The sequence below is a fragment of the Thalassophryne amazonica genome, chromosome 20 (genome assembly GCF_902500255.1).
Source record: "Thalassophryne amazonica chromosome 20, fThaAma1.1, whole genome shotgun sequence".
NCBI lineage: Eukaryota > Metazoa > Chordata > Actinopteri > Batrachoidiformes > Batrachoididae > Thalassophryne > Thalassophryne amazonica.
The window spans coordinates 28,464,943-28,528,294 of record NC_047122.1 but is presented as its reverse complement, the minus strand read 5'-3'; the positions used below and the strand labels follow the sequence as shown (position 1 = coordinate 28,528,294).

General features: G+C 43.5%; 5 protein-coding genes across 12 annotated transcripts; 3 read left to right on the top strand and 2 right to left on the bottom strand.

Moving 5' to 3' along the window:
• Nucleotides 1-2,744: 2,744 nt before the first annotated feature.
• naxe (NAD(P)HX epimerase) lies at nucleotides 2,745-7,646 on the top strand. Its single transcript, XM_034160498.1, has 7 exons — nucleotides 2,745-2,834; nucleotides 3,467-3,657; nucleotides 3,723-3,831; nucleotides 4,718-4,828; nucleotides 5,952-6,062; nucleotides 6,300-6,447; nucleotides 6,525-7,646. Exons 2-7 carry the CDS (start codon nucleotides 3,485-3,487, stop codon nucleotides 6,722-6,724), a joined length of 852 nt encoding a protein of 283 aa, XP_034016389.1. The 5' UTR covers nucleotides 2,745-2,834; nucleotides 3,467-3,484; the 3' UTR covers nucleotides 6,725-7,646.
• A 1,653-nt stretch (nucleotides 7,647-9,299) lies between these two features.
• Nucleotides 9,300-19,420, bottom strand: LOC117501586 (sodium channel subunit beta-1-like). Its single transcript, XM_034160499.1, has 6 exons — nucleotides 18,418-19,420; nucleotides 18,164-18,330; nucleotides 11,063-11,303; nucleotides 10,813-10,954; nucleotides 9,640-9,714; nucleotides 9,300-9,511 (listed from the first exon to the last, which is right to left on the bottom strand). Exons 1-5 carry the CDS (start codon nucleotides 18,464-18,466, stop codon nucleotides 9,645-9,647), a joined length of 669 nt encoding a protein of 222 aa, XP_034016390.1. The 5' UTR covers nucleotides 18,467-19,420; the 3' UTR covers nucleotides 9,300-9,511; nucleotides 9,640-9,644.
• On the top strand, nucleotides 11,783-21,559 carry LOC117501587. Of its 2 annotated transcripts, none has more exons than XR_004558045.1 (3): nucleotides 11,783-11,856; nucleotides 20,557-20,876; nucleotides 20,953-21,559. XR_004558045.1 is itself a non-coding variant. In XM_034160500.1 (3 exons), the coding sequence occupies exons 1-3, from the start codon at nucleotides 11,872-11,874 to the stop codon at nucleotides 21,203-21,205; spliced, it is 609 nt and encodes a 202-aa protein (XP_034016391.1). In that variant the 5' UTR covers nucleotides 11,816-11,871; the 3' UTR covers nucleotides 21,206-21,559. The 2 variants fall into 2 exon arrangements, 1 of the variants encoding a protein (XP_034016391.1); XM_034160500.1 differs by having other exon boundaries at nucleotides 11,816-11,907.
• Nucleotides 21,560-34,833: 13,274 nt separating this feature from the next.
• Nucleotides 34,834-50,817, top strand: zbtb22a (zinc finger and BTB domain containing 22a). Of its 2 annotated transcripts, none has more exons than XM_034161012.1 (4): nucleotides 34,834-35,111; nucleotides 45,960-46,173; nucleotides 46,265-47,033; nucleotides 48,900-50,817. In XM_034161012.1, exons 2-4 carry the CDS (start codon nucleotides 45,967-45,969, stop codon nucleotides 49,940-49,942), a joined length of 2,019 nt encoding a protein of 672 aa, XP_034016903.1. In that variant the 5' UTR covers nucleotides 34,834-35,111; nucleotides 45,960-45,966; the 3' UTR covers nucleotides 49,943-50,817. The 2 variants fall into 2 exon arrangements, with proteins under 2 accessions (XP_034016903.1, XP_034016902.1); XM_034161011.1 differs by having other exon boundaries at nucleotides 34,835-35,131.
• A 3,323-nt stretch (nucleotides 50,818-54,140) lies between these two features.
• mbpa (myelin basic protein a) lies at nucleotides 54,141-62,783 on the bottom strand. 6 transcript variants are annotated; one of them, XM_034160333.1, is made up of 7 exons: nucleotides 62,520-62,783; nucleotides 61,101-61,196; nucleotides 60,831-60,857; nucleotides 60,595-60,615; nucleotides 57,488-57,604; nucleotides 57,395-57,441; nucleotides 54,141-55,054 (listed from the first exon to the last, which is right to left on the bottom strand). In XM_034160333.1, the coding sequence occupies exons 1-7, from the start codon at nucleotides 62,637-62,639 to the stop codon at nucleotides 54,904-54,906; spliced, it is 579 nt and encodes a 192-aa protein (XP_034016224.1). In that variant the 5' UTR covers nucleotides 62,640-62,783; the 3' UTR covers nucleotides 54,141-54,903. The 6 variants fall into 6 exon arrangements, with proteins under 6 accessions (XP_034016224.1, XP_034016225.1, XP_034016226.1 ...); XM_034160337.1 differs by having other exon boundaries at nucleotides 54,942-55,054; nucleotides 57,395-57,415; nucleotides 57,521-57,604; nucleotides 62,520-62,782; XM_034160334.1 differs by lacking the exon at nucleotides 60,595-60,615 and having other exon boundaries at nucleotides 62,520-62,782.
• Nucleotides 62,784-63,352: the final 569 nt, after the last annotated feature.

Genomic DNA, 63,352 nt, shown 5'->3' with positions numbered 1-63,352 from the left:
ATACCTTTGAAGAAGGACGAAGGTCCGGGGGCTTCATTTACAAAGACTTGCGTGGATTTCCTACTGAAACATGGTGTACGCCAAAACCCAGAAACTGGCATAAGCACAAAAATATTCTGATGTATCAAAGTGTGCGTACGCATGGATCCAAGCATGTTATGTTTGTACATCCCAATCAACGTGGAATTGAGCGCACAAGCAGACGGACCAACCCCATCCCTTTCCGTGCCCCTTTTTAAATATGCAGATCCATCTAAAAGGCCCTGGGAGCCTGGGATTTCCCACACGGTCACATCATACAACATGAGCAGAGGCAAGAAATGGAATTTTACAGAGACCGAGTCTGAGCAGGAGACACTGCTAAATGAAGTTGAGACATATCTATATTTAGTACCCTGTCAATGGGAGTAATCATGAAACGGAAGCCATAAATGCTGTGGGCTCAGAGCAGCGCACACACACGCAGAAATCAAGACGAAATAGTCAGACATGAAGGTAGATGTTAAACGGAAGATTGCTGCCCACCGCTGAAGCGTGACCACAACAGGCGGTGGGACAGGTGACAAGGACAGGGGACAGGGTACAGACCCCTACACCGACATCACCGGCTCCATTGGCCCCCGTGTCTCCATGTCAGCTGTTGACCTCTGGCCAGCTGGGCGTGTCCACGCCTGCGCTGTGCTGGAATCACAGGAAGACACTGTCAGAGCAATCTGTGGCATCAATGAGCATCTGGATCAAATGATCCACATCCTCAGTGATATTTGTACAGCAACAAAAGCACATAATAACTGATTCCTGTCCTTGCCTCTTCACATGGTTGACATCACATGCTCCCGGGCCCGTATGGCTTCCAGGGTGGGATATAGTAGACGGGTCCAGCATCCAGTTCCTATGGTGGGAGGTTGTACTGTTCTGGCCGCGATCTGCTGTGGCATTATGCAACATTATGGAGGAAGCCACAGGCCAGCACAATATGGCACACCTTCTTAGGTCAGTACAGCACCCCCCCCCCCACCCCAGTGGGACAGTCGGATGATTTTGTTCCGCACAGCTGGCATGGCTTGGTTCAAGGTTGACTGGCACACTCCTGACTGATTGCCCAGCTCCTGATGGAATGCCCCTGTTGCCAGGAAACACAGCGTGGTCAGCACCTGTGTGGGCACAGACAACCCCTGTCTCATCGCGGTATTGCACTGTCAGGCCGGCCAGAGTTCTGAGCGTAACTCCAGTAACACTGGCCTTGGTAATCAGAATCGGTTTATGGGCCAGTTGTTGTCATTTGCAAGTAAATCCTCGCGTTCCCTGAACACACGCTCACGTCGGACTGCACCATTTGCAAGGTCTTCTAACAACGCAGCCATTCTTAATGCTATTTTACGCATTACTTTGCACATGCTTTTATATCTAGCCAGATAATTGCAAATATGTGGGAGCATTAACTTTTTGTTTTTGTTTTCACAATATTAACAGTGTCCCAGCACCACCTGTACGTGTGGCCAGTGGACCAATATCTGTGGATACATGCGTATGCACACCAGGATTTTTGCGTGGTACATCTGAACATTTGCATGGGGACGGCATATGCCACCTTTTTGTACATATGCATGCAGGCTTTGTACATGACGCCCCAGGCCTTTAGGGTCTACGTGCTTCCTGCTTTACTGTGTGGTTATGAGACTGTACGCTAACCAGGTCTGTAATATGTGACTGGGATTTTTCATACTCGGAAGATAGACTGCTAGATAGGATTAATAAATGGAATAGTTTTGACTGTGTTGCGTGCTTGGTTTGCAAAGTAAAGGTTAAACAATATCAGCATCCATTGGATTCTGTGACATGTGACATATGCTACCCTGTAACATGATAACTAAGCATGATACATGATGCAAACTATTCCTTTTTAAAACCGTCATTCACCCAACTAATAATTTGCATCACTTTTTACCAAAATTGGAGCAACTTTAACTTTTGACCCTTGTACAAATTGAAATGGACCTTTTTCACTGTTCTTGCTGTTTTTACCCCATAACTCCTGAACAGTCATTCACAGATAGTCCAAACTATACCTTTTTGGAATCTTTATGATCAGACAAATAATATGGAATACCTTTCAATATGATTGGAGCATTTTTAAATTTTGACCCCTGTGTAATACTTCAACTGACCCCTTCTTGGCCGCCTATTGAAAGTTCACGTTGGTACCCGGCATTTTTAAAAGAGTAATGTCTAAGGAGTATGTGTGCCAAATTTTGTGCTTGCATCACCATTTGAAGGATCCCTCAGTAAATATTCACTTATCTGCTGCACTATATTGGCAAAAATAGTGAAAACTGCCTTGATCCACCATGAATCTAGTTCCACCTCAAAATCTACTGGGGTTTCCTCTTGGTCCCATCCCAATGCTCCAACGTTTCATGAAAATTTAGTTTGGTGTTAATGTTACTCAAACACAGATGAAATCGAAACAGTCAGTCTGAGACCATGAACACATTCTACTGTGGCTTCAAGTCCAACACTCCCCGTTTTTATTTATATTATAGTCTGACATTTTTTTCAAAACTTCACCTGTTTTAAATATTGACATCCTGTTTCATAATAATGGCATATCTATAAAACAGAACATTTTGGTCCATTTATGACACTTCAGAGGACACAACACGGTGTTTTAAAAATATTTACTTTCATTTAATCAGTCTACGGATGCCCATCTTATCTATAGGAAATAGACTTTTATTTTGAAGTTCTGACACCTTTTCAAACAGGAAGTAGATGACAGGGTTCATGGTGCTTTAATAACGTTTCTGTTTCTGCAAAGTTTAGTATATTAGAGCGTAAGTATGGTTGTTGCATGTTTTTATAAGGGAAATGTGCATGTTACGCTGTTTTAAAGGCACGCTTGTTAACATTGGTGGTTTTAATGTTTTCTCAGGAACTCTACCAGTGATTAGCATTAGCTAATGGCTAACTCCGCAACCAAAGTTAAATTAATTTTGTTGTTCATGCGTTAATATATCATGACGGGTTCAGAAAATATTCAGAAAACTCTTATCCATAAAACAGAATTAGCGAAGATGGAAATGTGGGTTGAGTGTTATTAGAAATTACTGAAATAATTGATTCATAAATATTTTGATAACTGAATAATTTTAAGTCATTTAGAAAGAAAATAAAAAGAAATTAGCTGTTCGAATTTTCTGCTTTTCAAGTTTGCTATAAACAGGTTTAAACTTGTTCTACACACAGAAGGACAAACTGATTTAAAGTGTTTTAAATGTCTACTAATCAGGTTTATGTTTTTTTTTTTACAGCTGAGACAACATATAATGTCATAAACTATCTTTAATGTATAGACAGAATTATTTTTAGGTGTTTTCATCAGTGATTAAAATGATGTAAAGAGTTTTAAACCACATCAAGACTTCTTTCAGGTTCAGGCGGGTCACTGGGATTTCTTCTATTCCAGGAATTTGGATCGATCTGGATGTTGAGTGTGCGGGCTCTGTTTGGGATCGGGTTTCTGGTGACCTCACGTGCCATACCAGTTTTTTCTCAGACAGGGACCTGTTCAGGGTCCTCTGCAGTCAGGAACCACAGGAAGGAGTGTTTCAGTAGCAGAGCAGCGTCCACCATGGCTCAGACCATCAGATATCTTGGGTAAAGTTTCCACAGCATGAAGTGTGTACGCCTGGAGGACAAACTGACCTGTAAATACTCCACAGGCAGGAGGAGGCCCAGCACATAGACGAGGAGCTCTTCAGTGAGTACGGCTTCAGTGTGGACCAGCTGATGGAGCTGGCTGGGCTCAGCTGTGCCACAGCCGTCTCCAGGGTGAGCTCTTATTTTGAAATGAAACCATGCATAAAATCCAAAAACCAGAGAGTCACTTATAATTGGGCAGCGCAGTTTCGTTTGAGGGTGAGCGCTAAAGGGTTAAAAAATGAAACATATGACGCAATAATGTATGTTCCCATCAGAAACATGGCACTTTCTCTGAGGTATGGGCAAATTACATAGCAAAGACAGTGAAACTACAAAGAAAAAGTGATGATGCGGTGGAAAGCGGACATGTGTTGCAGTTTGTTTATGACCTGGAGCTCAAACATGTCGAGGCGGTTGTGCAGGCAAGAGAACACAGCTACTCTTGCTAGGTGTGTAGGCTAAAATGTACTGACACAACCTCTCCCATTTGGTATCTTCCCTTCTCTACTGGGAACAGAAAAAAAAATGCACTTTTCCCAACTGCTTTGGTGATTACAGCTGAAAACAAAACAGTGCACCATTTTTCAGTGTGAAGTGATGCTACGTTTGTGTTGCACAATGGCAGGCTGCCCCTGGAAGTGGTCAAATCCCACGACGGGGTTCAAATGACATTGTGCTGCCCTATTTTGCCAACTGCCAGTGTCCCAAATGCTACACTAGGTGACTTCTACCAGGTTAGAAATATATGAGTTTGCTCATAAGTGTTTCTTTCAATTTAGCGCTGATTCCAAAATAAACCTTTCAAGATTTGTGAAAATTGATTCCTTTATAGACTTTTCTTACACTTAAAATGATGGGAGTTTTGATCTTATCCAAATTGAATCGTTCCAGGTTTTGTGTAAATCAATTCAATTTGGCATTGCATCACTCATAATGAAACGATGCATTTCGTTTTTGCACACAAAAGTATTGTTGATGTTGGATGCCCATCTGTTGTTCTACTCTCCGTTTGCAGGCATATCCCATCAGTTCCCTGGTCAAAGACAGACCAACACTGCTGGTGATTTGTGGACCAGGAAACAACGGTGGTGATGGTCTCGTCTGTGCAAGACATCTGAAACTCTTTGTGAGTGTTTTACCACGTGCATTAATGTGACAAACTTACAGCATGCTTTGCAAATGATTTTCATAGAGTAAAACATCTTTAACAGAAAATCATGCAAGTTCAGTCTTCACTACATGACACTGTAGTGAATTTTATTTTTTAAAATTACTGACAGCAAGTAATTTTTCATTGCACATTAGCAATAAGAGTGTCACAGTGAAGCAGTTGTGTGCACTTTCCCCTCACATCAAAGCTGTTATTTCAAATGCAGCCTTCTGAGTGTAGTTTGCATGTTCCAACCGGCTCTGCAGGTTTTGTCAGTGCCTGTAAATGGTTGAGAAGTGTGAATTTGATTGGTTGTCTGGAATAGATTGATTGGTGTCCATTTCAGTCTGCACATTGGCTCTGGTACTTGACAGGATATATGGGTGTGGATATACAGCAGAGTACAGGGTGCCATAGTCTGAAATCAACAGATATTGTCAAATACAGTTTGAAACCACAGACATTCTGTGGTCTGGAGCTAGAAATCAATTTTTCATCATTGATTAAACTTCAGAAGCAGTTAAAGTGTCAAAAACAACAATAAATGCCAATCACCAGCAATGTAATTAATAATGACATTTAAAACACACACCAACTTGGTGTTTTTAAAGCTATAACCTGCAAAATTTTGGTATTTTAGTATATACATGCAAAAGTTATTTTATCAAGCACCATCACTAGACTTAATATACTAATATTTTGATTTGTTGGCACACTTGGTTAGGCTGCGTGTTATAATTCTTTTGATCCAAACCTGTGACCCCCTACTGTACCTTCCTGACAAACTAACATGCATCTTCTCAGAAAGGGCAAAGTTGTATTTCTGCTTTAAAATGGGAATTTTATTTTTTTAAATGTTATTATGTTGATATTAATTGCAGGCACATATTGACTTACTATCTCAGGAAGAACATAGTGGTTACTGGAATATTAGGTTTTTGTTATTTTCCTACTGTTGCTCTTAGAATTGAATCCCTAAAAGAAAATTTTTCATGCCGTCATCAGTTATTTTGCACATTATGTGTTCTAAAGGAGTCTGACTGAAATGAGTGAATAACTGTTTGTGTGTGTGTGTGTGTGTGTGTATGTGTTCTTGCAGGGTTATGAGCCCACCATCCTGTATCCAAAGCGGCCAAACAAACTGCTGTTTCAGGGTCTGACCACACAGTGCCAGAAAATGGAAATCCCTTTTCTGACTGAGATGCCTGAGGTTTGTTTGCTGTTCATCATTTATGCAGCAGTTTTATCCACAGCTGTGAAAAACCTCTTGCATGGTGTTTTTTTTTTTTTTTTTTTTTTTCTTTGTGGTTAAACAGCTGATCAGTTGTTGCTAAATCATTGAACTTTTCACTGTGGATTCCTGTAAGCAAACTGATTTCTGTACCTGAGACTAAACCAGATGCTTGTTGGTGTTTGGAGCCACAGATGTTTGAAAATGTTTTTCCAGGCAGATGTGATTGATGAAGCCTATAACCTGGTGATAGACGCCATCTTTGGCTTCAGCTTCAAGGGTGCGGTGCGAGAGCCTTTTGGCGCCATCCTGAACGTGCTTAAGAAGACCACAGTCCCCATCGCCAGTATCGACATCCCCTCAGGTGACACCTCATGACTTACTGGCCGTGTTTCTTTTAGGAATCCTGGGCTGGACTCTGAGCTCCTGTTTGATTTCCAGGTTGGGATGTGGAGCACGGCAGCGCAGACGGACTCCAGCCCGACATGCTCATTTCTCTGACTGCACCCAAGAAGTCGGCGTCTTTGTTCCAAGGACGCTTCCACTTCCTGGGAGGTCGCTTTGTGCCACCTGGTCTGCAAAAAAAGTACCAACTTAACCTGCCTCAGTACCCAGGAACAGATTGTGTGTTACAGCTGTAGGTTTGTGTTCAAAGAGGGTTTTTGGTAATTAGCAGAAAGCCCTGAAGTGTGATTGGTTTGGTTTTGTTTGACTGCTTGGCGGCGGTATAGATCTCAAAGATGGGATGTGAACCATGTAGGTAGGGTTTTATAATGGAGCCTTTTTAGCTCTCTAGAAATGTTTGTGAAAATGTCCAACAATAAGCTTCACCTGTAGGTTTCTCAACTGCCAGAAAATTTGAAAACACATGAATTGGTAGTGTTCTGTTTTTATGTATGCTGAGTGGGTTCCAGTTCAGCCTTTGTGCTCATTTGTTGTTGGCAGGCAGGACAACTCAGATTTAACTATTGACTTTAAGGAAAATTGGGGAAATATTCTCTTGTTTTAATTACCAAAGAATTTTGAAAGGGGACAGTGTAGTGTTTGGGACTTTGACCTCACACACACCAGCTCTGTCAGTGCCCATATCATCGTTTCCATTTTGAATGCTCTCCCCATGTCTCCATGCACTTTCCCTGGGTACACCCCATCATTAGCAACATGCACACTAGCAGGCATGTATATAATTATTGCTCATGGTGCTCACGCATGCTCAGAAATGATGCATGACAGAAAACATGGAGGGAATGCGTTCATACAGTCTGTTTTCATTGCTTTCCTCATAAAAAGTGCTTCTCTGTTTTTTGCTGTGCGCACCATGAGCACCAGTTATGTGCACACCTGCACATGAACAGGAGCAGCTAAAGGGAGAAAATAAATCATTCAAAACAATTTAGTGTACTCTGAGAGGTAACTGAATGATGTTACTGGTGTACTCCGGAAAATAGTCATCACTGAGTTAAAAAAAAAAAAAATCTGACTAAACTGTAATGTGTCCTCAGATGTTTTTGGTGACCTCTTTTTCAGGTTGCAGCCCACAGTTTGAACCACTTAAAAAAAAAAATAATAATAATCTTATTTTCTGATCTTGGAAGGCTGGTTGTACAAAATCTGAACTCATGATGATATGTACTTTCCTCCTTCAGACGTGGTCATGGTGTTGCTGCGTTAAAGTCCAAACAGCAAATCAAACCGACAATAGTAATGTACCTGTTCACAAATGAAATACAAATTGAAACAACAATCCTTTCTCCTTTAACTGATTATACAGAGAGATAAATAAAAGTATAACATGCCACTCTCCACCTATTTGCTGAAAACAGTTCACAGGGAGTGACGTTTAGTTCTGATTTTCTTTGCATCTGGGAACTGACTTCAATGCCGCTCAACAACTAGCAGCAGGTATTGGCGCTGCTGGTCATCCTTGGTTAGGATTGTAATCCTGGATACGTGCAACTCCTCGCTCAGCAGTGATGTTATCCAGGATCTGCTGTGACGACTGGAATTATGGGTTATCCTCCCACTCTGAGGGGTCCTTGATGAGGACGTCCATGTGGAAGTTGAATGCAACCTGAGATGTAACAAAATCTGCCGCTAATGAACTAATATATCCAGTCCATAACTCAAAATGTCAACTCGCACGCCACAAAAAACGGGCCGGGCGGCACTGGATAATATTTTTCATGTCTCATGAAATTTCACCCAATTTATTTTTACCCCTAAAGGAACCAAAAAAGGAAGAAGCACCTTGAAAAAGTTTGTTTGTTTTTCGGCACCACCCTTCAACTGTAACATCCGTCCCAAAGTAACTGGCAGCATGAGTTTTACACTTTGATCATCTGGCTGTAGTGGGATTTGTGTGATCAGTGTTGTAACTTGTGCATGCAAGTTGATTATTTTCTTTTTTAAGATATTTTTCGCACAAATGAATGTCAAGAAATGCAATCAAATTTTGAGTTTTTTGACGTGTCCAGATGTATGAGCCTAAATAAATGCTTAAATTGTTCTGTAAAAGGAACACTACTCAAATGCATATTTTGTAATTGCCAGCTGTTTTTTTTTTTTTTATAATTAAAATTTCAAAGAAAAATGCTGACCTTTATTGGATACAGTTTAAACAATTAGAACTAGCTTCTCTGTTTAAAAAAAAAAAAAGTAAACTTGAACAGTTTGACAGAGAATACCAGAAATTTCTAGTGTTTTTGGGTACCCCCCCCCCCCCCAAAAGATAATTGCACTTGAAAGCAGAAACAGTGTCAGCATCGATCAGTGTATCATAAAATCTGACTTTCGTTCCTCTGCAGTTTATAATTTCCACTAAAAAAGACTGGAGTTCTACTGCCAACAGTATTAGCACAATAAGGACGAAATTTCAAAAAGAATTGCTAAAATGATTAATAATCCATTTAATCAATTCACAGCTTTCAGATTGATGCAGCTCATGTTCTGATACATCTTTTTAACCACCTCCTTTAAGTACAATATTTCTTCCACTCTGTGTATTTATTATTCTTAACTTTACTGACCAGACTAATTAAACTGGGAACACAGTCTATTGTAGTCTATCACATTCAAGTGTATCAATATCCGTACAATACATATGTATCTAATAAATACTTCAGGTGGTTATGATTCAATAAAACTCTTTTACAGTCAAAATATATAACCACATACATTTAAGAAATACTCTGTGGACAGTTATCCTCTTTAGCATATGTGGCTCATTAATGCATAATGGTATCTAATACAAGTGCATAACATGCTTTAGCGTACAGTATTACTATATACAGTCCGGTACCATGCTCACTTTGTACGCTGTATCCGTTTGGGATCATTTGACAAGGGAAAAAAAATCCCTCAAGTAGAGCTGAGGTTGTCTTCATGCATTTCAGATGTTGGATGGATGAGGTTCAGTCGATGGATGGAGCCTATAAAATAAGAGAATATTTTCCGCATTTGCATTTTTGCAGAGAAATTCCATCAAGAATTGCAGATAACTCAGAAGTCATTTAAAGTGTTATTTCTGTTGCAGTTCTGACAGATGATCACCACCTACCTGTGCTATTCTCCAACCTGCACTCCTGCACAGTTATCTTTGCTTTCTGATGCTATTGCTAAATATTCAGCATTTCTGCAAGGAAGAAGGGGGAAAAAGCTTCAGTGTGAAACTTTCTAGCACAACTTTATGCATAAAATTGTGCCAAAATGGGGGTGGGGGGGTAGTAGGTATGATTAAAAGATAATGACACTGTTCTGTCTCAGGAGGATGAAATGTTTCAATGAACAACAAAAAAAAAACTACATCACAGAGCAATACTAAATCTTTCTATAACTAGAGCACCACACTCAGAGCGCAAACCTCTGCCAACACCAGTTTCCAGTTCCACAAACTTACACCTTTAAAAAATATTTCAAGATCAAAGTTCTGTTTTGAAGTGGATTTTTATAAACTAAAATATAACAAAACAGATCAACAGGGCTTTTCAATGTTAAAATCAAATATCCACTAAATCCACAATACGGATCAGATGCGGGTCAGTCTATTAATGGAGAGTGAGAGCCAATGAGAGTGATTCAGGCACCTTTGATTGACATATAATGCAAAATGTACACCAGATGTGCTTTTCAATATTAAATTCAAATGTCCACAAAAGCCACAATCCAGATCAGATCCATATCAATCTTTATCAGGAGATAGTGAGTGCCAGTCTGCAACCCACTTTCAAACATGAAAGTGATTGGGGCACATTTGATTAAGATGTAAAATATACATTAAATGAGGTTTTCAATGTTAAATTTAAATTGCCACCAAATCTGTAATCTGGATCAGATCTGGATCAAACCTTGTCACTTAGTAAAGAATACCATCCTACATAACACTGTCAAATCTGGAAAAAAAAATCTGATCTTTTTTGACAGTTACAATTTTTTTTTTTTAATTTGTTCAATGTTAAACGATAGGGATTTTTCCACTTTTTCTGACATTTTTTCCTGACTTTGACCTTGAAAATTGAATCAGTTCTTGCCTATCAGGATATGAACCTTCAGTAAAAATTTCATAAGGATATATGAAAAAATTGTGGGCTCCAGGGTGTTCACAAATAGACAAGCATCTGCCATCATTGAGGTGTCGTATTATACAAGCTTCAGTGAGAAAACTAAACCAGTGGCGTTAAAGATGTAAACCTGGCGTGGGGCTGTGGGCGTGCACGTCATGAAAGACACTTACGCAGCTTCTCGTAGCGCTTCTTCTCCGGCCGCAGCTATTTTCCTGTAGCAGTATATCATCTCTATGAGGAGCCAGACCTGAAGACCAATGATGGACACGTACATCATGACCTCGGACACGATGGAAGCCGTACCTCTGGTGGCTGCACACAGGGAGGTGGGGCATCACGTGATCAGACCGACCACTCAAAACACAACCATCCCTCATACAGACAACTGGATCACAACCAGGTCAGGAGACATGTTTGTACCTTTAGCCACCACGGTCAGGTGGACCACCTTGCTGACGATGGTGGTGTGCTCGTGGTTTTCGTAGATGAGGATGCGGTTGAAGAAGCAGCGATAGGTGCCTGAATCGTTGAAGGTGACGTTGAATAAATATATTGAAGCATCTTGGATGTCACTGCCCCTCTTTGTGCCGTTCCAGTCGACACGGTCCTCAAAGCGGATGTCTTGAATAGTGGGACCCTCATCGCTGCTGTAGGTGTAGATCTAAAGAAATGATGAAAACAGGGTTGATTTGCCATGAAGGGCTAAGACGGTGTAGAAGGTTATCTTTGCAGCTAATCACCTCAGCGGGTCATTTTACTGACAAGCTCCTCACTTCAACTCAGAGTCCTGACCACCTGCTCCAGTGATCCACACCAAATGAAAACCTGCACTGTGTTGGATCTTCATCCATACCCCAGGATTAGGAAGATGTCAAACCAGAAGAAAATCTGTTTTTGCAAGACGCGGCGACAACAGCTACTGTTCTTGGTCTCAACTCTGTCTCGCCTCATCCAAATTCTCTGTCTTTACTTGGTGTCGACTAGAGCATGCTCCCTGAGAGGCTCTACAGCAGGAGTCACAACCCTGTACCCCAACATCTACTGTAGAGTCACAGGGAGACTCAGATGAAGAGTATCACTTATATATATACTTATATATACTGATATTTTGCCCCATGTGATGTGCTTCTCGACAGGGTGCCTGAGTGCTGAGGACTCCAGTGGCTGCAGAAGGTCGAGGGGACACCCACGTGCCACCTGGCTACAGCAGACGGGTAGTTATTTTACATATGTGGGGATGGACCGTTTGCCATCCAGGAAACAAGGTGATTCTGGGGTGTCCTCGATGCTCCCAGACTTGATTTGAACCTATTTAGGGTCACAAAAAGTTTAAGGCCAAGGTCACTGGAAGCTTTTATTATTTCGTCCTCTAAAGGTTCTAATGCCGCGTACACACCGGGCACAACGCGAGCGACAGCAGCGAAAGGTTGCCATGTAATCCCTATGGAAGGACGCGTTGTGGCGCCAAGCCACGCAGCACGACGCGATGGACGCAAATGAAACGACGCGAGTGAAGCGATTTTGAGTGATTGCCGCGTTTGTGGCGCGATATTGCGTCGTGTCACATCGCCCTCCTCCCCAAGTTGAAAAATCTGAATTTTTTCGTCTTGTCGCGCCGCGATGACCAGTCAGGGACTGAATATGTAGTGACGTGGAGATGTCTGGAGTTTGACTGAGTTGGATGTGAACATGTCCTGTCTCTGGTAGCCAGCCTGTGAGCAGGACTTTTGTCCCTTTTGTCCTTCATTTCACAGTTATGACAGAGTTTGGGGGAAGAGCGAGGAGCAGCCCCACAGCAGGGGCCGCAGAATTTTTTTTTTTTTCACCTGCGCACGCGAGCGAATTGTCCGAAGATTATTTTATTTATTAACTACACAGATGTATAATAAAACAAATGGTGACTGGTTTCTAAACACAATTATGACAGAGTTTTTTTGGGGAAGCACAAGGAGCAGCCCCGCAGCAAGCAGCGGAGTTTTTTTTTTTTTTTTTTAATTGTTTACATATGCGCGCGTGAACGGGACTGGAGGTCCTCAAACTGGGTCCTGCAGAGGCGGAAGGATCGCTGAAAGTGGCCGTCATCCAGACGCAGCTCCTGCAGCAAATAATGATACTCCCCGAATTGGGAACGTCTCATGACGTTTGTCAGCTTTCCACAACAACTTGCTCCGTGTGATCAAGGCCCGTCATGTTAACTTGACTGACAACCGGAACCGGCGAGCGGAATGGAAGCTCCTCCTATTTGATGATGCACTGGGGCGAATTTTCACAACGAAAGCAGAGCGACATCCCAGGCAATGGTGGTGCATCCGTCGCGTGAATTTCTGGTGTCTGGTCGTGCCTGGAGTGAACGCGGCATAAGAGCGGTTTTGACTGTTACTAGGGGAGCTCCTACCACTACCTTTGCACCCCCTGCCCAGGACTAAACCAAACCAACTTTTATAGGTTCCTTAGATGACCCCAAAACACAATCAGGATGTTCCCAAAAATAAAAACTGTCCTCAAGCCAGTTATCCAAGATGGTGTCCAAGATGGCCACTAAAATAGGGTTTTTTCACTAAAACACCAATGATTTCTGTCATTATTAAGTCTATTGTTTGTTCCTACTATGTATTTTAATAAGGGTCTATTGGCAGCCATTTTGGATGACATTTTGAATCTTAAACCCATGAATGAATTTAGTTTAGGCACAAATGAGTTTGCAGTGACCTGCAATGGTCTTCCCATTGAATCTCTGTGATATTTAAGTTGTTTAGATGTTGTGTAAAGGTGTTTTAGTGAAAAAACCCTATTTTGGTGGCCATCTTGGATAACTGGCTTGAGGCCAGTTTTTATTTTTGGGAACATCCTGATTGTGCTTTGGGGTCATTTAAGGCAGTGATTTTCAACCTTTTTTGAGCCGCGGCACCCTTTTTATATTTACAAAATCCTGCGGCACACCTCTTCTTCTTCTTCTTTGTCTTTCGGCTGTTCCCGTTAGGGGTCACCACAGCAGATCAATCGTTTCCATCTCACCCTGTCCTCTGTATCTTCCTCTGTCACACCAACCACCTGCATGTCCTCTCTCAGCACATCCATGAACCTCCTCTTTGGTCTCCTCTTTGGTCTCCCTCTTCTCCTCCTGCCTGGTGGCTCCATCCTCAGCATCCTTCTCCCATATATATGTATATATACCCTGGGTCCCTCCTCTGCACATGTCCAAACCATCTCAATCTCGCCTCTCTGACTTTGTCTCCAAACTGTCCCACCTGAGCTGTCCCTCTGATATGTTCATTCCTAATCTTGTCCATTCTTGTCACTCCCAAAGAGAATCTCAACATCTTCAGCTCTGCCACCTCCAGCTCTGCCTCCTGTCTTTTTGTTAGTGCCACTGTCTCTAAACCATACAACATAGCTGGTCTCACTACTGTTTTGTAAACTTTCCCCTTCACTCTTGCTGATATTCTTCGGTCACAAATCACTCCTGCCACCTTTCTCCACCCACTCCACCCTGCCTGCACTCTCTTCTTCACCTCTCTACCACACTCTCCATTACTTTGAACAGTTGACCCCAAATATTTAAACTCATCTACTTTCACCACTTCTACTCCTTGTAACTGCACTATTCCACTGGGCTCCCTCTCATTCACACACATGCTTCTACTGACTTTCATTCCCCTTCTCTCCAAAGCATATCTCCACTTCTCCAGGCTAGACTCAACTTGCTCTCTACTCTCACTACAGATCACAATGTCATCTGCAAACATCATAGTCCATGGGGACTCCTGTCTGATCTCATCTGTCAACCTGTCCATCACCACTGCAAACAAGAAAGGACTCAGAGCTGATCCTTGGTGTAATCCCACCTCCACCTTGAATGAGTCTGTCATTCCGACTGCGCATCTCACCGCTGTCACACTATTTTTGTACATGTCCTGCACTACCCTAACATACTTCTCTGCCACTCCAGACTTCCTCATACAATGCCACAACTCTTCTCTTGGCACCCTATCATAAGCTTTTTCTAAGTCCACAAACACACAATGTAACTCTTTCTGTCCTTCTCTGTACTTTTCCAACAGTATTCTCAGAGCAAACATTGTATCTGTAGTGCTCTTTCTCGGCATGAAACCATATTGCTGCTCACAGATCTTCACCTGTTTTCTAAGCCTAGCTTCTACTACTCTTTCCCATAACTTCATGCTGTGGCTGATCAGCTTTATGCGTCTGTAGTTACTGCAGCTCTGCACATCACCCTTGTTCTTGAAAATAGGAACCAGCACACTTCGTCTCCACTCCTCAGGCATCCTCTCACTTTCCAAGATTTTATTAAACAATCTGGTTAGAAACTCTACTGCCATCTCTCCTAGACATTTCCATGCCTCCATTGGAATGTCATCTGGACCAACTGCCTTTCCACTCTTCATCCTCTTCATAGCAGCCCTCACTTCTTCCTTGCTAATCTCTTTTACTTCCTGATTTACTCTCACCACATCATCCAGCCTTTTCTCTCACTCATTTTCTTTATTCATCAACTCTTCAAAATATTCCCTCCACCTTCTCAGCACACACTCCTCACTTGTCAGCACATTACCATGTGCATCTTTTACCACCCTAACCTGCTGCACATTCTTTCCAGCTCTGTCCCTTTGTCTGGCCAATCGGTACAAGTCCTTTTCTCCTTCCTTACTATTCAACTTCTTGTACTTCTCGCAATATGCCTTTTCCTTTGCTTTTGCCACTTCTCTTCTCGCCTTACGCCGCATCTCCTTGTACTCCTGTCTACTTTCTTCATCTCTCCGACTATCCCAAAACTTTTTCGCCAACCTCTTTCTCCTTATACTTTCCTGGACCTCTTCATTCCACCACCAAGTCTCCTTGTCTTCCTTCCACTGTCCAGATGTCATACCCAGTACTGCCCTAGCTGTCTCCCTCACCACATCTGCAGTACTTTTCCAGTTGCCCAAAATTGCTTCCTCTCCAACTAGTGCTTCTCTCACCTGCTCGCTAAATTTCACACAGCAGTCTTCCTCCTTCAGCTTCCACCATATGATCCTTTGTTGAGCTCTCACTCTCTTCTTCTTCTTTACCTCTAAAGTCATCCTACAAACAACCATCCTATGCTGTCTAGTGACACTCTCTCCTGCTACCACCTTACAGTCTGTGATTTCTTTTAGCTTGCATCTCCTATAAAGAATGTAGTCCACCTGTGTGCACCTTCCTCCACTCTTATATGTTACCCTGTGCTCCTCCCTTTTCTTAAAGTAGGTATTCACCACAGCCATTTCCATCCTTTTTGCAAAATCAACTACCATCTGTCCTTCCCCATTCCTATCCTTGATACCATATCTACCCATTACTTCCTCATCACCTCTGTTCCCTTCACCAACATGCCCATTGAAGTCTGCTCCTATCACCACTCTTTCATGCTTGGGCACACTCTCCACCACCTCATCTAACACACTCCAGAAATCTTCTTTCTCCTTCATCTCACAACCTACCTGTGGGGCATATGCACTGATGATATTCATCATCACCCCTTCAATTTCCAACTTCACACTCATCACCCTGTCAGACACTCGCTTAACCTCCAACACACTCTTCCTTTAAAATGACCCCAACACCATTTCTCTTCCTGTCCTCACCATGGTACAACTTGTACCCACTGCCGATGCTCCTGCTCTTACTTCCCTTCCACTTGGTCTCTTGCACACACAATATGTCTACCTTTCTCCTCTCCATCATATCAGCCAGCTCTCTCCCTTTACCAGTCATACTACCAACATTCAAAGTCCCCACTCTCATTTCCACCCTTCTAGTTTTCTTCTTCTCCCACTGTTCGTGGCAACGTTTTCCTCCTCTTCTTTGTCGTCTTCGCCCAGCAGTAGCCCAATTTCCACCGGCACCCTGTTGGGCAATAGCACCGGTGGCGGACGTTGTTAACCCGGGCCGCGACCGATCCGGTATGGGAATTCGATTCTGAGTCTGCATAGTTGGGTTGGCCTGTTTTACGCCGGATGCCCTTCCTGACGCAACCCTCCTCATTTATCCGGGCTTGGGACCGGCACTCAGAATGTACTGGCTGCACACCCCATGTGGCTGAGTTCCCAAAATAATATTATAATGCTATTACCTCTGGTTTTGCGCAAAACCCAATTATCGCAATAGAAAATCGATACAGAAAACACTGCATTTCGAAAATCCTCAAGCATTTTGCGCTCTGATCTCAAGTAGGACTGTCACGATTAGGAATTTCTGGAGACGATTACTTGTCAGACAAATAACTGCGATTGACGAATATATTGTCTTTTTTTCCCCCCTTCTTTATATTCTACTATTGTAGTATAATTACACAACTCTGGAAGAACGTTTGGCTTCTGTGAGTGGAGAAACTGGGAATGGTGCAACATTTTTATTTTTATCTTCATTTTACATACAGTCCCAACTTTTTCTGATTTGTGGTTGTTTCTGTTGCATTTCTGAAATTGTTTCTCCTCATCAGTCACGTTTTGTGCTTAAACACTGCATTAAGCTCAAGATTGAACAAATAAATACCTTTGGAAAATAACAGCTGTTAAAGTTCAGAGTTCTCACCTGCTTTTTGTGATCTCTGCGTCTGAACATTGTTTTTTTTTTTGTGGCTCAGTTCATTCATATATTCTCATTTTTTAAATATGTTTTTAAAGATATTTGACCGTTTATTTCATCTCATGATCTCATAAATTCAGCATACGACGCGCACATGGTGTGAACAGGACGGTAACGGCAGAATCACACCTTTAGAGAAAGTTCAGAGAGAAGTAAAGGCAGCTTCACGTTTCCGTTTTGTTAACGTTCACTCGGGTTACAATCCTCTTTCTGCTCCGCGCTCGCTGCGCACTGAACGTGTCGCGCCTGCATTCAGGAATCTCCCTCACCCACCCCCTCCCTCGCAGTCTGCAGCCTGTTAACTCCGCGCACGCACACACAGGCACAGACACACACACCGACAGCTCCGCATTTTAGACGGCTTTTGAAGGAGACGGCACTGTTTTAATCGGCCGTCAGCCTCCTTGTTATTGTCCCGCCTTAAGACGAGAGCGAGGCTGCAGCACGTTTGACGTCAGATTCTGAGTCGTTTTATGCTTTATGGATAAAATAAATCATTCACGGTAATCGCGAATATAAAAAATAATCGCGAATATGAAAAATACCCACGGCACCCCTGACGATCGATCACGGCACCCTAGTTGAGAATTACTGATTTAAGGAACCTAAAACAGTTGGTTTGGTTTAGTCCTGGGGGGGTGTGTGCAAAGGTAGTGGTCGTAGCTCCCCTGGTATGTGGGCTGAGGGTTAACACGCTCACTCGACAGTGGTTATTTGAGTAATTTATAGAGGTTTCAACCGATAATTCACCTCATGTAGTGTGTTGTCTCAGTGAGAGAAAACAGGAGTACCCTGCAGGTGTGCACCGTAGAAGCAAAGATGTTCTGAACATGGCTCAGGGCCCAGCGGCCTTAATGGTTTTTTTTACTTCAGTAATAGAGGATGTGCACTCACAGGGGCGAAGTCCGACTCTCCTTTGGCCCTGAAGTACCAGTCCACGGTGGCAGTGCCCTCCACTTCACTCCTCCTCTTGCAGGAGATGCAGCGCATTGTGAAGCCTTTGCCTGCAACCGCCTCTGTGTCAGAGTCCACTTCTGCACAGGCCCCGTGACACCAGCACACTGTTAAACAGCAAACACACATGCGTGCTTCATTATTCTGAGACAACAAAAATAATGTTAACGCCACAAAGAAGCAGATCAACTCACCAAAAAGGGTGCACAGCAGGAAAACGAGGAGGACGCGTAAAGCTGCCATGTCATCGGATGTGACAAAGGGCCTCAAAAAGTGCACGGTTACCAATGGGGACTAAAAATATGCTGCTCCTTTTTAATATATATATTAAGAAAGCTGGAGTTTGTTGAACAGCTAGAAATCAGTAAAGTGCAGATTATTTTTGATGGACAGCTGGTCAACATGCAGTGTAAAGTGCAAAATGTAGGCTTCTGTAAATTTCTATATCAGATCGGTCCTTTGTAGCTGCTCTAGACGCCTCAGATCTTTGGCTCAAGACAGCTTGAGGTTGGCTAAAGGCAGAGTTCCTTGTCACAAATTATTGCGGCTTTGAGACAGCCTGAAGCTTAGGTCCAGATATGTGGTGACTCACAGTGTTCACCATCTGCACCCTGAGATTTAATCCTGTTATTTTTTTAACCCCTGAGGTCTTAACATAGTATATGAATGTTTTTATATAGCTGTAATGTGGAATACTCCAGCTCCACTCACATGCAGGTGCATATTAATGTGCATGCTGGAAGAGAAGAATTAATGGGCTACTTCTTACAGGCAGCCAGTGTAAATAAAGATCCCAAACAGGATCACTGAAGTCAAATCCTGCTGTCACCAAAAACAGGCCTCCTCCTGATCCTCAGCCTCAGGGAAAAAAAAAAAAAAAAGAAAGAACATCATCCACATTTAAAATAAATAAAAACCTCTCTTTCCTGCCGTGCGATGACCGCTGAGTGTGGAAATAATTCCAACTATCTGATGACCGCGTGCTCGCAGAAGAGATGCTCCAGTCGTGCCGACATTGCAAACAAGTGCACGAGACAAAACCGAAAACGGAAAATCAAACACGTCCAGGTGCGATTTACGGTAACATTGCCCGTTTTCTCCCCCCTCTGCTTTAGAACCTGCGCCACAGCGGCACCTCTGGCGCTGCGCTCAGACGCTGCTGCAGATGCACTGCGGTAAAAAAAAAAAAAAAAAAAAAAAAAAAAAAAGCTCCGCTGCGCCTCACCGAGCACACGCAGCCTGTCCCACGCAGTCACATCGACTTCTAAACGGTCCGTTTTCGTCTTTGTTTTTGTCTTTATCTCTGACAGCTGGCGCGTAAAGAGCGTCGGTGACGGTTCGTGCGCATTTTGCAACGATCAAAGCTTCTGTACCGGCTGTTACACATCGAGGTGCGCGGAAAAAAGGTGAACGGCCCCTTTAACTGAAACCGAGTGCGGCGACAGGACGTGACACTACAACGAAACAAACAAAAACAAATACGACATTAAAGTGGAAATGTAATATGCGGTAATGCCCCCCCCCCCCCCCCCACACACAATTATTAATATTTGGAAAAGTAATGCAATATATATAATATATATATATATATATATATATATATATATATATATATATATATATATATAAAATTCCCACAAAAAAGGGGGGGGGAATCACATATCAATATGCAAACAAACAAAACAAATTAGACATTAAAGTGTAAATATAACAAGCAACAATGGAGTCAAAATGTTTTTTGCACCTCCTAAATAACTATTTCGGAAAGTAACATAAAATATTATATAAGTGCCCCCCCCCCCCCCCCAAAACAGTTCCACAAAAATAAAGCCAGAGAAAATCTATACACTTTTGGATAGTGATTTCAATTTATTTTCATTTATATATCACCAAATCACAACAAAGTTACCTCAAGGCACTTCACATAAGTAAGGTCTAACCACCACAAGAGCAAACACACAGGCGACAGTGGTAAGGAAAAACTCCCTCTGATGGTTTGAGAAAGAAACCTCAAGCAGACCAGATTCAAAGGGGTGACCATCTGCTTGGGCCATGCTACAGACATAAATTATAGAACAATTCACAAAACAAATATACAGGAAATTTTGCTGGTGCACAGGACAGGAGGGTTGCAGAAGTAGATGTCACAGGGTTCCCACTTTCCTGTTGCCTACCTTGTGTTTTGGTTTTATTTTGTGTGTATGTGTGCTGTGTAGTGGGCAATAGGTAATGGACCTACGAATTATCCTGTACTGCCCCAACCTGGCGATTGGTTAATTGCAGCCTTGAGAACAGTTTAAATAGGCCATTTGGGGAAACTGGGGGGTGTGCAGAGGCGGACGTCTCGTGTGACGCAGACCTGGAAGCAGAAGCGGGAGAAGGAGTGTCGCACGGATCAGAGACAGCGGTGGAGAAGAGAGGAGACGGGACCTGTGCACAAACAGCTGAGTGAAGGGACGATTTTCCCCTACCGTGTGTGTGTGGTGTACGGTTGGGACATGAGTGAAGCACCGGCTCAGTGTTTGTTTACTTCTGTGTCCCACAGTTGTCGCACGCGTCTGGTCGAGTCGGCAGGAGAGGGAGGAGCAGATCAGCATTTAGATACGCCTTTAAAGCCACACGTAAAGGGACGTGCACCATTGAGCGTGTTGCGGTGTGTGGTGTTTTTTTTAATTTTATTTTATTATTGAGCATGTCCGGTGGCTAAGGTCTGACTCTGCGTCCCACAGGGAAGCCTACGCCAGCGCGGTGCGGCCTGGGAAGAGGAGTGAGACGGGGAGCCGAGGAGACACGGAGTCGTTGTGCAACGCTATTGTCACGATAAGTAAAGGAACGTGTCCTGCTATATATTTGTGTGTGTGGGTCGAGCACGGGAGTGGCACTTGTTTGAGTCCCGTTATATTTGTCCCCAGCTCCGCATGGTGGCGCTGGTCTAGTGACGGAGGTGGTCGTGGAGCGGACGCGAGCAAGGACTTCCGCTAGGAGTATAAGTTTGGTGTGGACACTTGTTCGTGTGGGGAACGCCTGGAGGCCACGATTGAACACTGCTTCCACCTGTGGACGCCCCGGAATCCCCCCACCAGAGAGGAACTATCTTTTTTAGTTATTTGACTGGCTTTTTAGTGGCTTAGTCCAGTCCAGTTCTGGGACCTGATTTTAATAGGTTTTAGTTTAATATAAAAATTTTACAAATTTTGATTAGAACTGTTATAAACCTCTCCAGCTGTCCTCATTTTTTTCGGTGGTACATTTTGGTGACAAAAAGGAGTCTTACGTTTTGACATCTCTTATTTTGTGTTGTCGGCAGGATCACCAGTACTACCTGAAAAATGAGTCAAGCTGAACAGGGTAGAAGTCCAAGCATCTGTGCAAATTTTATGATGCCATGGTTTATGGGGGCTGCATGGGTTCCAAAATTTAGTGGGGAACCGACTAAATGTGGAGAATGGAGGGCACAGGTGGAGGCCATGTTAAGAGCACAAGGGCTGAGCCAACAACAACAGGCTGACTTTGTTTTAGGAGCTCTTGAAGGGGATGCTAAAAGGGAACTGATATTTATTAAATCTGGTGAGAAGGACACTAGTGATAAAGTGCTAAACCTATTGGAGGCTCTGTATGCAAAACCAGCAACTAAAGCTCAGGCACGTACAAACTTTTTTGGCTGTAAACAACGGGCGGACGAAACCATAAAGGCTTTTGTCCTGCGTCTCCGAGAGACATTTTCTAAGTGGCAGGAAAGAGATGAGGGTGGGACGGAGGACTCTGATGATCTGTTGGTAGACCAGCTTATGGTGGGCCTCCGAAAAGGACAGGTTAAACAAGAACTCAGTAGACAAATGAGGCGCCGGGATGACATGTCGTTCAGGGAAGTATGTAAAGAGGCTTGTGCACTGGAGCATGAGTTAAAAGAGGAGGACGAGCCCCTCATAGCACATCGCGTCACTACTTTTGCTCCTCCAAAACAACCTGACATTAATCCCACCCAACTGAAAGAACACATTTATTCTGAATTGAAAACAGAATTGTTGGGGGAAATTGCGAAGGAGGTTAAAGAGCAAATTAAAACTTTCACATCTGCTATTGTAGCAGACATTAGGACTGAACTTTTTAATCGCGACTATTCCCCAGCTCGACCCCCCCTCAAGACAGACTCCGATGCCCAAGCACCCCCCCTACAGGTGGGACGAACAGGGGAGGCCCATTTGTAGGACCTGTGGTGCTGCTGGACATATCCAACGCCACTGTCCTCAAAGGCCTGCCAGGCCTCAGGATTTTTAACTACCCCTGCAGCTGTGGGCCAAGCAGTGGGGGCAGTCGCTGCTGAGCCCATAATACAAAGGACCCTGCCGACAGAGCACCTAGGGCCTCCAACTAAGCCGGAACCTAGAACAGCGCTGGTTGGCGAGTGCCCTGATGTTTTGATTAAAATAAATAATTGCACAATCCCATTTGTTCTTGACACAGGATCTCAGGTCACCATGATGAGCCAGAGCCTTTTTCACAAACACATACAGGGGATCCAATTGACTAATGCTGAGGAGGTGCCCTGGCTGACTTTGCGTGCTGCTAATGGGCTACATATCCCCTACAGTGGCTATGTGATTGTCAGTTGCGTGGTAGGCGGGGTTAATATCCCTGAGAAAGGAGTAATAATTGTTGATGACAGCTGTTTGGGGCCAGAAAAGGGCATCCTGGGAATGAACATAATAAAACCACTCTGGCTTTCACTTACACAGGGCAACCACCCAGGACTGGCAGCGTTTAAGACCACCCTGACCACTCCGGAAGTGAAGTCCTGGAGCAAAGCGTTTTCAGAGTGTCAGCAGGTTGTTTGCGGTGGGCCCCAGCTGCACATGGAGGGAGCAGCAAAACTCCCAAGACAGCCCCCTGTCATCATCCCCCTCCATACGGAGATGGTCCTGTGGATGCAGGTAACTGAGACAAATGCAGACTGTACTGTAATAATTGAGCCTCTCCCCAACAGTGCTTGTGAATGGAGGGTTGGCCGGACATTAGCCACACTCAAAGAGGGGAAGGTGCCCTGCCGGCTCTGCAATCCAGACCCCTACCCGGTGGAGGTGCCCCAGTGACAGCCTCTGGCGTGGGTAACAGAGGTGGATGCCACGGACATACAGGGAGAACAAGAGCTGGTTCTGCATAGTGTTGAGCCTGACGTCATTGAAGTGGCAGTAAGAAGAGTGGTTAACACGGCGGACCCAGACGACGGCGTGCACCCTGTTGTGTCCCTGCAGGGGGATTCTCTGTCAGAGGAGCAGCAGCAGAAGATGTCCGATCTGTTAGCACGATGGCAGAAGGTGTTCTCCCGCCACGATGAGGATTTTGGGCGGACGGGTGTGGTTAAACATCAAATACCGACCGGCACAGCTCCGCCCAGCCGCGAACGTTACCGCCCAGTACCACCCAGCCTCTATACGGAGTTAAGATCCTTGTTGAAGAACATGCTCGACAGTGGAGTTGTGCGGGAGAGTTCCGGTCCCTGGGCCGCGCCTATTGTACTGGTGAGGAAGAAGGATGGCTCATGGCGCTTTTGTGTAGATTATCGCAGGTTGAACGCATTGACACACAAGGACGCTTATCCCCTCCCCCGCATCGAGGAGTCTTTAACTGGACTTAAAGCCGCAAAGTGGTACTCCATTTTGGACTTAGCTAGCGGCTACTGGCAGGTGGAGGTGGACCCAGTGGACCAAGAAAAAACTGCATTCACCACCCCCTTTGGACTGTATGAATTTGAAAGGATGCCATTTGGCCTCTGTAATGCTCCGGCAACCTTCCAGAGGCTTATGCAGCGGTGCCTGGGTAACATGGTAAATGATTTCCTCCTCATTTATCTCTATTACATTGTTGTTTTCTTCCCAGATTTCGACTGTCATCTCCGCCATCTGGAAGAGGTGTTTAGTAAGTTACAGGAGCATGGCCTGAAGCTGCACCCTCGGAAATGCTGTTTGTTCCAGAAGAGTGTGACCTATTTGGGACATGTGATTAGTGAGGAGGGGGTGGCTACGGATCCAGCAAAAACGGCGGCAGTCAAGACGTGGCCTGTACCGAAGACGGCGACACAGGTGAAATCATTCCTGGGATTTGCTGGTTATTATCGTCGCTTTATTGCAGGGTTTTCAAAAATCGCTATGCCATTAAATGCCCTGACACACGGCACTGCACATGAGAAGTCTGCCCCTGTAGTCTGGTCTCCAGACTGTCAACGGGCTTTTGATTGGCTAAAAGAGGCATTGATTAACGCCCCGATCTTGGCCTATGCAGACTTTTCACTGCCCTTTCGTTTATACACAGATGCCAGCTTTGATGGATTAGGAGCAGTGCTGGCCCAGGTGCAGGACGGTACAGAGCGGGTCATTGCCTATGCCAGCCGCAGCCTTCAGCCTGCTGAACGTAACGACCAGAACTACAGTTCCTTTAAACTGGAGTTGCTCGCGCTGAAGTGGGCTGTCACGGAGAAATTCAAAGACTAATTGTACGGTGCTGAATTTACAGTCTATACAGACAATAACCCCTTGGTGCACCTGGAAACAGCTCGTCTAGGTGCAGTGGAGCAGAGATGGGTGGCCAGTTGGCTAATTTTAAATATACTTTGAAGTACCGCCCAGGCACTCATAATAAGAACGCTGATGCCCTGTCGAGACTACCCGTGGGCGGTGCCGCGCTGACGCAGTCCTTCCAAGTTACAGCAGCGGGGGAGACGTCATGGGAGGAGCGTCAAGGTGCAGACCCCGACCTACAATATGTTTGGCAGATAAAGAACCAGGGACAGGAGCGACCGGAGGTCAGTGAAAATGCATCCCCTTACCTATAGGCATTATTAAGGGACTGGAGTAAGATTGAAGTGGAAGGTGGGGTTTTAAAGAGACAGTGGGAAGAGGTGGGGGCAGGCACAATAACGCTCCAGGTTCTTTTTCCCAAACAGGAGACCATGCTGGTGTGGAAATCCTACCACGAGGGGATGGGGTACCCCAGCAGGGACCGAACTCTAACAGCCCTCAAGCAGCGCTGCTACTGGCCAGGCATGGATAAAGATTGCGAGGAGTGGAGTAAGGCCTGCCAACAGTGCGTTTATAACAAGGCCCGCCCAGACGGGAGAGCCCCACTGGTCCCAATCCAAACGTCATATCCTTTTGAAATCGTAGGCATTGACTATCTCTCCCTAGGCCGTCCAGGCGACATATACCAATACATTCTCGTAATGACGGACTTGTTTTCTAAATATGCCATTGCAGTCCCTACCCGTGATCAAACTGCAGACACCACGGCCAAGGCTTTGTACAAAAACCTGATTTTGACATTTGGATGTCCCGAACGGTTGCTGTCGGACCGGGGTGCTGCGTTTGAGTCAGCCCTGGTTAAACAGCTGTGCCAGTTATATGGATGCCACAAGGATCGAACCACTGCATACCACCCCCAAGGCAATGGTACGTGTGAACGTTTTAATCAAACTTTGCTGCAGCTGTTAAATTCACTCACCGAACCCGAACAGAATAAATGGCCTGCCCTGGTACAGGTCTACAATAACATTATACACAGTACCACTGGCTTGACACCACATTATGTAGTTTTTGGCAGACATGCACGACTGCCAGTGGACTGGTCCCTTGGCCTGACACCCCCCATAGAAGTACACACTTTGGAAGGGTGGACCAGACATCACCAGCAGGCCCTGAGCCACGCCTACCAGCATATGTGTGAACACACGCAACGACATCAGGACCAGGATCAAGGCCGGAATAATCGCAGGGCTACGCTCGCCCCTGTGCTCCCAGGCGAGCGTGTGCTCGTGCGCAGTTTCTGCCGGCGTGCAAAGGGCAAATTATCTGTAAGATGGTGCACAGATCCATATGTTGTAGTGAGTCAACTGAGGGAAGGACAGCCGGTCTACATGATTCGCCCCGAAGGTAGAGGTAGTCCTACTCGCACCCTCCACCGTACACCCCCAAGAGCAGCCCCAGCTACCCCCTCCAATCTGGTGGCTGCCCAAATTGACTGTGACCCAATTCACTTCAGAACAGCCTAGAGACCCACTGCAACATGTCCCACCTGACCCTCCGGAGCAACCTCCACCAGGAAGACGCTCACAGCGCTCAAATTTTGGCACGATGCCATCAAGGAATCCTTTTTAATTGGCCGGGACCACCAAGGACAAAGGGGGGGGAAAATGTCACAGGGTTCCCACTTTCCTGTTGCCTACCTTGTGTTTTGGTTTTATTTTGTGTGTATGTGTGCTGTGTAGTGGGCAATAGGTAATGGACCTACGAATTATCCTGTACTGCCCCAACCTGGCGATTGGTTAATTGCAGCCTTGAGAACAGTTTAAATAGGCCATTTGGGGAAACTGGGGGGTGTGCAGAGGCGGACGTCTCGTGTGACGCAGACCTGGAAGCGGAAGCGGGAGAAGGAGTGTCGCACGGATCAGAGACAGCTGCGGAGGAACACAGCGGCGGAGAAGAGAGGAGACGGGACCCGTGCACAAACAGCTGAGTGAAGGGACGATTTTCCCCTACCGTGTGTGTGTGTGTGGTGTACAGCTGGGATGTGAGTGAAGCACCGGCTCAGTGTTTGTTTACTTCTGTGTCCCACAGTTGTCACACGCGTCTGGTCGAGTCGGCAGGAGAGGGAGGAGCGGATCAGCATTTAGATACGCCTTTAAAGCCACACGTAAAGGGACGTGCACCATTGCGCGTGTTGCTGTGTGTGTGGTGTTTTTTTTATTTTATTTTATTATTGAGCATGTCCGGTGGCTAAGGTCTGACTCTGCGTCCCACAGGGAAGCCTACGCCAGCGCGGTGCGGCCTGGGAAGAGGAGTGAGACGGGGAGCCGAGGAGACACGGAGTCGTTGTGCAACGCTATTGTCACGATAAGTAAAGGAATGTGTCCTGCTATATATTTGTGTGTGTGGGTCGAGCACGGGAGGGGCACTTGTTTGAGTCCCGTTATATTTGTCCCCATCTCCGCATGGTGGCGCTGGTCTGGCGACGGAGGTGGTCGTGGAGCGGACGCGAACAAGGACGTCCGCTAGGAGTATAAGTTTGGTGTGGACACTTGTTCGTGTGGGGAACGCCTGGAGGCCACGATTGAACACTGCTTCCACCTGTGGACACCCCGGAATCCCCCCACCAGAGAGGAACGGTCTTTTTTTAGTTATTTGACTGGCTTTTTAGTGGCTTAGTCCAGTCCAGTTCTGGGACCTGATTTTAATGAATTTAGTTTAATATAAAAATTTTGATTAGAACTGTTATAAACCTCTCCAGCTGTCCTCATTTTTTTCGGTGGTACATTTTGGTGACAAAAAGGAGTCTTACGTTTTGACATAGACACCACTACCATCTCTGGATGGAGCTCCATCTCAAACAGAGAGAGAGAGAGAAAAACAAACAAACCCAGAATCAGGCATCAGAAAGACAACAAATACAGTATAATTTGTCAGCATTAAGCAACAAGAAAAACAGAAGAAATACTAAGGAGACCACCGGCCACTAGCTCTAAGCTTCACTGAAAGACCCAGACTTTAGATAAAGTTGAGGCCGCGGCACGCTCTGTTTACTAATAAAATGAATTTAAAAGAGTAAAAAGCATAAAAACATACTATGCCAGTATGCTAGCCGTACAAAAGGGAAAATAAGTGCGTCTTAAGTCTGGACTTGAAACTCTCTACAGAATCTGACTGTTTTATTGACGCAGGGAGATCATTCCACAGAACAGGGGCATGATAAGAGAAAGTTCTGTGACCTGCAGACTTCTTATTCACCCTACGGACACAAAGTAGTCCTGCACCCTGAGAACGCAGAGCCCAGGCTGGTACGTAGGGTTTAATTAGGTCAGCTAAGTAGGGAGGTGCCAGTCCGTGAACAATTTTATAGGTTAGTAACAGACCCTTAACATCTGATCTCACAGGGACAGGAAGCCAGTGAAGAGACGCCAAAATGGGTGTAATCAAATTTTCTACTTCATGTCAAAAGTCTGGCAGCAGCAATTTGAACCAATTGGAGACCCCTAATGCTGGACTGCGGTAAACCAGAAAATAGAACATTGCAGTAGTCCAATCTAGAAGAGACAAATGCATGAATCAGGGTCTCAGCATCAGCCATAGACAGGATGAGACAAATCTTCACTTTATTTCGCAGGTGGAAGAAAGCAGTCCTTGTAATATACTGAGATCCGACATATGTCATCTAGAAGCATATCTCAGGGAATTTTATGTCTGGTGTTCATTATTTCACCTCAGTTTGTAAGTTTTTCACAAGATGTGCTCAATACGTAACGTAACACATAACGTGAATTTCTCCAGTGTGAGATCAATAAGGTCTTATCTTAATATGTGCCCCGCCCCTCTGGTTTGACCAGATCTCCCTTTGTTATTAACACGGTGAACATCTATCAGTTTGAAATTTCTTTACAGTCCTCCATATTGTCTTTCTGTTTGGAGCTTTTATAACTGCAAAATGACATTTATATTGTTGTTGGGTTTGCACGATCGGTTTGTTCTCAAAGTAGAATTCCAAGAATTTCACTTTTTACTCGACATCAGAAGGAATTCCTCACATATATCTTGATGTCTGAGAAAACAACAACAAAACAAATTTCAGATTAGCTGTTGCAGAATTAGATTCAAATGATTTTGTGGCACTTTTTTGGGACACACTGTATATATTTTTTCTCCACAGAAAAGATATTTCTCACAGACACACACACACACACCCACCCACCCACACACACACACAGATAGATAGATAGAGAGTGAGAGAGACACCACTCTCAGATTGAAGTGAAAATATACTGTAAGGGCCCCTTCACACATAACACGACGCCGACTGGCGCATGAAGGAGGAATCGCATGGCACTTGTGAAAAATCAGAGCCGCCTCAAACAGCTGTCGCCACAACCATTCGCACACACCAACGGCCAAAAGACAGCAAGTGCCCATTCGACTCCCTCTCGGCAGTTGTCAGCTGAAGTCCAGGTGCCACCCATGAACATACAATACCAGTCGCGGGGCATTTAGAAAAGGCGGGGCTATTCGCACAGCTGGCACGAAAGTACAGTGCAGGCGACCACATTCGAGCTGCTCTGTGCAAATGTCTAAGTGCCCCACGAGTGTGCCATTACCAAGCAACACATATGTCATGTAAGTGTGCCCCCCAGCACATGTGGTGTGTGAGTATGTAGTGCCCCCCAACACGTGGCGTGCATATGTGTCGCGCTCCCTCAACACGTGGCGTGTGAGTGTGTGGCCCCCCGCAACACATGTGCCGTGCGGTGGGGGAAGGGAGCACACTTGCATGACATGCTGATAATTATGTACAGACAAGATAACATGGGGACTGGCCAGCCACGTCTGACTGTGCACAGCACAAGGCACCTCTCAGCTGATCGCCGGCCAGCCACTCACCGACAGCTGGAAATGACGGCACAGTGCACATGACATGTTAAATTAAAAACACAGAGAACATATATATATATATATATATATATATATATATATATATATATATATATATATATTGCTCCTCTTTTCAGCATCTAATAAAGGTATTTTTTGTGCTTGTTGCTTTAAGTGGGAAGAAGCTGCTGTTGGACACACCCCCTGGGGGGGGGCATCTCTCCAACCACCAAGCCCTATCAGACCATGTGAGTGTGTCAAAGAGCGGAAACCCAGATTAGCGGGCGTGACTCACAGAGCAAACATAGGACTTTAGGTGTGAAGTTCTGTGACAGTCATTTATTCATTCTCTATACTCGCTTACTCCAATTCAAAACCACAGGGGGACTGGAGCAAGAGATGGGGCGCAACCTGGACAGCACATACAAATGCATTCACACCCTCATGGTCCATTTAAAGTTCCGTTTTCAACTAACCTGTATATTTTTGAATGTGGGAGGAAGCTAGACCACTCAGAGGGAACCCACATGAAAATGGAGAGAACATGCAAACTCCACACAGAAAGGACCAGGCGGGAAGCGATCCCATGACCATCTTGCTGTGACGCAACAGTGCCCTGACATATGCCATGGAACTCTAATAATTTCAGTCTAATCTTGCTGCAGATATTGAAATGTGGGGCTTTGAGGATGTTTAACACATAATCCCAACCAGATTTAAAGTTTTACCCTAATCTGATGCTCCCCCCAAAGGCAATGCTAAAATACCCTAGGCTATATGAGCATTGTGTTCTTTATAATTTGCAGTTGTTCAATTGATTATTAAGATCCTGTTGTCTTATTTACAATTTGTACATGTTCATTAAAGCCTCTCTATCAATCAATCAATCAAAAACAATATTTACATTTTAACGGCATCTGCAGGAGGCCTTGCATGTGCATGTACATTTTGATAAGAAAGGAAGTTGTGCAAATTATTTGTAGATCACCCTCTGTGCATTTTCTGGTATTAATGAGGCAAATTTAATTCCATAGCAAGTTAGCTTTGAGTTAGCGGAAGTTAGAGTGTACGCTAACATTGCAAAATGTTTTGTAAATGACTCCAGAGGTGTTATACAAAAACAGCGTTTTAAGTTTTAGAAGTGTTCTTGCTAGCTTTTACATAACATATGACAAAGAGGATATAGTTAAACACAAACAAAACTGAGTTTTGCAGATAGCTATGATGTCACCATGCTAACATCCACGAAATGTCTTGTAAATAAGTTCAGAAATGTTATTAGGCTCCAAAAATGGCATTTTCGTTTTTAGAAATGTTTATTTCTCGCTATGTTTTTCATAATATATGAGAGACATGTACAAAGTAGAGGTGGGCGGATCGATCCTAATATCAGTAATATCGATACCAACGCTGGTATTGATATTGAATGATCGTCCTGTAAAAAGATCAATACTCAAGCTTTTTTTGTCTCCTGCAAGCACTCACTGCTGCACACACAGATTCATCAAACTCTGCTGTCTGTCTGTAAGAGCAGCGCTGCGCTGTGTCACACAACACGGAGCATGCAGCGCACCCTTGTATTATCAGTTATCAAGTTGTTCACCAATGAATATTGCTTTATACACCCTTCAGAAAACCATACACCCTGAGGCCGAACAACTTGATAATGATTTTATCATATACCTATAAATGATAAATGCACGCAGAACACAATGCGCGTGCTCTCCCTTCGCTCACTGCCTCCGGGGGTACGGATGCGGGACCCGCAAAGAATCCAAGTCATGGCCACGGAGCTCTGCGGCTGCGGTTACTGAGTGACCATGCAGCGGGCGCTGCGCATCAAAACAGTGAGCGTAGTCTCTGGACCTGTTGCTGCATGCAGCTCAGCATAGCAGACAGGGGGGCGGTGTGAGTGGCCTGCTGCGGCGCTTACCGAGCCCGCAGACTCAGTAAGTGCATCGGAGGCAGTGAGCGCAATCACGGTGATGCCGACCGGTGTCACGTACAATTCTTTCCGCCTCGCTTAGAAAACAGCGCTTGGAACTTGAGGTGGATGGATGATGAAAGAAGCAAAACACCTTATGTCGATATTTTGATGAATTTCTTCATTTACAGCAGCTTTATTAAACAAATGTACTCGAATGATTATCAGCACGATGGCGAGCTTACAGGCTAACCTCCGCTAACACTAGAAGACAGTTGCAAGTTATGGTTTCTGAAACAAGGGAGAAAAAAAAGAAACAGCACAGTTCAGCTGAAGCATTAGCTTACGTACGTGACACCGGTGGGAAATACACACATGGAACAAGAGGTGAAGCTCTTAACAGACTGTTTCTGTGTAGGCTCTCAGTTGTCCAGGTGGTTTCCATAGTAGAGAAGCTTGAATCTTCGACTGGACTGGGTTGCTTGACGTGAGGACGTTTCGCTTCAAATCACAGAAGCTTCCTCAGCTAAAATTCTTGCTCTGGTAGTCTGACTTCTGTCTTGACTCTTGTAGAGAAGAATAAACCAGAAGCCAACAAAAGCTGGAGTTTTTAACCTAACCAGACCCCTCCTACCGAGAGGCCGACTGCTATAGGCTAGTGACTAAACAATATCTCTAATTAGCACCTATTGTGCTCTAGTTAGCACTCTCCTAATGATGGGATGGAAGCCTCCCCTGATGGCTCCCTTGACGACTCTCCTGATGATGTGAATGACTCATTACCATGAACAAAAGACTGAAACTGCTTTGACCTGAGTACCTCATTGTAAACAGGGGACAAAGTGTGTCTGAGACCCGCCCCCCGGTTAAGGCTGGGTTTCAACTGTTTTACAAAGAATGCTTCCTTGACACCTTTCTCAAACCATTTCTTCTCTCTGACTAAGATTTTAACTTCCTTGTCCTCAAACGTGTGGTTAGTGTCTTTCAGGTGGAGATAAACTGCAGACTGAGGTCCACTGGCGACCTCTCTGCGGTGCTGGTATAGCCTCTTGTTTAAAGGTTGCTTAGTCTCACCTATGTAGTGTTCTTTACAGTTTTCCTGACATCTGATAGAATACACTACATTGCTCTGTTTGTAACTAGGGATCCTGTCCTTAGGGTGAACTAATTTCTGTCTCAAGGTGTTAACCGGTTTAATGTAAACTGGGATTTTGTGCTGTCTGAAGATCCTCTGTAGTTTTTCCCCTACTCCTGCTAAATAAGGGAGAGACACTCCTCTTCTTCTTGTCTCCGTCTCCTGTCTATCTGGTCTCTTTGTTTTCTGGGACTTCTGCACTTTGTCCAGGGACCATCGTGGGTACCCACATACTGTGAGGGCTTTCCGTACCTCTTAACAGACAGAATATTTTACGTCCACTAATGCTTCAGCTGAACTGTGCTGTTTCTTTTTTTTCTCCCTTGTTTCAGAAGCCATAACTGGCAACTGTCTTCTAGTGTTAGCGGAGGTTAGCCTGTAAGCTCACCATCGTGCTGATAATCATTCGAGTACATTTGTTTAATGAAGCTGCTGTAAGAAATTAAGAAATTCCTCAAAATATCGACATAAATTGCGAAGGTGTTTTGCTTCTTTCATCATCCATCCACCTCAAGTTCCAAGTGCTGTTTTCTAAGCTAGGCAGAAAGAATTGTATGTGACACCTGATTGGCTGATTACTCGGGTGGTATGAAAAATATTACCCGTCCACGAAAAGGGTGTATTGCTATTTATTCTTTAGTGTTTTATCCAATCATATTGGCATATCATTTACGAGGTCTATTAGAAAAGTATTATTTTTTTCAAAAACCATATAGATTTGTATCCAAGGATCCAAAATACCTAGGATAGAATTTCGCTAAACATTGTACGTGACAACAAAATACTTTATTATCACAATCAACATTTTTGTTTAAAAAAATATTACTCAACACAACTTAAAACAAAATCTCCTGAGGTAGAGGGCTGACAAACCACATTATCATATACCTATACGAGGTCTATTAGAAAAGTAGCCAACCTTATTATTTTTTCAAAAACCATATGGATTTGAATCACGTGTGATTGTGTCAGACAAGCTTGAACCCTTGTGCGCATGCGTGAGTTTTTCCACGCCTGTCGGTTGCGTCATTCGCCTGTGAGCAGGCTTTGAGTGAGGAGTGGTCCAGCCCCCTCGTGGGATTTTCATTGTCAGGAAATGGCGGAATGATTTGGGCTTTTTTTCCATCAGAATTTTTTTCAGAAACTGTTAGAGACTGGCAGCTGGAAACCATTAGAAAAATTTATCTGGCTTTCGGTGAAAATGTTACGGGCTTGGTAGAGAATAAGGAGTGTTACTGTTGCTTTAAGGATGGCCCCCAGCGGCTGTGGGGCGCGCCGCTCTCCAAAGCCGCCATCGACAGGCTGAACGACCATTTCATTTCTAACCGGATGGCTGTCTGGATCCGTGACCATCGTGTGTCATTTCTCTGGTTATCACAAGAGCTGGACATCAACCATTTTCCGGCAGATTTCACTTTAACAAGAGATTTTGTCATGGAAAGCCGAGCGGAGGCTTCGCGCGTCATGATGGATTCGCTACTGGAGCGAGACAAAACCACCTCCGTTTTGGTCTCACAGGATGGCTTTGAGATGGCGTTCAGACAGCTGTCGGTGGTTTTTCCATCGAGTGATTATCCGAGAAATTGTGGATGTGCCTGGACATGCCAGAACATGTCCCGTGAGGCTTCATCACAGCGTTGCTGTGCGCCATGTGGCACCACCGTGACGTGCGGAATTTCTCTGCACGTCTGTCTCAATGTGCCGAAAAAGTGCTGATGTCCACGTCTTTTCACAATTCCTGTGCTAGTCAGACGACGTCCCGGATAAAACACAGCGTCCAGTTTGGAAATGAACGGCACATTCCACTGTTACAGGAGTTTTTGTTATGGAAAGAGGAGCGGAGGCTTCGCGCAAAGCGGCGGTGCAGCATGGCGCACAGCAACGCCGTGATGAAGCCTCACCGGACATGTTCTGGCATGTCCAGGCACATCCACAATTTTATTAATGCCTCCTCTTCTCCTCCAAAAAAAAAAAAAAAAAAAATGAAACTGCTTTAAAAAAAAAAAATCCTGTATTATTTATTTATTTATCCTTATAATAACTACGTGTGCGTTGGTGCACTGCAACGTTACATATAGTGCCCTCTAGCGGATCGGAATGAGGGGCAATATTTTTGGTTTTGGGATAAAATATCAAAAATACTCACTGTTGCACAAACATATTTGAGACTGCTGAAGTAATATATCACATAACACGTTTTATATTGACGACAGTTTATAATCCACCCTCCAGCTGCGCGCGATGCACTGTGTAAACCACCTAGCCTAGCATCATTAGCTACGCCTACTAGCAAGCTGCTTTGTTAGCGTTTTTTTTTTTTTTTTTGTAACACACAAACCAAGTGATGGAATTTCGTGTTCGTTCTTCGCCATCAACAGTGTTACGGTGCTAATAGGACTGACGATGCACATGTAGTGTGAAAAGGTATTACCTACATAACGAAGGTAAATTAGCTGAACTCAACCTTTGTTCAGAGTTAAATGCACTTGCTAGTTAGGAGCTAACGCTAGCTAACAACGGCGCAGTTAGAAAACATTACAGTGTTTTATTGTCTTCATTATGATCAGAAATCGTTCTTGCGCAGTTGTAGAACGGGTCATGTTAGTGGTTTGTAACTAAGGTAGTTAACGTGAAAAATGCAGGGGGCAGCTTCATTATCGATTTTTGTGTTGTTGAGTAGTGAATTGTTATATGATTTATCATTAAACTCTGGGTCGTATCTTCAGATTAGTTTTTTCCCCGTCATGCCAAAAATTCACACACCTAAAAATATAAAAATTTACATTATTGTTGTTGTTTAAAGGAAGGCTATATTTAGACCAAAGTGTCTTGAAAGCAGCTCAGCATTTAATTATCACATCTAAAAATCTATAGTACAGTCATTTGCCCAGTTCTGGATCACTTTTTTTAAAGTCCCGCTATACGGAGCCATAATGCAACTGAATATCCTTTATTGGGTATTGTTGTATTGGGTATTTGGATGTTATCTAGCTGAAAAAGTCAGGATGAGGTAGCCATTCTACTTAAAGTGTGAAGCCACATTATGTGTGGTGCAAATATTTGGCGGAAATGGATCAGGACACTGTGTGTCACTTTGGGGGCATTCCTGGCATCTGGCTGGAGCCCTTCTAATGCAGAATGATACACACTGTGCCCGAGAATGTGTTTTGAACACAAAATTATATAAATTATACTTAATAAATGAGAATTTACTTATGGCCCAGTCACACGGCTCTTAACGAAGGGTGACGAAGCCCTGACGAAGGAAAAAAAAAGAAAACAATTCGTCAGAAAACGTTGACGAATGAGCCGACGAATTCCAATCACCGAATATCCAACGAACCATGAGCGCAAAACGAACGAAGGATAAACGAGACAAAACGTTAACGTTGACGCTTTGAACGTCAAAAAAATTTTTCCCAAAACTTTAAGGCACAACTGAGTGGACACCATTCGATAAATTCAACTGGTTTTCGGTGAAAATTTTAACGGCTGATGAGAGATTTTGGTGTAAGTGTTGCTTTAAGGACGGCCCATGGCGCCCGACAGCGATCTGCGCTCCGAGGCGGCGTCGTCTCGCTGTTTCAAGCTGAAAACTTCCACATTTCAGGCTCTGTTGACCCAGTAAGTCGTCAGAGAACTTTCAGAAGAAGTCGGCATGAGGAGTTTATTCGGACATTCCATTGTTAACAGACATTTTGTAATGAAAGAACGTGCGGGCAGAGTCGCATGTCGGGCCGGACCCGACCGCGGGAGGTCGCGACAGGAAAAACACCTCCATTGGAAACCTTAACGGACAAGTTGGAACATGCCCAGCTGTTAAACAATTTCTCAGATACTCACTTGTTGAAAGCCATCAAAAGCCGCCTGAATTTTACAAATGGTTTTCAACACGGAGGTGTTTTTCCTGTCGCGGGACCGACTCGGCGAATTTGCCCGCACGTTCTTTCATTACAAAATCCCCTTTAACAGTGGAATGTTTGCATAAACTCCTCTTGCCGACTTCTTCTGAAACTTCTCTGTTCTCTGACGACGTCCTGGGTGAACAGAGCCTTAAATTAAGATATTTTCAGCTCGAAACAGCCAGACGGACGCCACCTCCGACTGCGCCGCGCCGATCCACTTTGTGAGCTGTCCTTAAAGCGAAAGAAACTCCACAATCTCTCATCAGCCGTTAAACTTTTCACCGAAAACCAGCAGAATTTCTTGAATAGTGTCCACTCGGATATCCCTCGCAGGTCCTGAAAAAATTTTGATAAAACAACGCGCGCCGTCTCCAGCAGCGTCTCAGACAAAGGATTTCAGCCGAGAGGGCTGGACCAGTGCTCACTCAAAGCCTGCCCACAGGCGAATGATGTCACCGACACGCGTGAAAAAACTCACGCATTCGCACGAGGGTTCAAACATGTCTGGTGTAATCGCACGTGATTCAAATCCATATAGTTTTTTTTTTTTTTTTTTTTATAAAACTGCCGGTTAGTTTTCTAATAGACCTCGTATTTACTGTATGAAAACATTTAGGTCGTCGAGGCGTCGTTACGTATTCGTTAATTACTCGTTCAGCTGTCGTCATGTTCGTTCAGCCGAGGTGAACGAAGAGTGAATGAAAGGCTAACGTTACAAAAACTAACCAAACGATAACAAACCGTCACAAACGACGGCGAAACGAAATACGGACGAATTGAGGTTTTCGGTGGTGTTCGTTGAAGATTTTCGACAGTTTAAAAATCTTGACGAAGTGACCGCTGCCAGAACGAAGCTGACGAGGGTTAGACGAGGGTTAAACGATGCCAACGAAAGTCCAGATTTCTTGTTTCGTCAGGGCTTCGTCACCCTTCGTTAAGTGCCGTGTGACTGGGCCATTAGTTTTGAAAGGCACTGTTACACGTTTTTCCGAGCAAAAAATTGTTTACTCAAATTGGGTGGCATTCCTTAATAAATGAAGATAAAATAAAATCTGTGGTAATAAACATTCTTGGATTTTGACATCTCCCCCTAAGCTTTTAACTCAATGAAGTGGGTCAGGATAGCACAAGATGCCCCAGCTTGCTATCATTTCGCTTCTTATATTGTTAGAGATGGAGAGCAAAAGAGGGTTTTAAATGTGTGGAGGTGAGATTTCTCCCGAATTAAAAAGTAAAAGTCCCCACATGCATGCCCATTCGTGATGTTGAGATGACCCCAAAAGTACACATGGCTCACAAGTACTGAAACGAGGCTGCTGATTCAGTGATCCACATCCGGCAAATTTTCACATCAGAGATAAATGCGTGTAGCGCAGCCAGTCTGCTCTGTGTGAGCCTGATCCCGACAGATCTCAGAAGCTAAGCAGAGCAGGAGCTGGTTAGTACTTGGATGGGAGACCTGTTTGGAACACCAGCGGCTGTGCGTGTTTCTCCAGGTAAAACTGGAGTTGCGTCAGGAAGGGCATCCGGCATAAAACTTGTGCCAATTAACAATACGGGTCTGGTTGTATCCGCTGTGGCGACCCCGAATGAAACCGGGAGCAGTTGAATGAACAACAACAGATAAATGCGTGCAGCAATTGAATAGCAAGACATAACACACTGACATTTTCTACCCAAGTAAGTATTTTCCCACTGTAGAACCAATGACACTGGCTAACTCACCTTTGCTACTTCTTAGAGATTGTCACTTGCAGGCAATGTTTTGATTTGTCTGCTAATCACAAAGATGGCTGGATCTGGTCGAGTTTGTGGTCGTTTGTAGATAAAACATGTCTTTTCATTGGTACCAAGTATTAGCTTATTCGCGCTGATTACGAGAAACGGCGGTGCAAATACTACAGCAGTGATCCGGAACCGTCAATGATCCAGAATTGGGCAAGTGACTGTACGTATCAAAGTTTTGCCATTTGTCCCGATAAATGACTTCAAACTAAGCAGATAAAGGTAAAAGGTAAAATAAATATTGAACATGTCACCATTTTTCTTCGTTAATATATTAGAGGTACTATTGACATGAAATTTTCACCAGATGTCAAAAACCCAAGTAATCCATACATACAAATAAATCAAACCATAATGTCCATAAATTAAGTTATGTTTAATAATGTGAAAGGACACAGGAAAAAAGTGTTGAACACCTGAAGAAAGGATGTTGCAAAAAGGCATGGAAAGCCAAGACCATCTGAAATCTATCTGTAATTACAAAGCAGTCCTGCCCCTTGTCAATACAAATTAATATCAGCTGGTTCAGTCCCAACTAATGGTCTATTAAAAGGTGTCTCATTACCAAGGTGTCACATAAGAAACATCTTATGATGGGTGAAAGCAAAGAGCTCTTTCAAGAAATTCACAACATTATTGGTTCAAAAGATATGAATGGCATTGGTTACAGAAGGATTTCTAAACTTCTGAATGTTCTAGTGAGCACTGTTGGGGCCTTAAACCTAAAGTGGAAAGAACATCATTTCACCATAAACTGACCACGACCAGTTACCTCTTGCAAGATTTCTGACAGAGGAATGAAAACAATTATCACAAGAGTTGTCCAAGAGCCAAAGGCCACTTGTGGAGAGCTTCAGAAAGACCTGGAATTAGCAGGTGTAGTCCTTTCAAAGAAAACAAGTAATGCAATCATCCGCCAGTGCCTGTATGCACACTCACCACACAACTCTCCATTGCTGAAGGAAAAGCTTGTTGAAGCTCGTTTAAAGTTTGCTGCACAACATTTAGACAAGCCTGTGAAATACTGGGAGAATATAGTCTTGTCAGATGAGACCAAAATTGAATTCTTTGGATGTCATAGTAAACACCATAAATGGTACTGCACATCATCCCAAAAACACCAAATCAGCAATGAAATTTGGAGGTGAGAACATCATGGTGTGAGGCTGTTTTTCGGAATAAAGCACTGGCAAACGTCATGGAAAAATGTACTATGTTCTTGATTAAAAATCTACCATGATGATGAAAATGAAATGAGGGTGGACATTTCAGCAACACAGTGATCCCAAACACACAGCCAAGGAAACTCTTGGTTTTAGAGAATGAAAATAAAGCTTCTAGAATGACCCAGCCAATAACCTGATTTGGATCCAACAGAAAATCTATGGAATGAAATAGGCTAAAGATCAGAGTTTAGAGAAGAGGTCCACGGCGATGAGGCCCCATTAGCACAACATCTGACATGACATCTTCCTTTTGATGCAGGCTTGGGAGCAATGTTCAGAAACAGGTGTTGCAGAAGTTTTGAAAAGTTTAAGTTTTTAATTACAGTACTAATGAAAAGTTTTGGTATTGCCTCCAGCCACATGTTCTATCTGTTCTTTAATTCCCTTTTTATTTTGCAATTTTGTTGCATATTTCATCTCATGTTTGCCCATGTAGTGTTGGGGTTCTGTCTGTCTGTCTGGGTTCTGTTATTGTGTTGTCTCTGTGCCAAGTCCTCATTGCCTGTCGTGTCTGTCTCTAGTATCCATTGTGGTATGTGTTGGTTGGCTTGAATGTGTGTGCACCTGTCATTCTGCTGTCTGTGTCATCTGTCTGTTGGGTGTGTGGGCATGCCCCCCGGTTTGCGTCTGTGTTTTTGTGTATGGATGGGTGAGTGTTCTGCCTCCTGGTTGTGTGTGTGTGGGAGTGTGTGTATGAGTGTGCGGTTCCCTTCTGCATGCCCCTGTTCCTGTGTGTGGGTGTGGATGTGATCTTCTTTGTCATCTGCCTGTGTGTCTGTATGTGTATGGGTGATCAGGTGTGTTGCCTCTCGGATGCATGTATGCGTGCGCTTGTGCAGCTGTTCTCTTGCTGTTTATGTGTGTGTGTGGGTGTATGAGTGTTCTCCGTTGTCTCGGTCTCCTGCCCTCTGTCGGGGATTCCTGTCTTGTCTTCCTGTCCGTCTGCCGTGTGCAGTTGTCATGGTCACGCCTGTCAGCTGTGCATGAGTCCCAGTGTTGCCGACTGAACGGCCCGCCCTGCCTTCACTGCGCATGCGTCATTAGCCGCGGTTCACGGATTATCGTCTCGTTTCTGCTTAAAACTGCACTCCAGTCATCATCTATCTCAGCGACAGATATCTGAAGCTTTTGTACAACAATCGTTTCCACATAAATTTAACATTATTTCATCATAAAAGATGGATGAAGCGATCAGAGCGCTGCTGCTACACGAGCTGCTAGCTGATGCGTTCATTGCATGTTGGTCATTTAAAAGTAATTTTGCCTTGTTTCTGCTTAAAAAGGCCTAATTTCTGCTTAAAACTGACTTTAGAATGATTTAAGAGGTTTTATCTTGTCATGTGATGGTTAATAATCACATTATTCCCTTTGATCACTTTTGGTGAAGAGAGTCAGACTCGGACAAGCTGCTGTGGTCCCAAATGACGCATGCGCAGTGAAGGCAGGCAGACCGATTTTTAGCGGGGGGACCGTTCTGTCGGCAACACTGGGACTCATGCACAGCTGACAGGTGTGACCATGACAACTGTACACAGCAGAGGGACAGGAAGATCAAATCAATTTATTTATATAGCGCAAATCTCAACAAACAGTTGCCCCAAGGCGCTTTATATTGTAAGGCAAGGCCATACAATAATTACGGAAAAACCCCAACGGTCAAAACGACCCCCTGTGAGCAAGCACTTGGCGACAGTGGGAAGGAAAAACTCCCTTTTAACAGGAAGAAACCTCCAGCAGAACCAGGCTCAGGGAGGGGCAGTCTTCTGCTGGGACTGGTTGGGGCTGAGGGAGAGAACCAGGACAAAGACATGCTGTGGAGGGGAGCAGAGATCAATCACTAATGATTAAATGCAGAGTGGTGCATACAAAGCAAAAAGAGAAAGAAACACTCAGTGCATCATGGGAATCCCCCAGCAGTCTAAGTCTATAGCAGCATAACTAAGGGATGGTTCAGGGTCACCTGATCCAGCCCTAACTATAAGCTTTAGCAAAAAGGAAAGTTTTAAGCCTAATCTTAAAAGTAGAGAGGGTGTCTGTCTCCCTGATCTGAATTGGGAGCTGGTTCCACAGGAGAGGAGCCTGAAAGCTGAAGGCTCTGCCTCCCATTCTACTCTTACAAACCCTAGGAAGTACAAGTAAGCCTGCAGTCTGAGAGCGAGGCACTCTATTGGGGTGATATGGTACTATGAGGTCCCTAAGATAAGATGGGACCTGATTATTCAAAACCTTATAAGTAAGAAGAAGAATTTTAAATTCTATTCTAGAATTAACAGGAAGCCAATGAAGAGAGGCCAGTATGGGTGAGATATGCTCTCTCCTTCTAGTCCCTGTCACTACTCTAGCTGCAGCATTTTGAATTAACTGAAGGCTTTTCAGGGAACTTTTAGGACAACCTGATAATAATGAATTACAATAGTCCAGCCTAGAGGAAATAAATGCATGAATTAGTTTTTCAGCATCACTCTGAGACAAGACCTTTCTAATTTTAGAGATATTGCGCAAATGCAAAAAAACAGTCCTACATATTTGTTTAATATGCGCATTGAATGACATATCCTGATCAAAAATGACTCCAAGATTTCTCACAATATTACTAGAGGTCAGGATAATGCCATCCAGAGTAAGGATCTGGTTAGACACCATGTTTCTAAGATTTGTGGGGCCAAGTACAATAACTTCAGTTTTATCTGAGTTTAAAAGCAGGAAATTAGAGGTCATCCATGTCTTTATGTCTGTAAGACAATCCTGCAGTTTAGCTAATTGGTGTGTGTCCTCTGGCTTCATGGATAGATAAAGCTGGGTATCATCTGCGTAACAATGAAAATTTAAGCAATGCTGTCTAATAATACTGCCTAAGGGAAACATGTATAAAGTGAATAAAATTGGTCCTAGCACAGAACCTTGTGGAACTCCATAATTAACCTCAGTCTGTGAAGAAGATTCCCCATTTACATGAACAAATTGTAATCTGTTAGATAAATATGATTCAAACCACCGCAGCACATTGCCTTTAATACCTATGGCATGCTCTAATCTCTGTAATAAAATTTTATGGTCAACAGTATCAAAAGCAGCACTGAGGTCTAACAGAACAAGCACAGAGATGAGTCCACTGTCTGAGGCCATAAGAAGATCATTTGTAACCTTCACTAATGCTGTTTCTGTGATATGATGAATTCTAAAACCTGACTGAAACTCTTCAAATAGACCATTCCTCTGCAGATGATCAGTTAGCTGTTTTACAACTACCCTTTCAAGAATTTTTGAGAGAAAAGGAAGGTTGGAGATTGGCCTATAATTAGCTAAGATAGCTGGGTCAAGTGATGGCTTTTTAAGTAATGGTTTAATTACTGCCACCTTAAAAGCCTGTGGTACATAGCCAACTAATAAAGATAGATTGATCATATTTAAGATCGAAGCATTAATTAATGGTAGGGCTTCCTTGAGCAGCCTGGTAGGAATGGGGTCTAATAGACATGTTGATGGTTTGGAGGAAGTAACTAATGAAAATAACTCAGACAGAACAATCGGAGAGAAAGAGTCTAACCAAATACTGGCATCACTGAAAGCAGCCAAAGATAACAATATGTCTTTGGGATGGTTATGAGTAATTTTTTCTCTAATAAAAATTTTATTAGCAGAGAAAGTCATGAAGTCATTACTAGTTAAAGTTAAAGGAATACTCGGCTCAATGGAGCTCTGACTCTTTGTCAGCCTGGCTACAGTGCTGAAAAGAAATCTGGGGTTGTTCTTATTTTCTTCAATTAGTGATGAGTAGTAAGATGTCCTAGCTTTACGGAGGGCTTTTTTATAGAGCAACAGACTCTTTTTCCAGGTTAAGTGAAGATCTTCTAAATTAGTGAGACGCCATTTCCTCTCCAGCTTACGGGTTATCTGCTTTAAGCTGCGAGTTTGTGAGTTATACCACGGAGTCAGGCACTTCTGATTTAAGGCTCTCTTTTTCAGAGGAGCTACAGCATCCAAAGTTGTCTTCAATGAGGATGTAAAACTATTGACGAGATACTCTATCTCACTCACAGAGTTTAGGTAGCTACTCTGCACTGTGTTGGTATATGGCATTAGAGAACATAAAGAAGTAATCATATCCTTAAACCTAGTTACAGCGCTTTCTGAAAGCCTTCTAGTGTAATGAAACTTATTCCCCACTGCTGGGTAGTCCATCAGAGTAAATGTAAATGTTATTAAGAAATGATCAGACAGAAGGGAGTTTTCAGGGAATACTGTTAAGTCTTCAATTTCCATACCATAAGTCAGAACAAGATCTAAGATATGATTAAAGTGGTGGGTTGACTCATTTAACACTTTGAGCAAAGGTATTTGAGTCTAATAATAGATTAAATGCAGTGTTGAGGCTGTCATTCTCAGCATCTGTGTGGATGTTAAAATCGCCCACTATAATTATCTTATCTGAGCTAAGCACTAAGTCAGACAAAAGGTCTGAAAAGTCACAGAGAAACTCACAGTAACGACCAGGTGGACGATAGATAATAACAAATAAAACTGGTTTTTGGGACTTCCAATTTGGATGGACAAGACTAAGAGTCAAGCTTTCAAATGAATTAAAGCTCTGTCTGGGTTTTGGATTAGTTAATAAGCTGGAATGGAAGATTGCTGCTAATCCTCTGCCTCGGCCCGTGCTACGAGCGTTCTGGCAGTTAGTGTGACTTGGGGGTGTTGACTCATTTAAACTAACATATTCATCCTGCTGTAACCAGGTTTCTGTAAGGCAGAATAAATCAATATGTTGATCAATTATTATATCATTTACTAACAAGGACTTAGAAGAGAGAGACCTAATGTTTAATAGACCACATTTAACTGTTTTAGTCTGTGGTGCAGTTGAAGGTGCTATATTATTTTTCTTTTTGAATTTTTATGCTTAAATAGATTTTTGCTGGTTATTGGTGGTCTGGGAGCAGGCACCGTCTCTACGGGGATGGGGTAATGAGGGGATGGCAGGGGGAGAGAAGCTGCAGAGAGGTCTGTAAGACTACAACTCTGCTTCCTGGTCCCAACCCTGGATAGTCACGGTTTGGAGGATTTAAGAAAATTGGCCAGATTTCTAGAAATGAGAGCTGCTCCATCCAAACTGGGATGGATGCCGTCTCTCCTAACAAGACCAGGTTTTCCCCAGAAGCTTTGCCAATTATCTATGAAGCCCACCTCATTTTTTGGACACCACTCACACAGCCAACAATTCAAGGAGAACATGCGGCTAAACATGTCACTCCCGGTCCGACTGGGGAGGGGCCCAGAGAAAACTACAGAGTCCGACATTGTTTTTGCAAAGTTACACACCGATTCAATGTTAATTGAATGAAGACAAGACAGGAATCCCCGACAGATGTTGGTTTTAGCCCCTTTGTGTTTATTCAGGTCTTATGAGTGTGTGCGTTTATCCTTTCTCTATTTGTTACACCTGTTACTTATTAGTGTATTTGGTATATATGTCACACCCGTCTGTTTCCTCACTGCCAGTCGATTGTATTCAGGTCCTATTTCCTGTCACACATTCCTGGTCACCCTTAAGTGTCTTTACCCTGCAGTAGTTTTTAATAGTGTTTTTTTACCACCATGCTTGTCATTATCACCCAGTCTGTCTATAGTGTTTTGGATAATTGTCACTTGGGATTGTTTGGTCACGATTGTATTTTCACCATCAGTTTGGATTATTAAAGCATTCGTATTTTGTGAACTTAACCCTTTGTGTCCTGGCTGTCCTGCATCCTGGGGTCCTACCTTTACTCTCGGTAGCGCAAACTGCAACATGTAGTGGGCATTGTACGGTTACTAGCTTACGTTGTTAGCTGATGCAGGCCCAGCGGTCCAAGCACATGCCCAGTGTTCAACAGATGGAAGATAAAATACTTGTAAATTCAACCACAGCTGTTCTAATTTCCCATTATCCACCCAGCATCCACTAACCATCCCAACAGGTTGCAGACATGTCTGTGGAATGTCACATAGGCAACACAAGTTTCCTTGTCAATTGACCTGGCGCATCATCATTAGCTATTATGTGTTCTTTTAATTTGCTAAGTTACAAATTTGTGGCTTTTTGAGTTATTGCTTACACTAGCTGGCTGGGACGGACTAAGTCACTCACCCACTCATCTATATTTTTGCTGTACGAGGACTAAGCGGCTACCAGTTCAGGGCAAATAGGTCATTAGTTTTCTGCTGACCTGTAAGCAAACAAACAAAGGAGGCGATCACCAAGGTGATGTTACAGATTTAGTTTCAGCCCCAGTGTGTCTCTGTCAGTCACAGGTAATTGTGTTATTTTCCAGTACTTTAAGTGTTTTCACTTTCTAATAACTGAATCTTGTCTTTAGTGTGAACATGGATCAGACCTGCAGTGCTCCCGCTGCTCCGGCCGGATTGACCGTGCAGGTGTGTTTCCCTGCCGTGCGTGCTGCTGTTTTGGACAATCTGAACCGCCAGCGGGAGGAGGGCAGGTTGTGCGACCTCTCCATCCAGGTGCAAGGTCAGGTGTTCAGGGCGCACCGCTGCGTACTCGCTGCATCCTCACCTTACTTCCATGACCAGGTACACTGAGAGGATTCCTTAATTCTGGTTTGGTGTTCTTTGTGTCGCTCCAGTTTACTCACCCTGTGCTACTCCTCCTGTCTCCCAATAGGTATTGCTGAAGAATGTTACGACTGTTTCGCTCCCTTCAGTTATGGACCCTGTGGCCTTTGAGAGCGTCCTGAGTTCGGCCTACACGGGTCAGCTGAGCATTGTACATGATGACATTGTCAACTACGTCACTGTGGCCAGTTTCCTCCAGATGTGGCACATTGTGGACAAGTGCACTGAGATCCTGAAACGGCCCAGGTCCTCAGTGGAAGTGGGCCCCGGAGAGGCCCCCGCCGTGGCCCCGGGCTCTGCCTCTCGGCAGCAGTCTCCCAGCAGCACTGACTGCATTTACATGGAAAGGGAAGACAGAAGGAAAGATAGGAACCCTGATGCTCTTCCTCCCTTAGCCACGTGGAGAAGACCACAGCAGTTTCCTCGATGGGGGCGCCAGAAGCCCTCATCAGCCCAGCACTTAGCCGACTCTCAGCTGGACAGCTTCGCTGGCTGTGCAGAGAGCGAATACTCAAACTCTGAGGAGACGTGGCTATCGAGCAACACCAAAACGAGCCACTTTGGTCACGACGGACCTGGACACTACAGCAGGCACCATGGGGGATTCCCTGGTGGTGAGCCCTTAAAGCAGAGAGCCAGATTTACACAGCGGGGTCCAACTCTGGGCGCTGATAGACCGCTGGACAAGAACAGAGAGAGCAGAGAGAGTGATGAACTCCAAGAGAAGAAGAGGAATGAGAAACGAGCGATTGAGCCAGATGAAGGAGTGGGAGAGCAAGAAGAGAGGAAGGAGAGCTGTGCTGAAATGGGACACAGTGGTGAGACTCCAAATACACTGATTTTAACAGATGTTCCAATCTGACTTTATCATTTAAAAGGATATTTATAGGTCTGAAACAATCCATCAGTTAACAACCATTAATTACTTTGAACATTAAAAATAATTGAGGAGGCTTGTTTGGGTCGGGGAGTGTATTTTTGGATGACAATAGCTCAGTTGGTAGAGCGGGCCGTCTTATGACCGAAGGGTCAGCGGTTCAAATCTGACTCCCAACCAGTCAGAAATCTGCATATTGCCTTTGTGTCCTTGGGCAAGACACTTTACCCACCTTGCCTGTGTATGAATTATATATAATAATTCATATATTAAGCTTATACAGTGGTCCCTCGTTTATCGCGGGAGTTATGTTCTAAAAATAGCCCGCAATAGGCGAAATCCGCGAAGTAGTCAGCGTTATTTTTTACAATTATTATAGGTGTTTTAAGGCTGTAAAACCCCTCACTACACACTTTATACACTTTTCTCAAACAGGCATTAACATTTTCTCACTTTTCTCTCGTGTGTAAACACTCTCAAAGTTCAAACCTTAGTAGAAAAATAAGACCAACCTGTTTTCAGGCCCAAACATTTAAAATAGAACATTTTCCTATAAATAATTATGATGGCTTTTAGAACTAATGAATTTAACTTTAACAATCAACCTACGAGGTTGGACACATAAGGAATTATTAATAGTGACTCACCAGTATTTCACAGTTCCTCTGATCGCGCCTCTTCGTCCTGGGCTGCGCCGCTGTCGCGTCTTTTTCCACTGAGTCACACCTCGGTGCAGGTGTTTTTTTCCGAGTGAAGAACACAGTTATGGGTAGTTGTTGGCGCTCTTTTTCTTCTGGGCGAGAAGATTCTTACAAACAGACACGTAGACCACAATGCGCGTACTCTCCCTTCGCGATGCCGCGACCGGCCTGCTTGATGAGGACGCAGAACACAATGCACTGTTAAAAAAAAAAAAAAAGCATGTAAAATTGGACTAAAAAAATCTGCGAAACTGCGAGGCCGCGAAAGGTGAACCATGTTATAGCAAGGGACCACTGCATACATAATCTATAATGATAGAATCATATTTATTTACAGTGGATCTGGAAAGTATTCACATTTTATTTTCCAGCCTTATTCCAAAATGGATGAAATTAATTTTTCCCTGAAAATTTTACACACAATAATGACAATGTGAAAAAGTTTTTGTTTTTTTTTGTTTTTTGTTTTTTTTTTTGGGGGGGGGGGGGGGGGGTGGGTGTTTGCCATTTTTGCAACTTTATTAAAAATAAAAAACTAAGAAATCACATGTACATAAGTATTCACAGTTTTTGCCATGAAGCACAAAATTGAGCTCAGGTGCATCCTGTTTCCACTGATCATCCTTGAGATGTTTCTGCAGCTTAATTGGAGTCCACCTGGGGTAAAGTCAGTTGATTGGACATGATTTGGGAAGGCCTGTCTACATATAAGGTCCCACAGTTGGCAGTGCATGTCAGAGCACAAACCAAGCAGGAAGTCAAAAGAATTGTCTGTAGACCTCTGAAACAGGATTGTTCTACTTACTGTCACATTGTTCAAAAGCTCAAATACGTTTTCTGACCTGATTCCATGTTGCAGCTGTGATTTTGCTCAGAGGACGTCTGCTGGTGCTGTCGTCGAAACACTTCAACAATCAGTAATAATCAGTACAATCATCTGATTTTTTTCCACACATAACTACAGACATTCAAATACATTAAAGGTGGACTTGAAATGATTAATTTATTGAGAAGATAAACCAGTAATTTAGGAGCAGGTGGCCTCTTTCACAGTGTGCTTCAGTAAAAATTCATGGATGAAACACTGATTTCTATTTTCTCAACAGAATTCCGCCAAAGCACAAATGAGAGCCAGGAAGTTGGAAAAGCAGCAGGGAAAGGCGGTGCAGAGGAGAAGGTGGGATCGAATCCCTCTGCAGACTTAGCCATCGCTCATGGCTGTGACACGGCTGGTCCGGGTTCTGCCCAGCTGCCGTGGCAGGCCGCTTCCTGGTCTCAGCAAGAGCCCAGGCTGCAGGAGGGGGCAGGCGGCCCGTGTGGTAAAAACGAGGGCGAGGAGGAGGAGCTTGAATGTTTTGGCAGAGACACATACGATGAGATTGAGGACGGGACGGGGCAGGTTTCCCAGAGGCCTTTAGTGCCCGTGTCTCCTGACTTCACCACAACAGGCTCTGAGGGGACCTGGTCCTCTACCGGCATGGGTCAGGGCGGCTCTTTGACCCCCACCTCCAGCCGCCATTTGTCCCCGTCCACGGCTTCATTCCCGCCCTCTTCTTCACCACCGACCCCATCTTCCTCATCCTCGGTGTCCCTCGCTGGCGCTCCTTACACAGGAAAAGTGCACTTCTGCCACTGCGGCAAAGCCTACACGCTGAAGAGCATGCGGGACCGACACGTGAAGATGCAGCACCTCAACCTGCGGCCCTTTGGCTGTCCTGTGTGTGCAAAGACCTTCAAGATGAAGCACCACTTGACGAAACACCTCAAAACGCACGGCGGGCTGCGGCCTTACGAATGCAACCTGTGCGGCAAGAAAGTGATTTGGAGGGACAGCTTCTTGAGGCATCAGGCCCGATGCGAGCGGCTTGCCTCCGGCTCCTCGGCTAACAGTAACAGCACAAGCGCGGCGGCGGCGGCAGCAGATATGGAAGAGGGCTGCAGTTACGGCTTTGAAGACCGGGAGGCTTTTCTCCCCACAGGTGGACACGTGAAAGTGGAGCAGGTGGACTTTCATGGGGAGATGGAGGGCAGGATGGATGGACTTCTGGGGAACGTGTCTGGGATTGTGGACAACCTCAGATCTCAGTCGCAGCATTTAAACGCGGGCAGTCACGTTTTTAAAGAGGAGGAACGAGAGAGTTTTGGCTGAAATGAGCCGTTAATGTGCAGCAGAGGCATAAAAGAGAAAAACTCCACGAGGACCATTAAAGGTCCCCATGCACACTCTTGACCCGTGCACGCCCTCGACTTGAGATGCGTTGTCACGAGTGTTTAAGTCACTTTTCAAATGATGCTTCTTTTTTTTTTTTTTACCTGGTGCAGTGTGATGTTGCATCGTGCAGACTGGTGTCTTGTTTTTTGACTTGCCTTTGTTGGGAGGAGAAATGTTTTCTACTTTATATGGAATTATTGCCACTGTGGTGTTTTGTGGAATAATGAGGTAAAGCGTGTGAGGTTAATGTTAGTGTTTTAACTGTGTAGATGAAAAGGACTTCTGATAAGATGGCTCAAAATTCACACCTTGATTTTTTTCTTTTTTTTATTATGGTAATTATTATCGTTTGTTTTTCCCATCTGTGTTGCTGAATACAGAACAGGGCTCAGATTTGTTTAACTCAGTGTTTGCTTCTGGGCAATACTTTGGTAAGTGAATTACAATGACAGCAAAATCTGGCCATATTTTAGTTCACCATTTAAAAACTTGCTCTGATTGTAATTCCTTTACTGCAGAATTACCCGTCTGTCTGTCTGGCTGTTTGGTCGATATGTGTGCAATACCTGGACAAAGACTTCATGTATCAAGTTGAAACTTGCAACACAAAGGTACCTCACTAAGACCTCAGATAAGTTTGGAAGTGTTTCCATAAACTGACCTCGCTGACCCTCAGTTTTTTTCTCATCCAGAAACACGGCAGAAAGTCTGCATTTTTGTTTCCTGCCTTACAGATGTAGCTTGTACTTGGTCAAATTATTTTATGTTTTTGTCAAACACTGAGTATGATCCAGTTAGACAGCATTTTGCAGAACACATAATTGTGCACCTTTTTTTTTTTTTTTTTTTTTTTTGTGAGGAGCTGAAAAATTTTAACAAAATAGCAAAAGAATTTGCTCCATAATACCAGAAAGTGGAACTTCATAAGATCTTTTATAGCCATAACATGACTTAATGGGGTAATTTTCCTTCTGACTGTCACGCTGGGGGCCTGCACTCCAGGTTGGGAACCACTGCTGCAGACTACTCATCCGCTATGTTGTGATTGTACTTTTTGAGCAAAATGGAAAAAGAAAAGAATAACTGTATTTTGCACATAAATTATTTTTTAAAATGCTATTGACCTGCATTCAGAAATATGTTGCTTTAAAAATCTTTTCTGTGCCACAATGTTTCTTCATGTAAAGGAAAGAAATACTTATGATAATAAAAACTTCTTGTGAAACTTTATTATTCTAATTTTATTATATTTTGTTGAGAGAATTCAGATAAAAAGCTTAGTGAATATTTAGCATTTTGTAAGAATTCTAAAAAATGTGTTAAGTTGGGGAACATTATTTATTTATTCACCCACGAATTTCCATCAGCAGTTGCGGGCCCATTTGCGCGACCAGCACGAATGTAGTGCCCAGGACACCACTGTCGAGGTGCGGTTGAGGTGGTGACAGCTCAAAGGACAGTCAGTGTGTCGTGTCAGCTCCCGAGCACCATGAATGGTGTGGGAGTGTGGCGTGCCCCCCCAACACACACACACACACACCTGAGCACCACGAATGACATGCAAGTGTGGCGTGCAGCGTGCTCCCCCATCCAACATTGGTGAGGTGTGGCTGAGGTGGCGAAAGCTCCAACGGCAACTGGAGTGCAGTGCAATAGCTGTCCAACACGGCGTGCACACCTGGACAGGCTGTCATGTCCATGATGGATGTCATTTAACACGTACATTGTCATTCCCTCCCATGGGTTACGCAATGTATATGAGACATCATGATCATCACAGCTGTAATACGAGACATGCAGGTGTGCACAGTGTGCTGCCTGCCCACGGTGAGTCAACACATGGCAGGGCCGACGCGCTGCCACCAGACACAGCTGAGCAGGATATGAGAGCTGTCAAACACCCATCATGACATATACAGTGGTCCCTCGCTATAACGCGGTTCACCTTTCGCGGCCTTTTTTTACTGCAATTTTGCATGCTTTTTTTTTTTTTAAACAGCGCATTGTGTTCTGCATCCTTATCAGGCCGGCCGGCATCACCGCGATTGCTCTCGCTGCCTCCGATGCGCTTACTGAGTCTGCGGGCTCGGTAAGCGCAGCAGCGGGCCACTCACACCGCCCTCCTGTCTGCTGTGCGGAGCTGCGCCAAATCTGGCAACAGGTCCAGAGACTACGCTTGCTGTTTTGATGCGGATGTTGACCGCAGCCGCAGAGCTCCATGGCCACCGAGAGAGGACTTGGATTCTTTGCGGGTCCTGCATCCGTACCTCCGGAGGCAGTGAGCGAAGGGAAAGTTCTGTGTGTGTCTGTTTATAATCTTCTCACCCAGAAGAAAAAAGAGTGTTTACACAGGAGAGAAAAGTGAGAAAATGTTAATGCCTGTTTGAGAAAAGTGTATAAAGTGTGTAGTGAGGGGTTTTACAGCCTTAAAACATCTATAATAATTGCAAAAAATAGCGCTGACTACTTTGCGGATTTCGCTTATCGCGGGTTATTTTTAGAATGTAACTCCCGTGATAAACGAGGGACCACTGTACAGCATGTCCGTCTGGAGGTGGAATTACCAGGCAGTAGTGTGCCCAGCCGCTACAATAGAGATAAAAATAAAAACACTACTCTGCGCCTTACTCCACGTGACACGCGATTGCAACGTGGACAGTGACAGCCCATTCATTCATGTGAGTGCTTTGCTGTGCCGGACATGGGGGCGTGTCGCTTGTCGGTGATGTGTCCATATTGACATGATCAGATGTGATCACATCCGCTGTGTTAGCATTTGACATGTAATCACGTCATGGGTTGGATGTCATTCAAAATCTACAAGGAGGGAATTGACCATGGCCCACAGCCAGTGACTGCGTTCCTGCGGCTCTTTGTGCCGCTCCACATCGCAGCTGACTACCGCGTCAGCACAACACAAAGCTCGGGAACACGCATATGTTCCAACCACCCATGTACAAGACACGGTGGTGCATGCATGTGTGCAAACAATGATGACAGGGGGAGGGGGGTCAAAACAAAAGAAATCACCTTTGGATCGCCCTCAGCCACGTCTCAGCATGCACAGCAATGACCATGCAGCCAGGCTGGGCCATCTGAAATTATCCGTCTGATCTTTATGATCAGCCAGCTTGCGAGGCTCACGTGATGTCCACCACGTAAGTCATAGTCCACATGACACGGTGTCCTTTGGCACGCCAAGTGGCCAAGGACAGCTGGATGCGTGGACCCTCCATGTGACCGGCCGCTTTCATCTCCGTGTGGCTGGCTGTTCGTGTGGCTCAGGGCTGATCCAGGCAGGTGGCTCGCAGCAGCCGAGAACTTCTCTGGCCTGACCACCGGTCACTGCGTGCGCAAGGAAAGGAGGGATGTTTTTATTTGTCATGTAATTTCATTAAGTCCTTGTTTACTTCCATGGGTATGGTTCATGAACAAAAAGGAACACAAGGATGATAATTCTTGTATTCTCTGCTCCTTTTAACAGGAGTTAAATATTTTAACAGATAGAAAGAAACCCATTTGTTTCCTCAATTCCAACACAGACACCATCCCAGCATCAAGTCATCAAGCATCAATTAAACATTACCAGTGACACGATTGTCTTGCATTTCAACGGTACATTCATTGTTCTTATAATGTTCTATAATGTCTCAATATTTTGTCCTTACACATTTTCTTTGATTTGTGAACATTTGTACAATATTTAATTGCTTCCACTGCTGTGAGAGCGTGATGTGGTGCCACACCTCTCATGTGGTTGCACTGTTTTGGTGCGCGTGCACACGATCGTGCACGAAACCGTCGCAACGGGATCATATGGCATCCGTACGCGGCTGTCCGACCATCTGTCCTTCCTGACTGCGGCTGGAATTTTTCGGGTTTCGCCAATTCAGCCTGTTTCGGTCTAATTCTGCCTGATTCGCCCAATTTCATGTTATGTGTGAAGGGGCCTTAATCTGCAACAGACTGGCGTCCTGTCCAGGGTGAACCCCGCCTCACGCCCTGTGACTGCTGGGATAGGCTCCGGCCCTCCGTGTCCCTTGGAGTAGCATGTATAGAAAATGGATGGATGGATTCACGAAACATGAAAATATAAATAGTTAAAGCAATTAATAATAATAAAAAAGACAGATCCTTAAGTTAGAGAGGAGAAACTTTATTTTCATTTGGACTGAATAATAAAATTACTTTTAAGTGATGCAATAATACAAAACTCGGTATCAGTTTCTGCAGCTCCACAGTGTGTCAGCAAACAAACACACAAACATTCTGCAGTGCTTTTAAAGTGAGCGTATAACACAGCTCGTGCACAAATGACAATAACATTAATTCTGCACAAAATAAAATGAACAAATAGCCCTTCTGTGCTAAACTCCTTCCTGCTTCACCTTTGACCTTTGAACAACTTGCCATCTGACCTTCAGAGAAAACAAACTTTTTATGTCTCCTTCAAAATAAAATAAATCACGTCAAAATGTGTTATTTAGATGCAAACAAGCTGCAGTATGAATCATTCTTTAAGTGGATTGAAAAAGGGCTTTTTATTGTTTTCAGCACAAGTTTATTCGCTACAATAAAACCTTCAAACTCGTTAGAACTCATAAAGCTGAGTAAGTTTCCAAACACATTTCTGTACACTGTACACATCACTCAGGCACAAACACGGGCACGCCGCAGACGCTCGTTAGACAAAACAAACTGGCTTTCGGTGTGTGAGATTCGAAAAAGATAAACTGACAGCAGACGCTAGCACCATCGAAAGGTGATTCTACAGGAGGATGTTTTACTGAAAAACCAAACCTCCGAGAGCTTGAAACAGCTGCACAAGGGAGACAAGATCTTCAGAAGCATTAACAGAAGAAACTGGCACGTCTGTGACCGTGTCCAGGAGGCCGGTGTTAGTGGGTTATCGTAGGCGGAGGTGGTGGATCTGCTGCTGCTGCTTCTTCTTCTTCTTGTCCCATCAGTACTGGATCTGTGGTTTGGTCCTCAGAGGGCTTAGAAGATGGTACTCCAGCGTTTGGGAGGAGGACGGGACTTGGTTTCACCCTGTTGAGAGGTCAGAAGGTGAAGGTGAAGTCACGTGACGTGATTTTAATTTTTTTCACATCTAGCAATAGTCTGGAGTGGGAACTGATGTCATCACTCTGATTGTCTCATGCTTCACACTGACTTTGGTTCCACCCTGGAGATGAATTTTCAGCAGCTGAGGTAGACGTCATGGACAGAAACAAAAGTGATGCGAGTTTTATGCGTGGTGTCACTGTGAGTAAATGATCCACCTGAGTTTATTAGATTATTACACTCATATGCTGATGCAAAAGCACGTGGATGGTCGATGCTGCATGGCAAAAACCAAGGGAATGATGAATAAATAGGGGAGACTGGGACAATCGTAACATATTTGGCTGGAGTGCCTGCAACCCCAAACGTTTTTGTACAATGCTTCTCATACTTTGTGTTGCACGTGCGCACTGAAAACATTATTTATTTCAGATTGTATAATAATAGCACATATTCCATAACTTGCTTCAAAAAGCGGGGGGGGGGGGGGTTGTTTCAGTCTGACATCAAGATATATTTTTACTGTCAAAAGACAAAAGCAAAACTGAAATGCATTTTAAAATTTAAATTTGATGGGTTTCACTAAGTTATGAAGAGATGAACATTATATGCATTACATGTTACAATTAAGACCGATACTAGTAGTTGATATCAGAACTGTGTGTGCTACCGGTTGTATTTGTGATTGAAAAACCAATGATTCATTAATCACCTAAAACTGAAGGATACACAAAAAAATGAAGACATTATTACTTTTATATAACTATTTTTTCAATAGTGTAACATTAAATTCAATTTATTTAGGTGCAAATGTTGCGTGGGAGGTGGAAGGGGCACTTCTTAGGGCCTCTTCACACATAGTATAAGTAAGTACAAATCATGGCGGAACAGCTCGTATGAGCGAACCACGAAACCATAGAGCTGACGGGCAGGCGTGAACGATCTTGCTGCGACGGTTTTGTGCACGATACCGTCGCAGCAGGAACACAATGCAAGCAGCTGGAGCACATGTAACCACATTGCGCAGCTGCTGTGAAAAGAAAAAAGAAAAAAATTACGTCACCCACAGGATTTGAACTTGCAATTTACAAAAGCTCTGATTGCCAGCCAGAAACTTTACCACTGTGCTACCATCACTGGCCTGTAAAAGGTGTGGAAAAAAAAAGAAGCCTGAAATCAACAAGGAGATGGACGTATTTATAAAAAAATAAAACCACACACCATTAAAAAACACCCCAGTTTATTGAATCCCTCTTATCAAGCGGACAATACAAGTATGAACCGTCTGTTCCTCTGTAGATGACCCATGGTCACAGACGTACAGTCATGAAATGACATGTATGGAGCAGTGCACTCTCATCACGGCCCGCGCGTGTCCAGCCCGACATGCATGTCTTGTGGACAGTGCGCCTCAGGACAGACACTGTGTCGTGGAACAGAGCTGACATGGGTGACGTGACATTCAGATCGCCTGCTGTGTGTTATGACCTGACGGTCTGTATCACCTGGGACAGCCTGTCACAAAAGCGATATATGTTTTTATGTATTTCCACGTGAGGACAGCAAGCACACACACACACATGCGCGCGCGTGTCTATCAAAACACGTTACATGTTCTGCAGCTGTGACATCCAGGACCAGACATGTCAACAACTGCTGCTGTTAGTAGCCAGCCACACCCCCTGTCCGTTCACGCACAGACCAAGGTGTCACTCTGTAATCAGATGAGAGGCGGCTCCCCCGAGGGGGGCGTGCGAATTACATACACGCCACATGTTGGGGGGAGAGTGCGAAACAAACACACACATGTTGTGGGGGGAGCCATTACTCTGGCACGCTACATGTGTACTTGGCAATTTCACAGTCGTGGGGCACTTAGACAAATTTCACCACCAGCTCAAAAGTGTTTGAATGCGCGAATGGCCACACATTTTCTAAGTACTAAGCGAGAGGTGTTAGATGTTCGCGTGTGTCACCTGGAATTTGGCCGACATATTTAAAATACTCAAAAATATTATGATAAGCATGCTAACAACTGTAGCTGTTTAAAAATTAATATAACATGTCCCAGCATTGTCAAAAAATTTATGTTGAGCTGGTAGACTGAGATGATCAGAGATCGACAATAAAACTGTCGAAAAATAAACTTTTTCCATTTTTTAATTCTTAGTAAAATCTGCAGCTGCTGTTTTACAGACACATGATGACCCCACTCTGACTCTGATTGATGGAAGCCATGCTGTTATAACTTGCCCGATGTTACATCTGTCCCACTCTCCCCTACCTTGAAATGGGAAATCCTTTTATTTCTGTACTACTACTCACTGGTCTGTGGTCAGAGCGTCACTGTTGTATTTGGGTGAATAAACAGAGGAAACAGCACTTATTTATTTTTTAAACTGATTAAAAGATTTGAAGATAAAGAAAAAGAAGCAAATGTAAAGAGCTCACCAGGTTGAAGATTCTGGACAGTGTGCTTTGTTCTCTGCGTCGTCTGACCGGCGACTTTGTGCTGTCGGCACGCGGCGACGAGGCCTACAAAAACACGCTCTATAAGCACAGATGGAAAGAGGACCTGGACCTGAAACCAGGGCCTGAATCCATGATGGTACTTTGTCAAGTTTGATCAAAAATTGTATTCATTTTAAATGAGTTCAAACACATTTTGCCTCATTTTTATTTATTTATTTATTTATTTATTTTTTTTTATCAGATTCCTTTAACAAGTTGTAACACTGTTGCTAGACAAAATATTTCTGCAGAAATATACATCATTTTCCAACTTAGAATTTTTTTTCCCCCCTAATTAATGGCCACATTGTACATTCAGGGAAATTTTTGTTTACGTACTAACAAATATTTATTTATTTATTTATTATATAAATTTAAATATTAGGTAAATTTCCCTTACAGATGATAAAAGTGTAATAATGTAAGGTTTACATAATTCTGTAATGTTTTAATATATACAGGTATTTAAAGACCCAGAGGCTGTCCCAGTAGAATTTAGTGAAATTTTGCATGCTTAAATTTAAATAAATTTGCAAAATATTGACTCAAGTAATCTATGTGAAAATTTTGCATCATGTTCAACATTAATGAACTTTGACATGCAGTATCAACCCCTTTTATTGCTACTTATGGAAATGAACATTGCCCTAGCATATTAGCAAGTCTAATCAACTCCAAACAAAATCATTATAGTCTGCACCCAGTTGAAAGAAAATACTGGATGTAGTACTGATAATATGTTTTCATCAGTCTTACCCATTGTGCTAGCCCATGCTAATTTTAGCAGAGGCCTACTTTGTCAAATTTCTGATCTAACTGAAAAATATTTTTGTGGGGTAATCAAAAAGCCAATATTCAGGCTTCTTGACTGAATTAATGTGAAGAGTTTTGAACTCTTACATTGTGAAATTTTAATTAAATTTCACAATCAAATTGTTAGTATGACCAGCCATTCTATGCTAGCTAGGAAGTTAGCAAGCTAGCTTAGAGGATGGCTCACCAAAACGAATTAGGTTGACTACTTTGCATCTAACAGGCTCAAACTTTTTTGCTTGTTTGCAAATATATAATTTTGATCATATAATTACATCAGTCTTGCCTACTATGTTAAGTCCATGTTAACTTTATCAGGCTACTTTTTCAAAATTGATTAATTCTGTATGTAAAATATTTCTTTACTTAAGCCAGTATTTTGGTTTCTTGAGCAATTCTCAGCTCAAAATACACTGAAATTAATTGAAATGTTCTCATAAAAATATTCATATAACCAGGCACTCTGTGCTAATATAGAAGCTAGCTGGATAAACTCAATATAGAAGTTAGCTGGCATAAATTCATCAAAAACAACTAAGTTGACCAGTTAACATCTAACCAGTAAGCACATTTTCAAAAAATGTGCTTGCTACAAATATTCTTAAAATGTGCTTTCATCTCATTTCAGTTCTTGCAGATTTTGTTAGCTCATGCTAATTTTGTCAGCAGCCAACTGTGTCAAAGTTAATTAATGCTGATTTCAATGCAATATATTAACTTGGGTTATTACGTTGAAATTAATGGAAATTTCCCAGTAAAAATGTTAGCGTAACAAACACTACATGGCTTAAAAGCAATTTTTAACATAGAGGTGCTCTATTTCTAACCTTCAGGTATGAAATAGCAAAAACAAAATTGCAGTTATGTGTTTTGTGTGTTTGTGTGATGCAGGCTAAATAGTGTTATCTGTCTCTTTATAAAAGAACACCATGAACACTACATAAAAGAGGGAAACCATGAAAGGACCACATTCAGGTAACATCCTTTATGGGGAAAGGAAAAAGATGACACGCGGCGTGCTACCCACAGTGACACACAGGATGTGAGCGGGTCACTAATCTGAAGTGCTCGACTACTGCAAGGAGGCGAAAAATTGGTGAGTCACATTGATCACAGAGTGACTGAGCTGTTAAAGCTACAGTGTGTAGGATTTAGGGGTGTTTAGTAGCAGGAATGGAAAATACTGTAGCATTCATAGCCAAGGATGCCGAAAAGGGGAGAATAAGGAGACGGATTCTAGGGGCTCATGACTGACAGGGCCCCAGAGAGGCCCCAATACAATTATAATACTGACAAAATAATATGGGGGTGGCCCAGTAAGATTTCTTTACATGTGGCCCAAATTCCCTGGCAGTGCCCGTGTTCATAGCCATCTGTTCCTGAAATAACGAATCAGTGTGTTTTCATGAGCTTTGATTGAGCCCTTCATATATATATATATGGGAGAGGGCCCCTACATGGAGGCCGCCATGTTGATACAGTAGCCTAAAAGGGGCACACAGTACTTACTCCACCATTTGCATTTAGCATTTTGAAGAGTGGCCAGAATCCTGAAGAAAAATAAGTGGAATCAGTGTGTGTCCTACTAGTTTAAGAGCCCTCATTTTGGCGACACAGAGGATCATACTTTTTTCTTATCGCAAGAGAAGGCAATGGAGCTAACATGAGTTGCCATTGCCAAGGAAACAAAATTGTGATGGCAAAATGGAATATGCAACCTCACCACTAGAGGGCACCAAATCCAACACACTGTAGCTTTAAGAAAAATTAGAGGAAAAAGGGAGGAAGAGGAGGAGGGTGATGAAGGTCAAGAGGTCCTAAAGGAAAATTACCGGTGGTGGCTCATAAATAGTTGAGCAGTTTCAAAGTCATCCAGAAGCATCGAGTCGCTCTGGATTAAAGCAAAAAAAAAAAAAAATAGAATAAATTCACCGATATGATGAATAAATGTGTTATTTTCAAATAGGCAGCGATGTGCTGATACAAGCGGCACCTTTCAATTACATCACAAAGGGCTGTGAATTAGCTGTCATTTTGAATGCATTTGGGGCTGTTATAAAAGATGTTATTCTTCAAGGATACAAAAAGTGAAAGACAGGGTAGAGGTTAGGTAACAGGTGCACGGCACACAAAGAGTCGCGATCAGAGAGATGGATGGAAACACCAGCTGCACAGTCCAGACACAAATCTGCACAACATACCAAACCCAAGACTTCTCTCCACTGCACATGAAAAAGAAACAGACAGTGAGACGATCAGAGTCAGTGACGTTCTGCTGGCATCTGCATCTCTGCAGCCACGCCACAGCCGCCAGCACTCGCTGTCAGCGTGAGGTGGCGATGAAATATTATATGAGTGATTAGATGAATGTTTGTAAGTGACGTCTTTTAAAAAGGAGCTCTGCATCATCACCTCATCGATGAGAAATGAGACTCACCCTGGATTTAGGACGAGGAGACGTTACCTAAGAAACACCAAGAAGCAACAATGTGACTGTTCAGGACAACAACAAATAACTCAGATTATGATTGATAAAACCCTCAGTTAATTTCATCAGCCAGCCTGAACACATCATTTGGGAACTGATGATAAAAGTTTACATGAATTAGTTTTAAAGCATTCTGATTTATGCTACTTATGTATTTAATGTAGATATTAGATTAGTAATGTGGTTGTGGTGGGGATTTAAATCACAAACACATCTTACGATGCTTCTGAAGAAATGCACCACAGCATTTTCATTGGGTCGACGGCGAGCTGAGGATTGCTGAGGGGAGGCAGCCAGGTGACCCCGGAATGACCCCTGTGAGGAGCAACAAAAGTCATAGGTCACACACTCTAACTAGACAAATAAACTGAATTCACATCAAATGGAATCTGAGCTTTAGACTTTGAAACACAGCTGAAAAATATCAACACGTCCTTCGCTTCAGATTAGACATGGACATATTTCAATATAATTTCAAAAACAGAACTCAGTGAAAGTCTGGCCCCACCCCTTTCAGTAGATTTGCCCCAAAATGAGTTGATTTCTGTCCCAACTTAGACCCAAATATCTCACTTTAAAAGAGTCTTAAAAAACACAACAACTTCTTACAATTAACATCTGGAACACATTTTATTCATTTATTTATTTACTTATTTTTGTCCTGGTTAATTAAAATAAAAATAATTTTCAAGCTAGTTTGGGAAAAAAACAAAAAAATATATGTTTTAATTTTGAATCTTTGTGTCAGTCGTGGTCTCAGTGAAGCAGCACGTTTCATTTCACAAGAAGCCACAAAACAAGAACGAAGCACACCTGATGTGAAAAAAAATTCTCACTTCAAATTACATTTCAGGAACATTTTTCCTGGAAATTTATTTATCAGCTGTCTTTCCACCAGCAGAAACGTTTGCCCTTGTGAACCAAATGTGTTTCTTTTGTTGCTTTTTAAAAACTTTCTACAAGTACAGAAGACAATGAATAAATAAATAAAAACTTAATGTTGTATCAGTGTAAATTAGTTTTCTAATGAACTATAAACTACGTAAACTCCCCCCAAAAAGCTGTTTTCTTAAACACTAACTGCAAAAAAATAAAAATAAAAAAATACCAATAAATGTTACAAAATTCAGCGAAGTGCTGCATGAATCATAATCATAATATGCTACGATGCCAAAATGTAAAACTTTTAAAGGTGGAATTTTGCATCTTTTTAGTAATCGATAGTTAAAGGTCAAGTGCCAAAACTTCCTTCACCGTCAGCTGAAGATGTAGACGCTCGGCTCCTCAGTCACTGAAAAAAAAGAACTGTTGGACCAATTTACATAAAGTGCTTCAACCAGAAACACACAAATAAATGAGGTTCATCAAAATGAAATGAAATTAATATGTAATATTTAGACCAGTTTGTTCATTTAATTTGGACAAACTTAATACATTTGGGTGTTGCCATTTGAAGTAATTTCTTTAGGTTTTATCTTTTTTCTGTTTTCTGACTGCCACAAAAACTGTGAATAAAAGTTACCAAATTCAATAAACTGTTGCAAAAAAACAAAACAAAACAACAACAAAGTACAATAAAAAAAATGTTTTTTTTTTTTCTGGAAGTAATATGTAAAGATCAAGTGCAAAGCTGCTCACCTTGCTCCTTTTCTTTTTCTCTCCCGCAAAGAATTTGCTAATCTGGTCCATGAGGCCTGGGTTCTTCTTTTTCCTGCCGAGGCCGAATGCGGTCTGCCCTGAGGTGCTCGCCGTGGCCATGCTAGCTGATGCTGAGGATGGGTGGAGTTGACCACTCTGGCAGTCCAAAGCCTACAGTGCCGACACCCTGCTGTGCTGTTGCTTCAGGGTGCGTTCAGCCCATCTGACGCACAAGGGCCGTCTCTGAAGGCGTTACTCTCCTGGTGCCGGGGCATAAGGCGGGTGAGGTTCTTCTGAGGTTCTGGCTCGGATCCAGGCATTCTTTGGAGCTTCAGTGGCTGTGTCAGTCACTGCCGCCCTCTGTATGGGTCAGTCATTGTGCCAAAGAGACAACGAGGGTTATCTGTGAATGTAAACTGATGCAAAGCGACCTGCGGCACTGTGAGGTCTTTGTTTCAGCAGACACAAATCTACTCAAACCTTTGTGCTGAAATATCCCAGATCACCCAGAGCCACGTGTGCAAGAAAACAAGTAGAAATAAAAGGCTGTGTAGAACGCAGGTGTAACTTTGCATGCTTAGTTTTCCACATTTTTGTATTTTCACATTCAAAGTTTATATTTAGAATTCACCTGCTGCATGTGCACCACAGCAGGTGTGTAGCCATAAAGTCATGGGTCATGGGGTAGGTTGGTGGTATGCTAGATGTCACCATTGTACAGCTTGAAGCCATTTGAAACATTGACTCAGTTTCTGAAGTAGTTTCACTGGCTGTTGTTCACATTTTGAAACACTGATTTTTTTTTCTGAACTATTATTTCACTTACTGTTTTA

Coding starts and splice junctions, on each gene's coding strand:
- zbtb22a (XM_034161012.1), top strand. CDS start 45,967: ATGGATCAGACCTGCAGTGCTCCCGCTGCTCCGGCCGGATTGACCGTG. Junction 46,174..46,264: donor CACCTTACTTCCATGACCAG/GTACACTGAGAG, acceptor GTCTCCCAATAG/GTATTGCTGAAGAATGTTAC. Junction 47,034..48,899: donor TGCTGAAATGGGACACAGTG/GTGAGACTCCAA, acceptor TTTTCTCAACAG/AATTCCGCCAAAGCACAAAT.
- naxe (XM_034160498.1), top strand. CDS start 3,485: ATGTTGAGTGTGCGGGCTCTGTTTGGGATCGGGTTTCTGGTGACCTCA. Junction 3,658..3,722: donor CAGACCATCAGATATCTTGG/GTAAAGTTTCCA, acceptor AATACTCCACAG/GCAGGAGGAGGCCCAGCACA. Junction 4,829..5,951: donor CAAGACATCTGAAACTCTTT/GTGAGTGTTTTA, acceptor GTGTTCTTGCAG/GGTTATGAGCCCACCATCCT.
- LOC117501587 (XM_034160500.1), top strand. CDS start 11,872: ATGTGGGGATGGACCGTTTGCCATCCAGGAAACAAG. Junction 11,908..20,556: donor TTTGCCATCCAGGAAACAAG/GTGATTCTGGGG, acceptor GGGGGTGTGCAG/AGGCGGACGTCTCGTGTGAC. Junction 20,877..20,952: donor GCACCATTGAGCGTGTTGCG/GTGTGTGGTGTT, acceptor TGCGTCCCACAG/GGAAGCCTACGCCAGCGCGG.
- mbpa (XM_034160333.1), bottom strand. CDS start 62,639: ATGGCCACGGCGAGCACCTCAGGGCAGACCGCATTCGGCCTCGGCAGG. Junction 61,197..62,519: donor AGAAAAAGAAAAGGAGCAAG/GTGAGCAGCTTT, acceptor TGCTCCTCACAG/GGGTCATTCCGGGGTCACCT. Junction 60,858..61,100: donor TGCATTTCTTCAGAAGCATC/GTAAGATGTGTT, acceptor GGTGTTTCTTAG/GTAACGTCTCCTCGTCCTAA.
- LOC117501586 (XM_034160499.1), bottom strand. CDS start 18,466: ATGGCAGCTTTACGCGTCCTCCTCGTTTTCCTGCTGTGCACCCTTTTT. Junction 10,955..11,062: donor CCTGACCGTGGTGGCTAAAG/GTACAAACATGT, acceptor CCCTGTGTGCAG/CCACCAGAGGTACGGCTTCC. Junction 9,715..10,812: donor GAAGCGCTACGAGAAGCTGC/GTAAGTGTCTTT, acceptor TCTTCCTTGCAG/AAATGCTGAATATTTAGCAA.